Source organism: Hyperoodon ampullatus (genome assembly GCF_949752795.1).
Source record: "Hyperoodon ampullatus genome assembly, chromosome: 16".
Classification (NCBI taxonomy): Eukaryota; Metazoa; Chordata; class Mammalia; order Artiodactyla; family Ziphiidae; genus Hyperoodon; species Hyperoodon ampullatus.
In genome coordinates, this window is record NC_136929.1 from 76,842,589 (window position 1) to 76,903,536 (window position 60,948).

At 47.4% G+C, this 60,948-nt stretch overlaps 1 protein-coding gene across 1 annotated transcript; it reads right to left on the reverse strand.

The window, feature by feature from the left end:
* Positions 1–24,005: 24,005 nt before the first annotated feature.
* FGF9 (fibroblast growth factor 9) lies at positions 24,006–48,879 on the reverse strand (the record flags this gene model as incomplete). The annotated part of the gene is made up of 3 exons (XM_079722003.1): positions 24,006–24,251; positions 40,474–40,577; positions 48,603–48,879. The coding sequence occupies 3 exons, from the start codon at positions 48,877–48,879 to the stop codon at positions 24,006–24,008; spliced, it is 627 nt and encodes a 208-aa protein (XP_079578129.1).
* Between the last annotated feature and the right edge of the window lie 12,069 nt (positions 48,880–60,948).

Genomic DNA, 60,948 nt, shown 5'->3' on the forward strand with positions numbered 1-60,948 from the left:
ACACGACTCAAGAGGTTCTTGTGACCCATCATAACTCACTGAGTCTCAGATGCATTCTTTTCACATTTTACACACCTATTTTTTACACATTTTTCATCTCTCTAAATCTAGGAAGTATCTTACGAAGGTTCTCGCATTTTTTTGTAATATGCTGAATGTGTTCAAAACACAATGGAAAATCAAATGGTTCATGTTACTTCAGAGGAAGCACAAGCATCGTGGTGTGTCATCTGTTAGTCTCGTTTCTAAATCTTGTCTACTAAGGAAGCTTTTAGACTCAGAAGGATTTTCTTGAATAAAAGCTAACCAAGCTCTCTTATGTGTTGGGTGCAGTGCGTTTCCTGGAGGGACCACCGGGGAGCAGGTCGAGAGCTGGGTGTGTTCTGGCAGCAGCTCATAAGAAGGCATAAAAATTAAAGAATAAAAATCGAGGTGGCCTCTGTAGAAACTGAGAGGGGAGTTCTTAAAAAGTCTGAAAACAGAAAATATAGGAGAGAAAATATGAGAGCAAGAGGTATGGAGGTTTGGCTCAGGAATCTAGCAAGCAGGTGGATTCAGTAAACAAAACAGCTATTTTTAAAACAACTTGTGACTCATTACCAACCTATTCTATGATTTGAGTTCATTTAGGTCTTTTGCTGTTGTTCAAACCGGACTGTGTGAGTTATCTTACAAACAGAGTGTCATGTGAACATGTTAATTGCCTGAGTCTGCGAAAGGGCTAGAAATCCCAAAAGGTGCCTAAGCATAAAAGAATAGAATCTCCCCGGAGAGGAGTTTCGGTTTTCCTGTCTCTGGCCACACTTCCGGAAGAGGGTTGGCACCTCCTGACGGGGATCGCCAACCCTGGTCCTCTTCAACACCGTTCCCCACACCCCAGAGGGCGCCCTAGGGCCTCCAAACTTGTCCAAATGTTTCTGCTCCACTCACAAGGCCCCTGAGCGGGCGGACGTGGCTGGTCCTCTCCTGCGTCCTCTGCTGCCAGAAGCTCACTTCAGTCCACCCTCCGTGCCTCTCCTAAAGGTCCGGCCCACCAGGTCCCACCCCTCCATGGACGCTTCCTCAGCTGCAGTCAACAGGCCAGGGAAGGGGACGGCCACGCCAGAGCTCCTGTGAGAGACACCTGTGTGACCCAGTCCTGGTGACACAGCCCTCCCGGGGGGCTCCTGCTGCCCCTTAGGTGACCAGCTTCTGTATGACTGACTCTCTGGCCAAAGCTGATTGGATGAGAATGGGCTCCTAACCTAGGCCGACAGTCGTAGGCTGGCCGGCGGCTGCTGAGTGTGACGGGGCAGGTGCAGACGCTCTGCTTAGAGAAGGACGAGGGCCGGCAGAACCGTGAGAGCCCCGCGCTCCGAAATCCGGACGGGAGAGAGAGCACCCATAGGGGCGGGCTGCGCACCTCAGCAAGCGGGCAAGCTTCCTTAACAGCAGAGCCTTACAGAAGGAGCCCGAAGTCCTGCAGCTGCCAGGCCACGAGGCAGCCCTGTCACCGGAGCAGACTTGGGTCCAGGGTAGCTTCCCGAGCCCAGTTGCTACGGCGCCAGGTCTAACTCAAGTTCTGCTTTCCCTAAGAACCCAGCGTGCTGAGCGTTTCCTGGATTCTTATGAAGTCTGAATGACAGAGAGTCCTGTTTCCCACGTGTATCCCTACAGGACTTAAGGGAATCTGAATAGGTGTTAATCCCATAAAACAAAAGAACCATGCACACACAGTGAGCTCCACCAGCCGCTGTTCCCTGAACATCTGCAGCGTTTCCAGCCTGAACCATGCAATTTGGCACTTATTGCAAAATGTCTCTGAAGGTCACTAGTTTTGCATATGCTTTAATTTTGCTTCCCACTGATCCTACACTTCCTCGGGGCATGGCTCATGCCTCATGTGTCTCTTTTATCTCTCATGTCCTGTACGACCCTGAATAAGTTATTTAACCTCTCTAAGCATCAGTATTCTTGTTTTTAAATCTGGAATAACCATAGTACCTACTTTAAGGGTAGTTTTGAAGAATAAATGAGAACACGTCTGCAAAGGGCTTAGCATAGTTCCTGGCACACCGTGAGCACTCAGTAAGCATTGCTAGAGGTGGTGACGGTAGTGCTGGTGACGCAGGTGGTGATGGTGGTGATGGTGGTGTTAGTAGCGATGTTGATAGTGATGATGATGGTGGAGGTGATTCTGGTGGTGACGGTGATAATAGTAATGGTGGTGATGCTGATGGTTGTGATGGTGATAATAGTGATGGGGCAGCCCAGCGACACTCTTCCAACGCAGCCATGGTTTCAGAGCACGGACTCTTGTCTTTTCTCAAAAAAACACCATACTTCTGCACACTAAATATGCCGTTTGCACCCGCATTTCCCCCGTCAAACTCCATGTTTCATTGACCCCTGATCAAGGTTTACATAAGCATCAGGAGAAACAAAGTCGAATTACTCCATTTCAACTTTGACCTAGAAAGGAGGAGGAAACAAAAGTGAGGTGTCAAGAAGCAGTACCGCTGCTGAGGTCGGCGATGGGCCATTAAGACGCTGCAGGTCAAGTTCCTTTTGGAAACGTCCTCAGCAGTTGGCTGGTTCTCGCCTTCAGATGATGGTTCTGAAAGGTCTGCTCTGCGGGGTCCACCTGGCTGCGCTTTGTGTCCTGACTCTGGTCCAGAAACTGCTTTCCAGGTGATGGAGTGGAAGTGGGGGGGGTGATGCCTTCTGAGTGTCCACTACGGCCAGGAACTTAACCTCCACTCACTTGCTGGAAGATCTGTGGTCCTCTCTCCTCCACGCTTGAGGAGGATGTGGAAGAGGCCCGGGCAGGGACTCCTCGGTGAGTAATGCAGAGACGGGACTTGGGTCCAGCACCCGGCCCTAGTGCCTCGGGCTCCAGGCGGCACCGTCACCCCACCTGCCCTGCGTCCCCTCGTGAGAGGCGCCGATTCCGCAGAGCAAAGGCTTTGCGGTCCAGCTGCCCCGACTCAAACCCAGCTGTGCTGGGTGACTTCCCGCTACTTACCCAGCGTTTCTGGGCCTGTTCCTCAGGCTCCTTGCCAGAATGACGTGAGCAAGGATGTGTGACGTGAGCAGGATGTGTCTTGAATGCGAGACACACAAGTCCTGCAGCCCCAGCACGCACACTATCCCCCTCCCCGTGGCCGGTACTGTCACTGTCGTTCATCACACCACGACACCTGCTCTCTGGGGCTCTGTTGCCTCTCTTTGTTCCTCCGATTTTTGGTGCTGATGCCTGACTAAAACCTAGAAGTTAGTGAGAACATCATAAGAACACCAAAGCCCATTCTGTCCAGTCAGCAGCTGCAGAGGCAGGGCGATGGTGAAAAGAAAATGAGATATGAGTTAGTAAAGCTGATACAGCAGCTAAACGGCTAATGCAGTTTTGGGCTTTGTTCCCAATGGTTTCATCAGCAGAGAACAGAGGTGAGAGTCCCTCTTTAATAGCCTTTCCCAAACCCCACCTGGAAAGTTACATTAAATTCCGGGCACTTCAATACCATAAAGATGCAGAAAAGCTGAAGGGAGTTCAGAGCCGAGTAATAAAAATGATGGGGAGGTAGGGAGAATTGATTTACTGGGAAAGATTAAAATAACTAACTATGTACAGCACGTCTGGGTGGTGACTGGTGAGCCCAGGGAAAACATAGCAGCCTATAAATAATGGAGGCGTGCAAGCAGCCGCAGAAACCCTCTTTAGCTGGTACCAGGGGGCACAGCCAGAAAGGAGGGCAGCACGGAGGAAAGGACAGTTTATGAAGAACGTACAGAAAGCTGTGGGGGCGTTTTTTTAAATGGCAGAGAGACGGAGACAGAGAAGTTAAAGATATCATGAAGTAATGTTCCAATCCGGCAGGAGGAAGTCCTACTTCTCTAAGTCCTACTGGTTTCCAGTTCACCCTGAGTGACTCCTACCCCAACTGCTGTAGCCCTAGGCTATCACCCTCTGTCCCAACAGACGGCAAGCTTAGCAGAGTGGAAACGCACCGGGTTCACTCACTGGTGACTGCAGCACCTGAGGCAATGCCCACCTCGTAGACATCATCCCATAAGTATCAGCCAAATGAAAGCAGGGTGAATGACCAGTGTGCAAAGAAATAAATGAAAGAGGGCTTCCCTGGTGGCGCAGTGGTTGAGAGTCCGCCTGCCAATGCAGGGGACATGGGTTCGTGCCCCGGTCTGGGAAGATCCCACATGCCGCGGAGTGGCTGGGCCCGTGAGCCATGGCCGCTGAGCCTGTGCATCCGGAGCCTGTGCTCCGCAACGGGAGAGGCCACAACAGTGAGAGGCCTGCGTACCGCAAAAAAAAATAAAAAAAAGAAAGAAAGAAATGAAAGAAAGCATTTATTACCAAAAATGACACATAGGAACAATAATGTCAAGGCACCAAAGGCCTAGCAGGATCACTGCCCTGGATTGTAAGATATAGAATTTTAAGGTTAAAAGGGCCATTAAAAATCTTATATTTCCTATACAATGGATAAACAACAAGGTCCTACTGTATAGCACAGGGAACGATATTCATATCTTGTGATAAACCATAACGGAAAAGAATATGAAAAAGAATATATATATGAATAACTGAGTCACTTTGCTGTACAGCGGAAATTAACACAACATTGTAAACATACGTCAACAGTGAGAGGCCCGCATACGGCAAAAAAAAAAAAAAAAAATCTTACATTTCAATGATTCTCAATTTTTTCCCCAAACCAGCTCCCGTGTGCGCCTGTGTTTTTGCACAATTTCCAGCACGCTAGTGTATGTCCATCCCTGTCTCTCCACCATGAAAATGCCTATCAGAAAGCAGCTGCACGAGAAGGACATTCTCACACGGAAAACCTCGAAGCCACTCTGATCTACTCTAACAAAAAAGTGAATAATCCTCGACCGTCCTGAGAGGCCCTTCCTGAGACCCACGCGGGGCCCAGCACAGTCCCACATGCACACGAACACTTTCTGGGTTTTTAAATTTTGAATTAAAAAGTATCTGCTCCACTGCTCACACCTGGTTGTAACCTGTGTGTAACTCAGCACCTCGTTTGCTGATTAGGTAGAGTGACCTGCCCTGGGTCACCCAGTTCATGGTTCAGCCAAAACTGCTCAGGGTCTTACTGAGCTTCCCAGGGGCCGTTTTGTAATTTACAAAGGCAGAGACTGAGGCTTTAACTCCAATAACTCAAGACTGAAACCACACAGGCCGCCTGCCGAGCATCCCGCCCCTCTGGGCCGCCTCCTGGGGGTACCCAGCCACTCCCCAGATTTCTCTGCAGCAGCTCATCCGACAAAGCTACAGGCACCGGTCTGCCAAGATTTGTGGTGAGGGCAGGATTTTCTCTGTCAATTTAGCCAGTGTTGATGAGCCGTAGTTATGAAATTTGGAGGCAAAGTCCAGACAGCCCTTGATGCATAAATTTGTTTCTGGAAAAGTCAACTTCAAAGCCCAAGGTCCATCTGTGGAGTCCCAATTCCCCCATTAACACCCAAAATAAAACAGTAAATACACTTCAGGGAGAAAGCAAGCAGAGGGAACCCATTTCTCGACTGACTCCACAAAGGTGCTGCTGCCCCCGGGCTCCAGGCACGTGGGGGGACGCGAGGGGGGCACCGTGGATAGAGCCCAGCGCCACTCAGGAGCCCGGGGCTCACGCAACCGACCAGTGCCTGGGGGGATGCCCTGAAGGAGGAGGTCTGAAGTGGGTCTGAGCAGGTGCACAGCTTGGGGGGACCCCAGGCAGGAGGAACGGGAAACAGCTGGGTGCCTGGGGGCGTTGGCGGGGGGAGGAGGGCAGGTGCTCCCCACGGAACTGGGAAGTTCTATTCGAATCTGTCCCAAGGGCCACAGGGACCCTAACAGTTCCCAAAGTGGAGACAGCAAGACAGGGAAGCAGAGCGGAGAGCTCATACCTGGAACCCAAGACGTTCGGCGTGCAAGTTTAACACTTCGGGTGACAAAGTCTGAACTTAAGGCCACAAAGCCTGACCTCCACGGGTCTGAAGCTATGTACAGACTTTAACCACTTAATGTGATCAATTTTTCTGAGCAGAAATACTAATGTTTTGGAACTTCAGGTGCTACGTCAGACCCTGCTTGGGTGTCACCTAATACAGGGTACGTGTACCATATCCCCTTCCCAAACTCCAGAACATTCCAGAACACAGCAGGCCCAGGGCCATGGAGCTGCAGGGCTTACCATTCCAGCAGCTCCGGGAGGATGGATGGGAGGGGCCGTGACGGAGGCGAGGAAGCAGATCAGCTATCCAGGCGGTGAGGGAGGGTCTGCACGGTGGCGTGCTGGAAGGAATAGAGGGAAGGGAATGGTTTGGGGATAAATGAGCAGGATTTGCTGATGGTGAGAGGTAGGGTTGGGGCAGGGCGGGAACAAGGACTCCCAAGTCTCCTGGACGCCAGCGTGGGCGGTGGTGTCACCTCTGAGGCGGTGCTGACAGGGAGCGGAGCAGGATTCGGGCTAAAGTAATAGGTTCCCCGCGAACCTATGTGCTGAGTTTGAAGTCGCAATGAGCCATCAGACAGAGGCATCCAACAGGGAGCTGGAAACACGGGGTGCCAGCCCCGGGGAGACGCTTGGTATCGCATGGTGGTAAATTAAAATCTCAGAGAGTGAGCCGGAGCAGAGGCCATTCAGATTACCTTCCGCCCAGCAAGGAGGGAAAGGCAGGGAACGTCTGGCCATGCTCTCCAGAAAGCCCCTAAATAAGGTCGGTCGCACAGTTGAGGCAGGTGCAGGAAAGCAAAGGCTCCCGAGTCGCCCTGGTGGCCGTTCCTCCTGCTTCCCTGAGCTGACTCGGTCCCCGAAGCTGCGGCTCCCCTTGGGCCCGGTCTTACACAGCCTCCCCTACTGCCCAGTGGTTGTCTCCATCCATGTCCTCTTTCACTAACTCCAGACAGAGCAGTTATTAGGGGAACCTTGCGGTCGCAGTTTAAGCACCACCACAGAGCAATAAAACAAGCCCGCTGTTGAGTTATAGAGGTGGGAGGATGTGGTTTGTGCATCTTCTGAAATTGGTGTCATAAGGAGCTACAGAGCCCTCTGAGCTGAGTTGTTATTATGTTGGGCAGATGTAATACTAAGACAATCCCATATACCTCCACCACCACACTTTTCCTACTGCTAGATTCCTTATACGTATTTTTCGTCTTCTCTGGGTAGTCTCTGAAATGGTTTCAAAAGTCATTTCTAAAATGCAGGTGTGGTCTCTAGCAATAAACCACCAAACTCCCAACCAGGGAGAAAGCCTAGCAATGTACCTAGCCAACAGCCACTAACAAGGTGGCTTTGCTCAAACGGGTAGTCCGGGAGTGGAAAATACACGGTGGAATTACGAAAGATTGCAAAGCCATTTTCCACGAGACAGATTCATCTCACTCCATGAATGTAGATGGTAGCACCACTTATGGGCTATTTTCTGGTTTTGTCTTTAGGATTTGTTACTCACTTAAAATACCCAGCAGAAAGCTGCTGAAGGTGGACAACTAAGGCCCTGCCCTGATAGGGGATGCAGAGGTGAGGCAAAGAGGCCAAACGACAGAGGGTCACTGATGTCCTTGCTTCTTCTGAGCAGCCCAGAGGAGGATGTTTAAGGAGCTGTCCCACCAGCCCCTCAGACACTGGGCTTGTCTACGGGGTCAAAGTTGAGTCTCAAGGTCATGTGGGAAGGAGAGAGATGGGGGGCTGATGTGTGATGTTTGAGGCCACGTCTAAAAATGCCATAAATCTCTTCTGCTCTTGTTCCTTGGCTAGAAATCAATTGGGTGGTGCAGCCCAGCGACAAGGGATGTTGAGGTAGCTGGCAGGAGGGAAACCTGCTACTGAACGTCTTGACCAGGAATCACAGCCCATGGTCTTCCCCCATCGAGCCCAGTGACAGGGGCAGCCCAGGCAGGTACGTCCCGGGGCTCCTGGACCACTACCCGCCAGGTCTCCTCTGCATGAAGACAAAATAAACCGAAACAGAAGCCATGTTTTGGGGTAAGTAAAGTGAAATTAGATCACTGGTCTTCTAAGGCAGACTGTCCCTCACTCCCAGGGGAAACTGAACCAGATCAAGTCACTTCATTTCTCTAGCTCCCGTTTGCTTCCAATTCCGAAGGAGAAGGAGGAGGAGAAGATGTCGAAGCAGAAGTAGAAGGAGCAGCAGCAGCTAGTCCTGGGCCATGGCTTCACGTCCCTGCAATGTGGCAAAAGTAGGTGAGATCACACTCGCCCTCTGCTTTGCTGTCCGGGATGCCCTGCAGCTTGAAAGGACCATAGATTTCGTGTTCGGGCAGCCCAAGCAGAGTCAGGAGGTGCACACGGAAATCCACCACGATTGAAGGAAACTGCTAGGTGGGCGTTTCCAAAAAGTAGAACTCCTGGGGAGCAGCACAGCTCCCGTACTGTAATACAGTATGAGGGGGAAAGCTGAGGCCAAGGTCAGAGAGCCTAGGTTCACTCACGGGACTAGCGTGAACCAGCTAGCTTGTTTTCTGTGAAACAGAGATAATTAGCTCCTCCTCATGTCATTTTAAGGATTCAAATGTAAGGTGTGGAAGGACAGCCAAACCCCGCTGCGTGCTTACTATGTGCCAGGCACTATTCAAAACGCTTTACAAACTTCACTTATTTCATCCTGACAACAACCCTTACAGAGGCAGGGCTAGAGGACCAAGCAAAAGCACAACAAGGAACATGGTCATGTCCCAGGATCCAAGTTCAGGCCACCAGCCTGCAAAGCCTATGCTTGTAAACCTGTGCTAAGCGGCTTGGTGGAGAACGGGTATTTAATAAACGCAGACACATGACACTCATGTAACTTCCGCTCTTTTGAAAATGTCGATCAGCCTCATTGATCTTCCATCCCATGTGAAGATGCGAATAAATATTCTTTATAAGCTGGCATCTCCCAAATGTGAATTAGCAGCAGTATAAACAATTACTATTTCCACGGGTTCAATCCCTCTTTAAACAGTTAAGCAGCGCAGTGGGAACGTGTCATTTTTAAGTCCAGTAGATTCCCCTTCAATGTAGGCACAAACTGGCCTAATTTCTGTTGAGACAAACCATAGCTGGCTTCCTTGCTGCCCTCCAAAAAGCAAAGTTCTCATTGTAGTTGTAGAAACAAAGCTTTGATTGGACCTCCTCTCCTTTATGTATAACTTGTTTTCAGACCATTAATCTGAAATCCTACGGTCTTGACCTTTGTATCTATCTTCGATATAAGGTCCTACGGTCCCAAGAATGGGATTCAGTCACTGGATTACACATTGTATTAATTCTTCCCTCTAATCTCTCGTGAACTTCACAGCATAGTAGGCAGTCTGGCATTTGCTTCAAAGGCTCAGCCCTTTCCAGAGAGCAGTAGCTAATCGAAGGGGTTTGTACATACATTTGTCACACGGCCCTTGAAAGAGTTCCCTGAGTGTGCTCAGACCCATCAGGTGTGGTTCCCAATTTAGCCTCGTGACAAGTTGTCACCAGATAAAAAGAGCTAACCAGGAATTTTGAAACTTGACCCCTTTAGTTCTGAACTAATCATTACAAGCCCAGAAAGGTCTTCTATCTGACACTACATATATGTCTCAATTGTCTTGCTGTTGTTTTTTCGTTTTGCCTGCACGCCTCCTTCCTTGTATGTCGTAAGTCAAGCCACTCTCTCCTGCCGACGGTGTGCTGTCCCCACACGGAGGTGAGTTTGGAATTGGGGGGAGGGCTCTCTGCACCATCACCCCTCAAGAGCCGCTCTCCCCTGCCCCCAGATTCATCTGCCTCTCTCTGGAAGATCACCCCAGTCCAGAAACTGAGTTTTAGAAAAGGGTGATCAGGGACAAATATCCTCACACTGTTTCCCTTCCTCTGGGTGTACCTTTCCCTGCTGTTTAGCAGATGTGAGGACCTCTTCCCCGGCGGAGAGGCATCAGGCTATGGCTGTAAGTAAGAGGAGCAGACTGATGTGCCAGGATCACACTACCCCCGTCATCTCATTTCAGCTACAGGATAGCTCTTTATATAAATAGATTAAATATTTTATATAATGCTTCTAAATTTTTTCACTGCGGTATAATTGCCATGCCATAAACTGCACAGAAATGTAGAATGTGACAAGTTTGACACATCTGCACACTCAGTAAATCAAGATCATTAACAAATCCATCACCCAAAGGTCTCCTCATGGCCCTTGGTCGTCCCTCCTCCCACCCCTGCCTGTCCTGCTCATCTCCGGGAAACCTCTGATCTACTTTCTATAGCTGTGTGTTGGATCTAATTTTCTAGCATTTTATTCAGATGGAAATTTACAGTATGTACTCTTTTGTCTAGCTTCTTTCATTCAGCACAATTATTCTGAGATTCATCCATGCTGCAGAGTGTTTCAGTAATTCACTCACTTTTATAGTCGAGCAGTATTCCATTGTCCAGGCGTATCAGAGCTCATTCATTCACCTGGAGGGTACATTTGGGTTTTTCCCAGTGTTTGGCTATTATTTTAAAAGCTGCATATGCCTTTGTATCTCTATTGGGCACATACATAGGAGTGGAATGGCTGGATCCTAAAGTTGACACGTGTGTAACTTTTTAAGAAACTGACAAAATGTTTTCCAAAGAGGGTTTACAACTTTACACCCTACCACGTATGTGTGAGGATTCCAGTTCCTCCAAATCCTCACCAACATTTAGAAGGGTCAATTTTCTTAATTTTACCCATTTTAAGAGGTATGTAATGGTATCTCATTGTGGTTTTATTTCCCATCTCCCTGATGGGCAATGATGTTGAGTATCTTTTTAGTATCCTTTTACTTTTTAGTATCTTTTATTTGCCATTTGCATATTCCTTGGTGAATTGTCTGTTCAAATATTTTGCCTGTTTTCTTGAGTTTCAAGAGTTCTGTATACATTCTGGATCTAGGTCCTTGGACAGAAAAGTCTGGAAATAATTTGCAAATATGTCCTGTCTGTGGCTTTTCTTTTCATTCTCTTAATGCTGTCTTTGAAAGAGATTGTGTTCTTTGTGTGTTGTAACTGAGAAATCTTTACCCAAGTTCACAAATATTTTCTCCTCTGTTTGATTCTAGAAGTTTTATAGGTTTTTTTAAATTAATTTTTTTTTTTTTTTTTTTTTTTTTTTTTTTGGCTGTGTTGGGTCTTCGTTGCTGCGCGCGGGCTTTCTCTAGTTGTGGTGAGCAGGGGCTGCTCTTTGTTGCTGTGCACGGGCTTCTCATTGCGGTGGCTTCTCTTGTTGCAGAGCAGGGGCTCTAGGCACGCAGGCTTCAGTAGTTGTGGCTTGCTGGCTCAGTAGTTGTGGCTCATGGGCCCTAGAGCACAGACTCAGTAGTTGTGGCGCACGGGCTTAGTTGCTTCGCGGCATGTGGGATCCTCCTGGACCAGGACTCGAACCCATGTCCCCTGCATTGGCAGGTGATTCCTAACCACTGTGCCACCAAGGAAGTCCCAGTTTTGTAGTTTTTGGTTTGATTTTTAGGTCTATAATCCATTTTGAGTTAATTTCCATATATGGTAAAAGGTATGGATTTGAATTTTTTGCATATGGATATATCCAATTGTTCATACCATTTGTTGAAATGCTGTCCTTTCTCCACTGAATTCCCTTTGTATTTTTGTCAGAAATTAGTTGTCCATGTTGGTGAGGATATGGAGCAACTGTAACTCTCATTCATTGCTGGTGGGAATGTAAAATGGTGCAGTTTGACAGTTTGACAGTTTCTTACAAAACTAAACATACTCTTACCATGTGCTCTAGCAATCTTACTCCTCGATATTTACCTAAAAGAGATGAAAACTGATGTCCACCCAAAAACCTGCACGGGGATGTTTATAGCAGTTTTATTCATAATTGCCAAAACTTGGAAGCAACCAAGATGTCCTTCAGTGGGTCAATGGATAAATAAGCGGTCATCCATCCAGGCAATGGAATTTTAGCACTAAAAAGAAATGAGCTATCAAGCCATGAAAAGACTTGGAAGAATCTTGAATATATATTACTGAGTGAAAGAAGTCAATCTGAAAGGGATACATATTGTATGATTTCAACTTCTAGGAAAACGAAACTATGGAGACAGTAAAAAGATCAGTGGTTGCTCAAGGTTTGAGGGGTGGAGGACAGAAGATTTTTACGGCAATGAAAATACTCTATATTACACCGTAATGATGAATGCATGTCATTATACATTTGTCCAAACCCATAAAATGGACTACACCAAGAGTGAGCTGTAATGGAAATTACAGACTTTGGGTATTATGACGTTATGTGGACGGGGTGTATATGGGAAAGTTCTGAACGTAAAACTGCTCTAAAAAAATAAAGTCAATTTTTTAGAAGTATAAAGATTAAAATAATGAATGCAGCATGTCAGATGTCTTTTTCAGTGATGCTGCTGCTATATTACATTTTCTTTATGAGTATTTGCGTTTTAAGATAAAATAGAGAGTAATAAATATCATTTTTAATTGGGTGCTACTGAGGTATGGGTCTATTTACAGACTCTGTGTTCTGTTCCAGTGATGGATTTGTCTATCTTTATGCCAACTGCACAGTCTTGATCACTGTAGCTTTATACACCTTGAATTCAAATGGCGTCAGTCCTCCAACCGTGTTGTCAGAGTGGTTCTGGATATTCTAGCTCCTCTCCATTTCCATGTGACTTTTAGAATCAGTTTGTTAATTTCTAAAACAAAAACTGAGAAATTTTGATTGGGATTAACTTTGATCAATAGATCAATACACAGGAAATTTACATCTTAACAATATATAAACATGGTGTATTTCTCCATTTATTTAGGACTTCCTTTATTTATCTCAGCCATGTTTTGTAGTTTGCAGTGAATTGACCTTGAATATACTTTGTCATATTTATCCCTAAACATTTGTATCCTATTAAATGTTATTTTTGTTTCAATATCTGATTGTTCATTAAGAATATGTAGAAATACAACAGACTTTTGTATATTGCTCTTCCATCCTGCAACTTAAACTCATTTTTTAATTCTAGTGGCTTTTCTGTATATATTATCAAATTTTCTGTATAAATGATCATGTCATCTGCAAAAAAAAAAAAAAAAAAAGACAGTTCTTCTTTCTTTCCAATCTGGGTGCCTTTCACTTCTTTCTGCCTAGGATCTCCAGGACAACGTTGCCTTGCCTTGTTCCTGAGTTTGGACTAAAGCACTCAGTCTTTCATAAGTAAGATGTTCATGTAGTTATTTTGTCGACACCTTTTATCAGATTGAGGAAGTATCTTTCTATTACTAATTTGCTGAGGGTTTTGCCAGGAATTATTTTAATTTTATCAAATGCTTTTTCTGAGTTTATTGAGATGATAATTTGCTTTTCTTTTTTGCTTGGTAATAGATGAATTACATTAATTGATTTCTTTTGTTTTAGAAAACATGCTTTTATTAATGCATTCTAACTATTTTGTTTACATCATACTGTTGATTAATACTGAATTTATTGTCCAGTAAATTACATAGATATGCTCCTAGTAAGCCATGTTTCTCTCATTCTAGTCTTTCACAGTTTTTTAGATCTAAGTTCATATTGTTATATTTACCCTTTTAAATTTCATCTTGTTTTATTTGGCTCATTGCCCAAACTGTAAAGATGTTTTTTAAATTGAGATATAATTGACATATAACATTGTAAATTTAAGGTGTACAATGTGTTTATCCGATACATTTATATATTGCAGTATGATTACCTCCATAGTGTTAGCTGACACCTCCATCCATCACATAATTATCATTTCTTTTTTTTCGTGGTGAGAGTATTTAAGATCAAGTCTCTTAGCAACTTCAAAATATGAAATACAGTAGTGTTAACTATAATCACAATGCCATGAATTAACTATCCAGAACTTATTCATCTTCTAACTTCCAGTTTGTACCCCTTGACCAACATTTCTGATAAGAGGTTAATTTCCAAAATATACAAAGAACTCACACCACTCAATAACAAAAAGACAAACAATCTGGTTAAAAAATGGGCAGAGGAATTGAATAGACATTTTTCCAAAGAAGGCATGCAAATGGCCAACAAACAGATGGCAAGGTGCTCAACATCACTAATCATCAGGGAAATGCAAATCTAAGCCATAATGAGATATCACCTCACACCTGTTAGAATGGCTGTTATCAAAAAGATGAGAGATAACAAGTGTTGCCCAAAAATGTGGAGAAAAGGGAACACTTGTGCAGTATTGGTGGGAATGTAAATTGGTTCAGCCACTATGGAAAAGAGTATGGAGGTTCCTGAAAAAATTAAAAATATAACTAGCATATGATCCAGCAATCCCACTTCTAGTATATGTCCAAAGGAAATGAAAACAGGATATCAAAAAGGTATTTGCAGGGCTTCCCTTGTGGCGCAGTGGTTGAGAGTCCTCCTGCCGATGCAGGGGACGCAGGTTCGTGCCCCAGTCCAGGAAGATCCCACATGCCACAGAGCGGCTGGGCCCATGAGCCATGGCCGCTGAGCCTGCACGTCCGGAGCCTGTGCTCCACAACGGGAGAGGCCACAGCAGTGAGAGGCCCGCGTACCGAAAAAAAAAAAAAAAAGGTATTTGCACTCCCATGTTTATTGCAGCATTATTCACAAAAACCAGGATATAAAAACAACCCAAGCGTCCATCAATGGATGAACGGATAAAGAAGATGTGATACATACACACACACACACACACACACACACACACACACACACACACACAGGAATATTATTCAGCCATGATAAAGAAGGACATCTTGCCATTTTCTACAACACAGATGAACCTTGAGGGCATTATGTTAAATGCGATAAGGCAGACAAAGAAAGACAAATACTGTATGATATCACTTATATGTAGAACCCACAAAAGCTGACTTCATAAAAACAGAGAGTAAAATCGTAGTTACCAGAAAACAGGGGTGGGGGGGGAACTGGGGAAATGTTGGTCAAATGGTACATTAATTGATTTTCAATTGGCAAGTCAATCTTGCATTCTTGGAATAAATCTCTCTTGGACATGGCATATTATCCTTTTTTTACATATAGTTGGATTCAGTTTGCTAAAATTATATTTAGAATTTTTAAATCCATGTTCATGATGGATATTGATTGGTCATTTTCTCTTCTTGTGAAGTCTTTCTCTGGCTTAATTTATAAGATGAATTTTAAAATATTTCCTTCTCTTCAATTTTCTGAGTTTATCTTAAAATGATATTTCTTTTTCCTTAAACATTTGGTAGAATTTACCAGTGATGCTTCTGAGTCTAGAGTTTTTATTTGTGGGAAGGTTTTTTTTTTGTTTGCGGTACGCGGGCCTCTCACTGTTGTGGCCTCTCGCATTGCAGAGCACAGGCTCTGGACGTGCAGGCTCAGCGGCCATGGCTCACGGGCCCAGCTGCTCCGCGGCACGTGGGATCTTCCCGGACCAGGGAATTAACCCGTGTCCCCTGCATCGGCAGGCGGACTCTCAACCACTGCGCCACCAGGGAAGCCCTGAATGCTTTTTTATCCTCGTTTTGGGTTGTATTTTCCTGCCTCTTTGCATGTCTGGTGATTTTTGATTGGATGCCAAACATTGTGTATTTTATCTTGCTGGTTGTTTGGTATTCTTTATTCCCATAAATATTATGGAGTTTTGTTCTGAGATAAAGCTAAGTTCACTTGAAAATAGTTTGATCCTTTTGGGTGTTTCTTTTAAAATATGTTAGGTAGAATTGGAACAGTGTTTAGTCTAAGGCGAGTTATTCTCCACAATTGAGGTAAGACCTTTCTGTGTTCTCTACCTAATGCTCTATGAATCTTGAGGTTTTCTAGTCTGTCTGGTAGGAAGAGGCACTGTTCCTCATCCTTTGGGAGCACCCAGTACTGTTACCTCTCATCCTTTAGGGTGGTTCTTTCCTGTCCTCACGTAATCTTCTTATGTTCATGTACTAATCACTACATAGCCCCTTTCTAGAGAGCAATTACTAATCAAATGTATTTATAAATTGTTCATACATTTGTCACATACTCCTTAATATAGTTCCTTGAGTGTGCTCAGAACCATCATGTGTGGTTCCCAAATAAGATAGCCTCATGACAAGCCATCACATGTTTCTGAGATAAAAACAGTCACACAGGAATTTGGAAACTTAACTACTGTTCTGAACCACAAATAGAGACTAATCATTATAAAACATGACCAAAAAGTATGCTAAATTACATCATATTGACTTTATGCATGTTTTATTTTTCAGAGACATTTTTCAGTTCAAAGTCAAACCAAGAGGGAATTCCTTTGAGAACAATTATAAGCATCCAGTTGAATGGGAACCAAAAGAAGATCTCCAAATGGCACAAGTCCATTATAGTATAAAGTACCTGCTTTAAAGAGATGACGCTCTGCTTTAAACCACATCCCAGTCGTCTTCTCCAGGGAGAAGTGATATTTTATATAAAGGAGACAAGAAGAAAATTATGACAATAAAATCATGACACTTTCACAAGAGGTAGGCACAAGCTAAGTGAGTCAATACATATTCACATTGCATATGAAAACAAATTTTAACAATTCTGTTTTACTTTATAATCCCCAGAATATGGTATATATCAACATTTGCTTGCTTAATAAATTAATGAGCTTCAGGGAAAAGTTCCCTTCACTTAAATTTTGGTCAGGTTCTAAATAATCCACTGGGTATTATGTAGACATGTTGAAAAATCATGGGTTTCTCTAAGAATAAAACTCAATAGTTGACCAATTTTAAACGGTTTAAAAAATTTAAAGAATCAAATGTGACCCATGACTACAAAAAAATAACTTTTACTTATCCCAACTACAATAATAATATTTATTCTTTCTATTTTATTTTTAATTTTCCTATAATTTGAGCTCCTACTATTTGAAAAAAAAACATGACCCAAGTGTCTATAGCAACCAGCTAATTAGGAAACAGAACAGCTCGTCTGAGAGAAGTCTGGCCATCTCAAGGAACTGATGCATTTGGGAACATGTTTAGGACCACGTGGAATGCAGAATGGGGCAATGGCTCATGGAAAAGGACTCGATGTGACTAGACTGTATTTTCAGGCAAGTTAATTCATGTACTTCAGCAGGAAGCATTGTTAATAATCTACATTTTAAAAGAAATAGCACTTTGCATCCGGAACTAAATGAAAGCTCTGAGATGAGAATAGTAGAATCCAGCCTTCTTGAATAGGAAATACGCCAGAGGAAGAAACAGGAAGCATGGGTATAGGCACATTAGAGTCACCACAAAATCTTAAATTGCTTCTTTGAAGCAGATCATCAGAAGAAATAGTCTGATTTCAAACTTTGCACCCGTCTACCAAAGTAGCATTCATAACTCAAATTGATCTCTTGATGGCACGACACTGGGTGAATGGCAGCGTCAGGGAAATGTTCTGCCCTTAGGTTTTCTCCATCCAGGGACAGTCACGGCATATCTCCTGAAGGACAGAGAGCTTCTTTTCTAGCCAATATGTCCTGCTTTGAATGCTGCTCTAATTCAATTAGCCCTCGTTCCCTAAACCAAACTCAACATCATAAAACTCTTCTGGAGAAATTCTAAAGACCACCCATCACATCCCACCTGTTCTACTTATTCTATAACAGACACCGAAGCATCTCTACTCTTCAAATGTAGGACAAAGAGGGGAAGACCCAAGAGAGTGGGAAGCCAGGGCACCCCTACAACTAGAAGAGGAAACCAAAGACACAGGGGAAGCCAGAAGCTGATTAACTACAGATTTTTAATTCTGGTGAAGACAAAATGAAAAGTTTTATCCCTCTAACCGAGATGTATAATTTCATCTCTATGGTATAAAAGCTATTGTTACACACCCATTTATATTTCAGTGAGGTGGGTTGTAAGGGAGATGAGGAATTTTCCAAAGCTTCATTGGTTCTTGTAGCTTCAGAGTCCTGGTATCCTTAAAAGACAGCCAAATGTGTAATTGACAAACTTTTGGAATTCCGGTGCCTTTTCCTTTGGATTTTCCCAAGGAAGGAAAAATGGGACGGCCTCTATTTCAAAAGAAACTCATTTACTGCCAAGGAGGAGATCATCTACCGAAAGAATCTGTATCATCAAATTTGAGGACACATTTTTAAAACGCTGTCCCGGGGGTGGGGGAGGGATGGATTGTGAAGTTGGGATTAGCAGATGCAAACTATTATATATAGGATGGATAAACAACAAGGTCCTACTGTATAGCACAGGGAGCTATATTCAGTATCCTGTGCTAAACCATAATGGAAGAGAATATTTTAAAAAGTAAACAAAATAAAAAAAGAAAACACTGTCCTACTTAAAACAATAGGACTTGAATGGGTCTGCATCTAACTGGGTCCTTATATATTCATGTAAATTGAATACATAGCTGAAGACAGGTGAAGTCCATGGAAAATTGTCAACATTATCCTAATTGCCTTATAACGTGGGCATCCCAGTCCTACAGTATCTTAAACTGCATGTTGATATAACAATTGACATAGAACCCAGCCTGGTATTAAGTAGCAAGATCAAAAGATTGTCTTTTTTTCCTCTACAATATCCTTAGCACTGTTCCACGCCGTATAGCAGCTGCTCAATACATATTTATTGAAAGAATGAAGTGGATATTTTAAAGGTTATATTTTCACCTCTTTTGTTACCCTATATTTTCATTGCTAGTCTGTTGTGAATTTTGCCTGTGACATGAAGTAAATGTGGAAGGGGAAAATTAAAGTGAGTAATATTAACAAAAACTAATAGAGTCACCTTCCTCTGAATAGCAACCAAAAGTAGCCAAAGAGCATTCTGAGCGTGGCCCCAGTAGGCAGAGGGCAGCAGAGGTGGTCTGACTAAAGACTGGTCCCCTTCATCTCCAGGAACCAAAGCCACGACCGATGCTGGCCAGTCAGCCAGCACTTTTCACATCCTCAGGGTCCATCACAGGCATCCAGGAAACATCAGTAAAAGATCCAATGAGCCCAGATTGTCCAAGAACAAAGCACTTAATCTTGACATGGTTAGAAAGCCAGTGACTATAAGCTCTCTCTCTTGTACCTCCCACTCTTTTGCATCTCAGCTCAGACATGACGACCTCAGACCCTCAAAAGTCCATATGGGATGCACGGATGTCCCACGGCCCCCGGTACCCTCCCATCCCAGGGTCCATCACACCACCTCAGGATGCCTGTGGTTTAAGTTCCGTGTAACATCAGGGACCATGCCTGTCCTTTTATTGCTGATGCCAGCTCCACATACGACAAAGGAAGGAGGGAAGGCATGAGGAAAAGAAAAACAGGAAGGGAGGGAGGGGGCAGGATTTGGTCAGCCACGGAGTGAAGAGATGTTCGGAGTACCGCTTCCTTCTGAAAGGGCAGCTATCATTCTAACATCTTCACGGACTAGGAAAAGCCCTCTTTTTATGAATCAGAAACAGAAATCTCCCAAAGCTGTCATGGACCAACCCTGTACACCCGCAGACGCTAGAAGCGAGAGGCAACAGCCAGGTGGAGTTTACAGAATGCTTTGCCACATCCCACAAAATGCTTAGGAAAAAGCCTGAGTGAGTGTGTTTCTGATAAGTTTGTCCAAGCCGGGCCATGACCGCTGTCAGTAACGCTTACGCTTCCGCTGTGTGAGGAGGGCAGACTCAGATGCTCAGCTCTGAATGTCCCCTTTACACATTGTCTTTTAACTCTTTCTTTCCCAGGATCAAATGTCCCCAGCTAAGTCCACTAATAACAACAGGAATCATCACCAAAACCACAAACAGAAGGATCTTCAGAAGGGGATGGGAAAAAACAAGAGCCAGTTACCAGCACATCTGGCCAAGAGGTACTGAGGTATCAGGGATGCCTACAACTTGTTTTAATTAAAGTTGTTTTAAAAATGTTTTCCAAGATATATGCCGGAATACGGTTGGAGAGAAACGAGAAACCTAAGTATGAATTTTCTCTGTGACGACCAACCAAAGTAGCAAAGAGACCTCTCCTTGGTGTTTTCCTTGCCTCACTGGTGGCCGTCACAACGCCGTCCGACCTCACAGCCGGCGGCCACCAACCTGCCGAGTACGAGCTGGTGCGGCGCAGAGACGTAGAACACGTACACGCGTGAAGAACACTCGTCATCATTTCTTTCCAGAGAAAATTACAGAAGAGGCCGTTTCTCATTTCTGCAGGCTCCCCCCGGTGAAGGAGACGTCACAAGAAAAATTCTTCTGAAGACCTAAGGGAGGCGGCTGCCAAGGCGCGGGGCAGGTAGAGCGGGGAGCCCCGTGGGGCGCGGCTCTCGCCCGCCGTCAGGCCCGCCCTCCACCCCCGAAGCCCGGAACGCGGGGCTACTTACTGACCGACACGTGATTCCTCCCACCCCACCTGCAACAATAAAGTATCACTTTTCATTGATAATAATAATTTTCATAATTAGGATCGATCAAATGTGAAATGTCTATGGATGCCCGTGGGTACTACGTCGCGTGTATCACACACACACACACACACACACGCACACGCAGACACAGGGGCTTGGCGACCGCATCTTTTGAATCCATCTGGCGTATTCCCCGACCTCCGCCACTTCATTGTTCTTTCATGCAAGTGACCACAAACAGTGGATCTAAATCCGGCACATTTCGAGGTCAAACGATGCAGCGACAGAATGTGACCTCGGACAATATGCCTCTGTCCACTCACCATCCACGTCGACGTGCATACACACTGCGTTTTGCCTGATGCAAGTACATCAATCTTTATCCCAGAAGCTTCCGCGCTCCCTCATCTAACGCTTACGGAAAAGACGGGACCTCCGGATGCGTCTGTTCCCCCCATCATCGCCACACCCCCTCGTCCCTCAACACACACGCAACAGCTGTAAGAGCAAGGAGATCGTGTTTTTAAAATTCCATCGGTTCACGTAGGCACAGAATCGGAAGCAGCTCCAACATGGACATCAAGTAAAAAATACCAGTTTTCCAAAGTCTGTAATTATGTATTTACACAAATTACATAATCCTTTATGTATTTACATACAATTACAGATTATCAAGTAAATAACACAATGTTGTGTTAATGAGATGAAATCGAATGAAAACCATAAACGGAAGCCGTCCACTTATCCACAGAACAGGACCTGGCAGGGACAGGTGCCCCAAGGTGACCTGGCACGTCGGCACCGCCTGGGGACGTTCGCATGACAGATGGGGCAGGGGGTCAGTCCGTGCCTGTTAAGTCTGTGACCAAGGTGCGGTGTTGGCACAAACGACATAGCGGTTCGGCTGGCCGGGCTTGTGTTTGTGAAAACTGGACCCATCATTCCACACAGGCTTGAGCAGCCACCTACGGCCTTGGGTCCCTTATGACAAGAACCAGTTGCAAAGCCAGGAGCTGGGGCGACTCGCTGTGCGGCCCAGCAGGACAGCGCCCGCACCAAAACCCTGAGCCATCCACTCTCCCAGAAAACTTATGTACAGAAATTGCATAAGTCAGTATTTATTTATTTACAGACCATTACAGTTTATCATATCAATTGCCAAAAGCATATAACATTTTGTTTTCCTTTTTAAAAAAAAAAAAAGTAACCAAAACAAAATAACTCCAAAAGTCGACATTAAAGTAGCATTTTCTAGGAATGCATGGAGAGTTTAGTCTTTTTCACAAATCATTTTCTTTCTTTTAGGCTGATTAATCTAGCATCTCATGCTACTTTAAGATTACTTTTGGCTATTTCCTAAAATCAATTTCTTCGGTGCTAAATATTGTACCTATGACATCCTAGAAACTTGATTCTTCCCTGTGATCAGATGTTTAATGTTTTTCAGACAACAATATTAAATGCCTTTTGGAAAAACTAAAGCCTGAATATGTGCACATTTTAGCAGCAGCAAAGGGTTAAATAATAAATAAGAATACTACCTCTTGGAATTAAATGCAGTTTCTGTTAAGAAAGTTTTAAAAAAAGAAACGAAGATAAATGAAGAGGACAGTCTGACTTTTACCACAAATCAGCTATTTTACATTGCTTCTGTCGCGCCCCCCCAGCATATTTCTGAATTCCAAATGTTGGACATAGTTTTTCTTTAATGCACATCAACAGGAGGCCCTGTCCAGTCTGCCCTTTGGACCAGAGATGGGCCCCCCACGCTCATGACAATCAGCCATGTGCTCCTACTTCGAAACAGCTTTGACTCACCAGTGGCATACTTTTACTTTATGTCATAGAGAATGTGCATCAGAGCAAAACAAAGTTGGAATATTAAATTTTAAAATTAGTTACATAAATCCCAACACATTTTTTAACTGTCACTTTCAATTTCCCACACGAGTGGCTAGAAAGTGTTATATGTGGTATGAGAATTTGTTATAAATTTCTTTTTCTTAAATATTGCTTTAAGAATTTGGCTCTTTTCTCCTTAGTATATAGTAAGAAATAGCCTCCCTTGCCCAAGGGCAAGTTTCAAAATTATTGCTACTAAAGAAATATGTATTCTTATGCTTTTCAGCATAAAATGTTATAAAAGCCTTGTAAAAGATAATCTATAGAGTAACCTCCCCTCTAAAAAAATTGAGTGCTTGTGAAGACCATTTTAAAAAACAAAACATAGTCAACAAATATATACTTTCCCCCTCATTGTCATGATTGATGGAGATTTATTAGTTCCATTTTGCAAGTTTTACTTGAAGGGTGCTTTTACCAGGTATTATGACAGGTCACACCGAAAGCAATTTTCTATAAAAGATGTTACAATAACCCCTAAGGTACTTGTGTAATTTCATATTTGAGAACCAAGTGCACAAATAAAAAGTTTATAAGAATTACCCTGTTGTTCTGACTCTGATTCTTGTCCCCTAAAAAAAAAAGAAAAATCTGTGCCCAGTAAGCTTTCTTTTTTTTTTTTTCCTTTTTAAGAATTCTAAACCAGTACAATGTTTGATATGAGTCCTGTTGTTCTGGAGATCGACTAAAATAAAAGCACAGTTATTGTTTAGCTTTGGTATATTCTGCAATACATTTAGACAAGTAGAATATATACCAACCCTTATATTTTCCAACCGTGAAGTTACAATGAGGGAGGAAGTCACTTATGAGAGAGAAAATATTACAGACACAGAATAAAAGTTTGAGACCCAGTTTATCTTTAATCCTCGGGGATAAGCTATGGAACAAGCAGTCTGAAGAGTGGACACTCAGTGTCATAAACGGTATGCATCAGTTTACAATAACACGGGCACAAAAGCGATTGTCGCCTTTAGGACACTAGGGCCATCTGAGTGTCTCGCATCCATGCACGCCACGTTCGCTGCATGATTATGCCACAGGTTTGTAGCGGACGTTGCCATTTAATGCCTACAGAGCCTAAAGCTTCCAAAGTGCCTATCTGGCCTGTACATATTTCATTAAAAATAAACTCTATAGAATAAATAAATATATAAAATAAATAAAATGTTGCCTTTGGAATTTCTATAAATAAATTTAACTTTTTTTCTTTTTTTTTTCTTTTTTTTTTTTAACTAAGAGGTCTTTGCTTTAAATTCACTGGGATGACACCCGTGACAATGAACCGAGAAAGACTTGTCGGTCAGACCGCACCCTCCTGCCTGTGAAAATGCAGCGGGGGCCCCCCTCGGGCCACCAGCCAGATCCCGATGCGTCCAGGTGTGGCAGCTCTGCTGATGAGGATGAAGGACAAGAGACCGGACGGGAAAGCGCGTCTATCCCCACACGCATCGGCTGGTCCTCTCTGCTCCCTCCTCTCTGCAGCCCCACTCACCCCCTCACCCTGCGGCCTCCTGCCCTCTGCTCACCACCCACCCGGCAGCAGTGGGCAGGGGGTCCCGAGAGAGGACGAGCCTGGAGAACAAAATCAGCATGTCCCCTCCACGCCTCCGTCAGACTATGCATGCGACAAAGTTTGGCAACAGTGGAGCTGATGTGATGACACAGCAAATCAATAAGAACCCACCGCGTGAAACCTTTATAGTGGTTACTTTTTTAAGGGCTCAAGTGAAGAAACGGTCTTTGTCAACTTTGGCTTAGGATACCCTTATAGAGTTCGGGTACTTTGTCGGGGTCCACGGGTCTGGGTAAAAAATGTGTGAATTTCTGGTGCCGTTTAGTCCTCGTTCCTTCTCTGGGGGTCCCGTCCTTATTTAACGCGACATAGAACCGCCTTCCAGTGTCCACGTGTTTATACAGATTCGAGGAGTACGTGTTATACCAGTTTTCTTCAAACTGTTCTCTGAATACACACTCTTGGGTTAGTTTTTCCTGTTAAAAAACAAAAGCAAATATTTTGCAAAAATTAGCTACTTTCCGTATCGAAAGCAATTGCGACATAACATAACTGGTGACAAAATACCAATTTTAACCCACTTTAAGTGCACTTTGCAAAAACTGCTTACCTCTATAAATTTAACTACCTCCTAATTTTTTTTCATAATGATTAAAGCACAAAAGAGTCTAATTTTTTCTAGTTAAACTTTTCCACATGCCAATTATCTGAATGAGTCAGTAGGCAAAGGCAGCTAACGCCATGAGCTGTTCCCGTTTTCACCACAGCAGTTAGGATGGTGACCATCCTGGGGGGAGGGCCTTTTCGAAGAAAGAGTCTCAGAGTGCTGCTTCATCTTCAGCGTATTTTTCGTAAAGTCCTCGGTACCCAGACCAACCTCACCAGTGACGTCAGAGATTTTCTGCCCTTGGAAGCAGTGGAGGTTATTCATTACACTAGAAGAGTGGTTTTCAAACTTCAGTGTGCAGAAGAATCACTTTGGGATGCTTTTTTTAAGTGTAAGTTTCCAATCCCCAACCTTTTAAAATTCTGATCCAGAAAGTCTGGAAATACGCATTCTGAACAGGCCTTGTGGAATTCTGATGCAGCCACTCTTTGGTCCACATTTCGAGATACGATGCTTTCTATCAGGTCTGGGTCTTCCTGGGTACAAAGAAGTAAAGACAAACATCCTAGCCCTCCTGTTTCCTTGAACTTAGAAGAACCACCACACACTCCCCCCTGTTTAAAAGCAGAAAGGTTCCACATTTTCATAAATGTATTACACTTCACCCTCCACCAGAGCTTTATGAAAGCCTGGGTTCCCTGGAACCCCATAACCTAGGGCCCTTGCAGCCGCGTTGTCTCGAGGGCAGTAAGGACCAGAAGCGATGCACACATCACACCCCAAACCGTGAACTCATTCCAGGCACAAACAGGTGCTTCTAGCTGCGCCTGGAGAAGTGAGGCAGTGGGGTGGACCAGCTTCTTGTTCTTCTCACCACGCTGAAACTTTAAGATCAGCACCTTCCCAGATGGCAGTGTTAAAAAATAAACACTAAAATGACTTCTGAAAACATTCCCCTTGCTCTTGCCCACCTGGCCCCTTACGTAAATAAGAAAACCGACAAATACATGTCCACGCACAGTTACACACTTGAGGACACAACTTAGTGCACTGATTCACAGCCAGCCGAGCAGAAGGCATCATCTCCAGCTGCCGTGGTCGCGTCGGGAGAGCGAGGGTGGGGCCGGGGGGGCGTGTCAAGCTGAGGATGCTGAAAACCAGCGGCCAGCGTGAGCTGGCTTCCCCACATCACTCCTCCGTTCCCGGAAGGCTTCAACCACCCGGAAACACAGGGGACCGCACCTCCTGGGAGCTGCTCTTCTAGGTCACGGGTCCCCAACCCTCGGCCACCGACCGATACCGGTACTGGTCCGCGGCCTGTTAGGAACCTGGCTGCACAGCAGGAGGCAAGCGGTGGGCGACCAGCGAAGCTTCATCTGCCGCTGCCCATCCCCCCCACCCCCCCACCCGCCCCCGTCGCTCGCATCACCTCCCGAACCATCGCCCCGCCCAATCCGTGGAAAAACTGTCTTCCACGAAACTGGTCCCTGGTGCCAAAAAGGTTGGGGACCGCTGCTCTAGGTGATCAAAATGTCCTGAGCAGGTTGGTAACAAAATCTTACCTCCTCGGACCAGTCTCTGCTAAGCGAGCTGAAACAAGGGAAAGCAACGACAGCAACCAAAAGCACCGAGCAGGACAGGATGATGGGGAAACTCTGGACAGCTGATGCTGGGTTTATAGGGACAATGTGCGTTGCAGGGGGCGAGTGGCACCTGCAGCCCCCCTCAGCTGGGCGCTAGCAGAGAAGCCCCTCCCCGCCCTCCACAAGCAAACCTAGAGGAAACCCCCTGTGCTGGGGAGACCAGGCTGAACCTGATTTCTGTTTCCCCTCCATTAAAGCGGACAAAATAAAAATAGTGTGTTAAAGACTTTAACAGCTATTTCAGACTTTACGTCCATCTGTACAATAAATATTCTCCCCACAGACAAGATTATTCCTGGCTTAAAATGTCTGGTTTGAGTTTGTAGTGATTAAATAAATTTTCTAAACAAGCGATGTTCATTTATTTTCTACGTAATAAAGGTGGATCGAAGTAGGGAATTGTAGAGCCTTCAGTTCTACCAAGGAGATGAAAAAACAATTCAAATTAAGCTTTCTTTTTCTCAGCAGGAAATCACTTTACCTGACAGATACTTGGTTTAAAAAATAAGGCTCGGGCTTCCCTGGTGGAGCAGCGGTTGAGAGTCCGCCTGCCGATGCAGGGGACACGGGTTCGTGCCCCGGTCTGGGAGGATCCCACATGCCGTGGAGCGGCTGGGCCCGTGAGCCATGGCCGCTGAGCCTGCGCGTCCGGAGCCTGTGCTCCGCAACGGGAGAGGCCGCAACAGTGAGAGGCCCGCGTACCGGAAAAACAAAATAAATAAATAAGGCTCTCCCCCTTCTGGACCCCAAGGTCTGCCTCAGCTTCTATCTGCTTTGTATACAAGTCGCACCTGCAGGGCCTGCACACCATGAGGGGCCTGGCTTTGGAGCCACAACCCCTGCTCCGGCAGCCTCACCTGGAGCAGGTCAGTGCCAGCACCTGAGGCGAGGCCATCACAGGTGCGTGGCCGGGGATCGGCACCCGGGGCCCAGGACACGCCCCCAGTCACCGTGGGGGCACGTCAGAACCATGAATTCAGAACCTCTCAGAACTGGAGCCAACCTCAGCCAACAGGTATTGCAACTTTCCCCGGAAAATGCCCGGGACAGGGGGGCCTGCAAGGGAGGTCACCGGCCCCAGACCCCGCACCTTCCACTTCTCACTAATGGAGGGTTCCTCCAGACACCCCGTCCGTCCAGGGATTTCCGAGGCCCCTTCCAAAGGGCAGGGCGGGGGGCTCCACGGACCACGTTCCGGAACTCGGTGCAGCCCCTCTGATTCTGACAATCACACGTGCTGCCTTTCTTCTTTACCTCAAAATGCAATTTTTTAAAAAACACTATTCATTTTGCGGGAGGAACGGGTGGAGGTGGAGAGAAAACAGAGCGTGTGCACAGAATTCTGCAGTGGACGCTGCACGCTAAGACTGAAACACTAATGAGTCCAGTATTGAAGATGAGCCTCAATTCACATGTTTTGGGGGTATTGTCAGTTTGCGAAAAAAAAAAACAACCTTTTTTAAAAAGTTGAACGAGGTAAGAAACTGAACTAACCTTTTCACTGCTCAGCAAACACGGCTCTGTTCCCCTTATGAGGCTGCTGTAACATCGTTTACACACACAATATAACGCTCTAGGCAACACGGAAAATGAAGTGAACTGTTCCACGTATAACAGTGTCATCTACAGACAGCAGCTTTTGTGATGGTTACGAGCTCAGTCCTCTCCTTCACGGGAGGGTTGGATAAGCTCAGTTAACTAGTTAAATGAGGCCGTGCAGACATTACCTTGCAAAACCCCTGATCCAGTTCAGCTCCTGTAATTATTACACAAGGGGTATAACGCCACTCAGATAAACCTGCAGACCTTAAAATTTTTTTTTAATTTAAATGGTCATAAAAATTAAAGACCCTGATACCTTTCTATACCATGTATATGCTTTCAAATAATTTCTTCTTGCTATTTGGGTTTATGTTAATGTGTGATTTTTGTTTCAGACAAAGGTAGACAAAGCAGCAAGATTTACAGAATTAATCTCTTTATGATTAGACTTTAGTACTTAGCGATAAAATATTTAGTTGAGGTGAATATATTTATGTTACATATTTGTACTCCAAAGTGATTTCTCTAAATTAAAAATAAGAAAGTGAATGCAAATTGGGATAGCAAAAAAATATATTAAGCTGTATTCTTATATATACACAGAGGAGAAGAAACAGTTTCTGCCTTCAAATAAACTATACACTTTAGAATTATAGAACTCAGATGTTTTAAAACTCGCCACATGTTTCCAATGCAGACAGTTTATAGAGTATTCCACTATAAAGTGATCAATTCTTCTTTTATTGTATTTCCATGTTTTAATATTTTTGAGGGGATTATTTAACTATAGCTGTTTATGGCATACCTATCTTTGAACTGCTGGATTATGTCACTCAGCTTGGGTGGAGAATGTGGATTTAATTCAAAAGTCTCCTAAAGCCCATGCTTTAGAACAAAATCTGGTGAATGTCAGCAACTATGGAAACCCCTTTTCATTTTATATCATCAAATTCTGAGCAGTGGGAAAAACTGAAATTAAAACTTCAAAACTTTTACCAATCCTATTAAAACCAAAGTATGAGATAATAATGTGAAAATTATAGTATACCCCAGAGAATGTTTAGGAATGTTATACGACATAAACTCATATGGACACTAGTCTTAACTATTTGACAATTGGAAAATGTGTAATCCACATGGGCATTACCATGCCTGATTCCTATCTGTACCCATTTAAAAACTGAAATCAGAAGTTTTCAAAATTTGAGATTCAAGAGTCCTCATTGAAAATGTATAGACTTATGCTGCTATTTTAAAACATGATTTCCATCTTTATACATATAAACATATGGTGTAGCTTTAACCATACCATCCAAATGGTTGCTTGTGTTCAACTCAATGGGTTGTTTGACCTCCCTGCATAAACTTACAACACATAAATCCCAAGGTCAGAAACCGCCTTGATAGAGTTCCCCAACCTTTTGTAAGCTACTGATTTGATGTAATCGCTCGTTCTCTGCCCACCATCTACCCCTCCCTTAACTACAATTATTCGTAGAGATGTACCTTCCTCATTCATAATCTAGCAGTAAAGTCTTAATGGGAATTGTTGCAAGCATCGGGGTGATTAAATAGAATGACGAAAGGATCATTCATAAGAAGCTAGGTATTTTAACGCTTCTCTCCTGGGAGAAGTCCCCCAACAGAAAGCAACAAACACACAGAGCAGGCAGGAAGGCACTATTTCTCATTTCATTAGAAGCTCCATTCATATCCAGCCCCCTTAAGCCCTCAACACGCCTCACTCAAGGGCTATTTTTCAAAACCTCTTTAAAATCCCTAACATTCCCACAGGCCTGCTTTTACACCCATGATCTTGGCCATCAACACTGTCACTGGAATCGTGGGAACAGTTGAATCAGTCGTGTCTGGTCAACGTACACAAACGAAGCAAGTGGGCGGGCAACGTCTGTCTCATCAAATACACAAAAAGGTACGAATTCCTACGTTCTCTCCACTCCTCCCCCACCAAACCAGACAAGACAAGACAGAATTCAGCTTCGCTCCAGAAGCTGCGTACTCAGGTGTACCTGTGGACTCGAAGGTAGGGCCCAGTCTGAATGTGATCCAGCCTTGGACATCTCCTATGGCGTGGGCTCACCAGCCACGTGGTACCCACCACACAGCCAAGGACAGAGCCCGCCGCGTGGACCACAGGGCAGACCAGACAACTTAGAGACTGTCGTTAGCAGCCACCCTAGAAACGGACATTTGTTTAGCAGATCAAGTGAGCTCATAAACTTGTAATATATGTTCAGAGGTGGAGCCCCACAGGGGAAAGAAAATCCTGCCCAAGGTTGAACAGAATTCAAGCGGAGAAGTTTAATATTCACTTTATGAAATAGTTTTGCTTCTGCCAATGGGTAGACTATGCACATTTGGTGCTTCTGCCGAGAGCCCTACAGGAAAAGTTGGTAAAATTTCTCTTAGGGTCCTAGAGCACAGGTAACATTTCTTATCATAAATGATCATCTGATAAGAGAAGTAAGTCATTCAGTGACCACTTAAAATGCACATCAGATTTGCAAAAGCTGAAAAAACTTCAAGCTAAATATTACTCTTTGTAAAACCTGAAAGTAGAAGCACAGACCATGGAGGAGAAGTGGGCAGCTTCAAGGCTGGGAGGTGGAATGAAGGAAATAATTCCTATTATTAAGGACACCAGGCAGAGACATTGGAACCCAACCACCTTGTCTGCAGGATAATCAGCAGGCGCACCGCAGGAGGGAGAATCAAAACAGAAACACGTACCAGAGATCTTCTATGGTAGACAAAGCAGGCTGAATTCAGGCCTTGAGTGCAGAAATAAAATTAGGCAAACTGAAAGATTAACAAAGATAATGGTAAAGTAAGCGCAAAGGCAATTTCTGAAGAACTAAAAGATTCACGGAATTTCTATGGTAAAGGAATGTCAACCTCCTACAGACACACACACAATGGGGTTGATTAGCCACCCTGGGCCTCAAGCTCCTTCTCTGTGAAGAGAGGAGATTGGACTCAGGGATGTCCACGGTCTCTCTGAGTCTAAGGCCGAATGATCCGGCCTTGGAGCATCCAGTGTGGAGGCCTAGCCACCCACAATGACTCGGGAAGGACGCACTGACCAGGAAATGGAAAAGAAGCTGCAGCGTTGCTGGAAAATAAGGGAAGAAACACGCCCAGATGTTCAGCCTCCATTACCTCTGCAGAGACGGAGAGCTAAGTAATGCTTCCAGAAGCAGCCAAGCGGGGAGGCTGCTGTTTCGGGGAAGAAAGGACGGGGAAGAAGACACAGCTTCGGCACAAGGGGTCCCTCCTTCCCTCCCTGGGAGACCGACAGGATGTCCCCCGGTGTTGGCCTCAAAAAACACAGCTCACAAATGAACGTCTGCCTGACCAACAAACCCTACGTCATCAGCTGCCCGAAGAGGACTTACTGGGAAGAAAAACCAAATCCTGGAGGAAAACAAGAAGTTATCAAAGTCATAGAGCGCCCAGAGCTGGAGGCAAAGTTGGACGTGTGCACAAGGGAGATAAAAGGCAAGGTTAAAGAGAAGCGACACCAGGGCTCCAGAATTTCTCAGACACCCAGTCACACCCCCCTCCGAGGTGCACAGAGAAACCCCGAGTGGGCTCACGAGCACATGCATGTCTCTGGCACCTCTCGACTCCCCGGGGCCCCCCTACTGCTCGCCACCAACTCCAGCTGGACTCACATCAGCCCAGATCTCTCTGGAACCAAACTCTTCCTCCCAGCCCCCGCCTTGCGCTAGAGAAATGGCCCCACGCTCGTGGAAAGTGACGGGTGCTGCGGTCCCTTCCTCACATGTGGGTGGCTGTCCCATTCTCTCGGGGCCCCTCTGCTAACGGCCCCCTTCCAGGACGAATCCGAGCTCATACCATCCATCGGCCAGTCAGCCTGCTCCCCCAAGGCACCGGAGCCATACACCAACGTGGGCCGCTTCCAAAACAGCACCTTCACCCTGAAACGCCGAGTCCGGGGGTGGCCACTGCAGTGCTGCCACAGCCTGGTGACTTCACCAACATGTGGGCATGAGAAATCATGCCCACCATCACCACGATGGGAACTAAGTCCTTAATAGGCAGTCCAACTTTTTCATTTCATTAAGTGAGTAAAATAGTAATGTGCTGCATTTGAGAAGAAGGTGTCTAAAATTAACCTTAACAAATGAAGCTTTATGGTTAACATTTTCAAGTATAATGCAAGGGGCGCCATAGTTCGATCTGAAGGGAAATGTTTATTTACCTTCACAGACTGTATCCTAAATCTTAACTTCTGAATTCAGACTTGCAAGAAGCACAATTTCCGTGCGCCTCCATGCAGGCGTCTCCTTCTGGGGCCACACTTATCCCTGAAGGAGGCGAACGAGCAGCTGCACAGCCCCGGGGGCCAGGACAGCGCTGGCCGCATCCTGGGCCCCGTCTCCACTGTCCCCATTACCCTGGTTCCTAGTCCCAGCCCAGCCAGTCTGAGGAGGATGCCCAAGGCTGCACAGCCCACGAGCCACGGAGCTAGCGTCCCAGGCCCCGCGCGGCACCTACTCCTCACTGCAGCTCCAAGTTCAAACTCTTCAGGATGCAAGTACAGGCTTGAACCTTCCATCGAAACACAGCAAACTGAAGATCTACTCAAAAGACAGGGAGAGAAAGAAATGGAATACAAGCCACCCCAGAGGGTCCAGAGAAAACGACCTGCCACACAGCGATTCACAAGGAAAATGGAATAGAGGGAGGGAGGGCGGGAGGGCAGAGAGGAGCCTCGGGCTGGGAGTGGACAGCAAGCGCGTGCACACGTGCAGGGCCGTGTGGCAGCCACACGGACAAAGCCACTCCCGGCCACAGCAGAGCCAGCCCAGCACGCACAGGGGAGGGTGCCCTTGGCGTGACCTTGGCAGGTCCGAGCTCAGAACACTGCACTGAGCCGTGGGCGGTTCCCCACAAAGGAAAAGCAGGCTGCAGCAGAGAGCCCTCTGAAAACCACAACAACAAAAGATTGAGGAAGGAGGGGATGCATTTATGTCAGGACTGTGAGCATTCACGGAGCCCTTTGTGGGGCTCCACTCCAAGCCAGAACCTCTCCGTCCTTGGGGAGCCTCGGCGGCGGGGTGCTGGGAAGGCAAACACTCTTCTCAGCCGCCTGCAAGGATGCTGCGGGGCGCCCAGGTCGACAGACACGCAGCGGACAAGCCAGTCCTGGCAGGGGGCGGGAGGCGAGCGGGTGGGGCTTTCCCTGGGAGGGGGTGCCTCCCGGGCCGGGACACGGAGCAGCAAGGCTGCAATGACAATGACGATGGCAATGACGATGACAGTGGAGGACGCTCCAAATGTCAGCGTCGTGGCCTCCGGCGGCAGCGGAGACAAACAGAAGCAGAGCCAGGACCACTGGGGCTCGAGCGGCAGTAAACACGGCAGGACCAGGCCCCTCCCGGCAGCCACGGCTCCAAAGCCTGCAGCCCCGGAGCCGCCTGCACGCCAGCCTTTCCCTCCCCGAGCCCACCTGCCTACTTTTCTCCATCTCCTCTGTGAGTAATCCTGACGTCTCCTCCCAGGCCAGGGATGAAGCTCCCTCCCCCATGCTCCCCCAGGCCTTTCTGTATACAACTCTGTCACAACACCCATGACACCAAATTATAAGCCTTGGTGTGCACGTCTGATTGCCCCCCAAAGCTGCAAGGTCACCCCAGGAGAAGACAGCACTTACCTGTGCGGGGTACTGTGTGTGGATCGGGGCCCTGAACCACGGCTCCCGGGGAAACACAGGGTTAGGGTCCCGTGAGCCTCTGCTCGTGACATTTTTGTCAACAAATCAATACATGTTGTTTTACGCCTATTTGTGTTTCAAGTTAATAGTGTTGCTTCATTGGCCGTGGACGCAGGCAGTGACTCAGGCCGACGGAGGCTCCTCTGAGGTGCGAGCGTCCCCCGTGAGGCTCGCCCAGCCTCCTGCACTTGGGACACCGGACAGCATCTCGGCACCCGGCCCCGGGGTCATTCTAACCAGCAAAACCACCACCAAAAGCACAAAAACGTGAGACCCGTGGCAGAAGGGGCGCTTGCTCAGTGGGAGCTGCCCTCACGGGGCCTCAGCCAGGAGCTTCCCCCTCGAGACGCGGCTTCTGCTTCCCTGTGCAGGCCCGAGAGCGACGCAGCTGCAGGGTCACGCAGCAACTGCGGCCAGCAGACAAACGTGCAGCACGCAGCCTGCAGTCACGAGGGCCAACTGTACTCCTGACACCTACGGAAGGGCCGGCCCGTGTGAGCAGGGACACAGTCACGTCCCCTGGCTTTGCGAAAGCAAACGAGTGTGCAAGCGAGGGGAGCCGCGTGTGGCAAGGAGCGTGCCGGGAGGTGGGAAGGAGAAGCGGAAGCCCCGCGTCCCCAGCATCCAAGCAGCGGCCTGGCTCTGCGCGCCCAACAGACGACCCTCTGCAAAGAGGCGCGATGTGCGCGGGGTGCAGGGAGGGGCGGACCCGAGACCCCGGACCCTAAAGAAAGACCCTCCCTGCGCACTGAGCACAGCCCCGGGTACTGGAACCATCCCCCGCCCGCCTCTCCTGCCACATGGGTCTACTGGGCCCCGCCCGTGAGCTTCGAACCATTAAAACGGGCCCTCCCCGAAGCCCACGAAGACCTGTGCTGGGTGACTCCGGCCACCGCTAACTTGCGAGGTTTTCCACGCACCTCAGACTGTCAGGGGAGGCAGCTCCCATGCTTAACAACGTAAAGGTAAGTAAACTCAAATAAATAAGTAGATACTTTTTTAAAAGATGATTTTCCACTAATTAACGGCCAGGAGTATAGATGCTAGGGAAACAAATGAACCACTAAATAGAAACTAGGCTACTAGAAAGAAACAATTGTTTCAAAGTCCTATCTGTGAAGGGAGACTACAATCCTGCTCTAATACGAGGTTATTTCTGGCAAAAAAAAAAATATATATATATATATATATATATATATCTTTTATTCACAAAAATGGATGGCCACTGATGCATATGTATCAGGCAAGGTTTACTAATTCACCTATGTTCAAATAGTAAGTCCTTACGTACTCTCTGTGTTACCTTGACTCAGTCGCTAAGCCACTAAACTCTCATTCCCATCGCCTCTAGAACAAGGACACTCTACGAACGAAATCAGCTCACACAGCAGAAGATGCTCTTCTGAGGCGCTGCCCTCCTGTCTTCAAAGTCACCACTTGATCCTCTGAACGCTGGCAACGTACACTAGCAATTGAAGGCCTTGCTCTATCACCCAAAGTATCTATTTAAAACCGCCCACTTCCAGAGCACACCTGCCATCGAGGAGATTACTGCACAAATGACCCGTTTCATTTCCTTTACAGGAATGACATTCCTTGGAGACTCGACGTACAGGACACGCCTGACCCGTCCACCATCAAAGTCATCTGAACTGACACAGCACAACGACAAACCGCTAAGTCCAGTGTGGACAGGCCATCGGGTACGGTGTCCTGTTCCGTAACACATACATTCACTCTGCTTGTTCCAAAGCCCCTCACAAGGGCACCGCGGCACCTAATGCAAACAACAGGGACCCTCCCTGCCAGGGCCTCCCAGCCCCAGGCGTTTTCACAACTGGCACCTAGGGATCCCAGGAGGATAAAGGACCAAATCTGGGGGCAACAAGCTTCCTGGAAGAGCGTTTTCTCTGACCCTTCATTTCATGAAAAAGTAAAGGGATCATTTTAAGGCCACTCTAGACCCTCCAGATGACTGCGCATAGCCACGTACTGCAGCCCAAGAATGTGCGTGTGTCTAAAGTTACCTTCAATGCTAAGCAGTACTACTCTCACCATCAGGGCTACTGGGAAGAGAAACAACATCCTTGGAACATCGGTGAAGGCCAGGTGATACCTGGCTTCCCAGTAATTTGCACCAGAAGACATGGGGGGAGGACCTCCTCCTCCAGGAGCCCTGGGGGACAGGTGTGCCGAGCTCAAAGCCTGGACACTGAAGCGGCATCTCAGCCATCACATCAGACCCACCCTGCTGCTTCAGAGTCTATTGGTCTTATAGTCCAGTGTGAATTTTAATATAAATACGTTTTGAATTGCAGTTGCCAAAGAGGCATAAGGGGTTCGTGTTTGTACATATTCAAATAAGATACTAAAAATAATCTAAGTCAAATGGGGTTCTGAGGATCTGAGATACTTCACCATTTTCCTCTTACAGAGGTAGACATACTCCTTCATCCTGGGATGGGTGGTCCTTCAGGCCCCCTGCTGCTGCACCCACTGTGGAAACACCGCACACGTGGAAACACCACACACGTGGAAACACCGCACACGTGGAAACACCACACACGTGGAAACACCACACACGTGGAAACACCGCACACGTGGAAACACCGCACAAGGAACCGCTCTGGCTCACACACGTCCACCCAGTAGAGACAACTGCCCCAATGTTTGGGGCTTTTTTAAGTTCCTGTGCACTGGAAACACAGTCCAAATCCATCACACCTTGGTTACTGATTACATGGACTCACATAAACCGAATCGGGCCCAGCTGTGTCTCTGGAAATGGAACAACAGTAGCACATCTGTCAGCGCGGTGGCCAGGCCCCATAGAGCTGGTCTGAGCCCTCGCTCTGGCCCACCGGCCCCCGAGCTCCAGCCCCGGGGCAAGTCACCCCACCTGCTACCCTCTAGCCATGACAGTTAAGCAGGGTCCTGCCTGTGGAGGTCCAGGATGGTCAGGTGGACAGCGACATCCTGGGTAGCGCTGTCCATGAGGGGATGACCGGCTGAATAGCTGAGGTGACAAACCCTATGTGCCAACTGCTCACTCAGAGTGGGCCTTCAGGAAACATACGGACTGTAAAGACAGAGTCTGGCCCCTAAGAACTTAATCCAGTGGGAAAGACCAACAGGGAATGGAAACTCTGGACAGAATACAGTAAGTGCTAAAAGGGATACAAACCAGAAATCCATGTCATCCTTTTCACCACGTTTACAGATCCCATGCTCTGCTTTCCTGTATCATTACAATTTCAGTGATTGTGCTAACTTTTTCTAATGAAAAGGTCAATATCTCTCATTAAATGCAGGCTCCTTGAAACAGATTAATTTTTTTTCAAGGCATTCTTTTTTAAAGATATATTTATTGCAGTCAATTATTCTTGACACACTGAAGTATCTTGATGACACTCAGATAATTAAGAGTAAGACCCTAAAAGTAACTGAGCCTTACTTCTAGTCTCTTTGATAAGAACGAAAGTGACAAATGTAAACTAATACTCTAATACTTTAATCCTCTGCCCAAGTGTGCACCCAAATGAGTGTGTATGTGAGAGACCTAATACCCTCCCTAAATTCCACCCAGGCAGGATGTTCTAATCTTTACATTTGAAACATCATGTGCCCTTCCTTGTCTCCCTCCCTTTTCTGAGACTCCTATTCATCCCTCAAGACCCAATTAAGCACTACCATCCAATTTCCCCAAACAGTTATTTAAACACTCTCTGGACTCCCAAGATACTTGTGATTCCTCTAATACAGTGCATTTCACATTGCACTGAATTATTTGTATTTCTCCTACCAGATTTTGAGATATTTGTTACACTGTCATGCACTTAGCACAATGCTGGGCACATAGTAGGTATAAATGTTTGTGAACAAATGAGCAAATGAATGGAGGCATGGATGAATGAACACATGAATACAATCATCAAACTCCATCCCAGACGGAGAACAACTCAGGTTTTCCTTAAATCGTATAGTGATACACATCAGCAATAGAGTTTTTGCTATTTCTACAATTTAATAGGATGTCACAATCCCACATATTTTTCTGAAGAAATATTACCCCATTCACCTCTGGCCTTTTAGATCTAATCCTAATGTAAACTTGGAAACAAAAGATCTACATAGATGAAAAGAGAAAAATAATCCCAAAATACATTTTACATTAATTTTTGCTACATTTACACATTCACTTACTTTATAAAAGTGATGGCTATTTCCCCAAATCTATTTACCTTCTTTCCCAATGAGATCAGTCTTTTCCAGTTTTCCCCAATGTTTAGAAACACACCTTTTCCACTTTACGGAGCTTCACACAACTTCATACAAGCAAACTCCTCGGGCCAGTTTCCAGCGTATTTAATAACAGTATCGTTGCCTGTTTCTCTCTTTCCTTCTCTCCATCTCATCAGGATGAAAAGGGGACGTGTGGGTGTCCCCCCCATTCTCACTGCCACGCCACGATGACAACCACAAACACAGTGGAAAGTGACTCCTGGCCACCGAGGAGATGGTCTCCCCCATGCCTCCGCACACCCGCATGAGGTACGGACCACGGACAAACCAGGCCGGCTGCTGGGGACAGACGGAACTGCTGCATGACATCATGCACATAGAGCACCCTGTGGGCCAGGCAGGCAAGGCTCGGGAGCGAAGCCTGCAGAGTCCTGAGGTCCAGAGCAGGAACCGTTCGGGCCACCTAAGTCCAGCCCTTGGTTTCGTGGATGGGAGGAACAGGCAGGGCACCCACTGATGTCCTGACGCCCGTCCCCACGCTCCCCCAGACACCACCTTCTCCAGACTCGGCCACTCCCCCTGGGGCTGGACATTCAGATGACGCGTTACAGCCCAGCTCAGCACGGGGGTGGCAGGGAGGAACCCCTCCCTCCAGCAGGGCCCTAGGGACAGGCTGGCCTCAAGGGCTGCACCTCCAGGGCTAGTGAAGCCACGAATGAACCACGACTTCAATCGGCTTCAACCCAGCACGTGCGGGGCTCGGGCTGTGGCCGGGGGCGGGGGGCGCGATATTCAAAAGAAAGCTGCAGCCCAGGCCCTCGATACGCTGGGGACACGGCCACACGGCCACACCGGCAGTGTACATTCCTCGTGTGATGACGGAAACACACATAAAGCATCCCCGGGGCCCAGAGGACAACACAAGAAATGCTGACCAGAAACTAGGGTCCGAGTTAGGGGTGTAGGGAAGGTTTTGCAGAAAAGGCAGCATCTTCACGCATCTGAAAGAAAGAAGGCTGCCTCCGCGGGCACAGTGCAGGGGGGACAGCAGGGTGGCGGGGAGGGGGGACCCGACCGCGCGGCCCAGCAGCCCACAAGTGTCCGCAGAAGGGCAACGGCTGTCCGCGTGGCCCGAGGGCTGAGGACAAGCAGCATGGCCTCGGTCTGCTCACTCATCGCTGCCTTCAAAACACTTTGCCTGAAGGCGTGTTTTATAAAATAACGTAACATATATGAACTACGCGTTCCATATGCAATTTTCAAATAATTTAAGATGCAGTGTTGAGATCCACACTCAAAAAATCTGGACATCACGGTGATAAACTACAGTCCCTTCCACCCCACCCACAAAAGGTCAGACTGCGACCCAACACAGAAAGCCTTCTACTGAGCCCAACTATGACTGATTTAATTAAATCCACGTTATGGACCTAAAAGTGAAGGAAAAAGTGAGGGGTGACCAAAGGAGAACATCACTTCATGTTTTAAAAATCTAAAAGCTTCCTTACATCTTGAATCTTTGCACTTAAAAGCGTTGACGAAGATAATTTAGGAAGTAAATAACTTCATCTAGACCAAGAACTGTGTTTAAAAAACTAAACTCAATCCTATGCTTAAAAACCTATTTTAAAATAATCCATTCTCTCAAGGAAGCACTTTTTAAAAAGACAAACGTCTAACAAAATCAATCAATCTTACATTCAAATTTTACCAAAGCAGAAAAACCATCCTTGTGTCATGAAAAATGGTGGGTGTTATATTCAAACTATACCATTTATTGTCTCCTGGAGTTTCTGAGTAAAAGTTGGAGACTACTCCCAACCCTTGTGTGTGTGTGTGTGTGTGTGTGTGTGTGTGTGCACGCGCGTGTATGTGTGTGTGTGTATTTACTAGTATATGGATAAAACAGAGGATATCTAGAAAAACTTTCTCCTGATTCTACATAAAAATGCCCTTCGTTTCTGCCAACAGAGGACTCCAGAACCTCTCCCATCCTGAGCGTCTTTTAATTTTCAGCTTTTTGTAGATTCTAGCCAAAGTTCTCATATTGCAGATAATATGGATTAAATCCCCATTTGACCACCAATAATGGCGACAAGAAACTAAAGGCTGACTTCACTACAAAGCTTTTGTTGAAAACTCAAGTTATACACAGTAACTGATAACCCGGTATTCACACTCATACCTTTAGCAAAAATGTATCAAGTTCCTACTGTGCAGTAAAGAGATACAAGGTCCGCCCCTCCTCTCAAAGCAGAAGCGGGGGGCTCTTGTTCATTTCTGCCCCCCCAACCCTGGCACCTAGAACCGTGCCTGGCGGGCTACAGTGAGCGCTCTTCTTTGCCTCACCCGAGGAGCTTACGACCCAGTGGAGATGGGAAGTAAGACAGGGGAAGGAAGAAACTCGTAACACTCGCAAATAATTATTATATTTTTATATTCTTATTCACCTACAAGAATATCTGACAAAAATTTCCATCTCCCTTCTCTCTCTACATAATGAAAATTTTATGTAGCTCAGAGAAAGGGTTTATACTCACTGCATGGTCTATTTCTAGTTTTAATTACAATGCTTGGCAAAGCTTGGAAGAAGATCATTTCAATTCGTTTCAAAAATAATTCCCATTCAATACAAGAAGATGGGATTTTTCACAGTTGTGAATTTTTTATTTCCTTGACAATGAAAATGGCTTGGCATATAAATAAAGCATTTGCTTAGAAACTTTGGTCTCGTGAAGATCCAGGGCTGATATCTATTAATAAAAATGAAGTGGTCTTCTTCAAAAAGTGGAAACCTACACTCCCCCTCCCACCACTGCTTCATTTCTATTTATAAGCTCGAGAAAGAGCAGTTCCCAGCAAACGTGAGCCAGGAAGGCGGGCAAGGTCTCTCAGGTACTTACTGATCCGTACAGCTCCCCCTTCTCATTCATGCCGAGGTAGAGTCCGCTGTCCACGCCTCGAATGCTGACCAGGCCCACCGCTATACTGATAAACTCCAGGATGCCTGTGAGACCAACAGCAGAGGGAGACAGGTCAGAGCACAGGGTATCTCCCCTGGAGCGTCCACATCCCTGGGAGCATCTAAGAGGAGGGCCGCACCTTCACTCGAGAAGTGTCTTCTCTTAAAACCACTGCCCCAAAGAATTGATTTTTCAACTAAATTTTATCTTACAGTAACGAGACAAAAATACTTATCGACGTGACACATAACAAAATATTTTTAAGTAAAAAAGCTAGCATTTACATAGATATGGTGAGAAGTGACATGTCAGTAAACCAATGCACATGTTCTAATTAACTTAAAAGAGTATAATGTATGAGAAAACTTACTTCCACTTCAAAAATGTGAAATTAAGTATATGTGTATGGCCATGGATTGGAAAAAAAAAAGTTCTATTCAGAGAAGGGTCTATGCCCCTCATAATAAGAATAGGAGATGCCAACCAAAGACTTGTTTGGTTTACACCGAAAGTTATCCAGTTCTCTATTGTATAACTGTATTGAGCTCCATCTGGAAAACTAAAAAGCCCACACATATCCCAAATATTTCTGCTTAAACAAAGTATTGATTTTCACTGTGCTTATCTAAGCCCCAAAGAGATAGATAAGCAATTAAGATAACACAATATTCTGGGGGAAAAAATGCTGATTCCAAAAATGCTCTTGATTTAAAATAGGCATGGAATACTACATCCCAAAATCAAATCAACATAACGATCTTCTTTTATTTCCTTCTTTCACCTTGCTTACCTAAGAATAACAATACCCAAGCTGGGCATAAACCCAGAATTGTGTGGTCATACAACAGCAGTTCCAGGTTCTATAACCATATTGTTGTTTTAACATGATTACCCAATGGTATATGGGGACGACGCTAATATCACTCGCGCTCAGCCATTTTTTCCATTTTGTCTTAAAGTGCTACACTTCGTGTAAACCTTGTATTAACACACACAAAATATTGAGTTGTTTTAAAAATATCTCCAAATATTAAAAAATCTACTTACATTTAAGAGTTTAGAAAGAAACTAAGGGTAACCCTGGGCTAGAGTCAGTCTCATGTGACTCACAGAAAAGCACTTACATGTATTTTTAAACAATTAATTTTGCAACTCTCACAAAATAGACTGTGTTGCAATCACAAGAAGATGTGAACTACATAAATCTAATAAAGCAAAGGTTCCAAGGTGATGGACAAAGGGAAAGAGATTTCTTATAAAGAGGTATTCTTAATTCTGTTATAAGCACAAAATGCAACAAATATTTTGAGCTTACAGTTTACAGAATGTCTATCTGGACCTGCAAAACTATGTATTTTAACAGAATGTGAAGTAGTGTGTGAATAAATATAAAGAGAAGTTACTAATTGCCTTCTGGATCTGATAACCTGTGACTCTCTAGTGAAAAATACATGTGAAATAAGTTCATTACCAGCCATCCCTACCTCACAAACCAAATGGAAAGACAAATAAGGCAGTAGTTCCATGAGAGTCATTTCTTGTGAGATGCACGCCCTTATTGATGAATCATTTTATTTCATTATACTACGTCTAACTCTTATGATTAAAAATAACTTACATTGTAGCCTTTTATTACTATAGGGGTCACACACATGTGAATCTCTTCTTAGCTACCTGAAAACACACAATATGTCATAGTTATCCTGAAATAGTATAAGGAATTCATTAATGTCCAATTTTCATTGTAAAATGAAAACATTTGGCCCCTTTGCATCTGACCGATTTAATACACCATGTCAATAAAACTGAAAGTCATAAAACTAAAATAAACAATACTTGCACCTTCTAAGAGGGTATCTGATGATCCTTCTCTTTTCCCTAAGCAGGAGGCAGCTCTGAGACTATTAACTGACATTGCCCATCAGACCTAAGAAAAAATAAGTGCACGTGATCTCGCAAAACCATGTAACTGGCTGGTCAGCGGAGCATCAGAAGTAATAATATCAACAGCGACTATCGTAACAACCGGACTCCTCGAGCATCTAGTCTGTGCCCAGTGAGAGGCCTGATGTCATTCGGCCCTCAGAACAGCCCTAGGCATTACCATATGCTAATCTCCAGATGACACGTGGGGACACTAGGTTCAAGGATAACTTGCCCCCAAGCAATCAGACTCCAGAGCCTAGGTCCTTACTGATTGGTACGCCTTCCCATCACTTTTACCTTTTCTCACGGACCCGTGATTTCTGTACCACTTTTATATAGTTATTCCCTCACTAGTGACTGGAAGATGTTACCCAGGTGAGACTCTGCAGGCCCAGCGCGCAGGACTAGAAGCAGAGCAAGTGAGGGGCACGTGAGCTCCTGGGACCGTGCCCTCGTCACACAGAACTTGGGAAGGTGGGCACCTGTGTGTGCAGACTATTCACACGTTGTTCTCCGTGCACATAGGTTTTTTTTTCAAAGGACTTAAGGTCCGAAATGATTATCATACATTTTGGAAATGAAGGTAGTAAGATATCTATCTTGTTATCTCTTTCTGGCATCAGCAAGATACGCACTCACTCATTCAATCAGCAAACTAAGGAGTGACTGTACTGTAAGCCAAGCACCATGCCCTTTTCTGAGGGTATGAAGATGAACGAGGTCTAGCCTACACCCTCAAAGAGCTTCCTGTCTAGTGGGAGGAAGGACAAATAACCAGATAAATGTAATGACAATGTGGGAAATGCGGTGAGAGGCAGGTGTTCAGGGTACGCTCAGTGTCCAAGGGTGGGCGGCTCACTAGGGCTGGACAAGGAGAGTCAGAGGGGCTTCCTAAAAGGAATCGGGCCGAGACAAGCCTCCGAGGGGTGTTCCACATGAGAAGGAACTACATCTAGGGACCCCAGGTGGAAAAGGTTTCATCATCTCAAACCAGCACCCCTATCTCTGCAGCTCCTTGAGAAGCAGAGACCTCGAAAGAGCAGCCCAGCTTTTTAGGAGGCCACCTCACGATCCGAGGACAAGCAGAACTCACAACGTCTGAGTCACAGCCGTTCCCTCACGTGCAGAGAGGGCCGAAGCTGCGAGGCCACAAAGACCTGGCCCCCTGGTAACCAGCTCCCGCCCCCCGCAGACTGCAGTCCTTATCATTCCTGCTACCATCGTGTCCACCATGAACTCTAGAGCCTCAACCAGGTCAGCTAATCTCTCCCTGGGCCTGAGCCACTGCCGAGCAAGTGATCACAACCGCACTGATCTGAGCGGGGCCGCTCCCCCGGTGTCTGTTCACGTGCACGTGAGGCTCAGGAAAAGCCCAGGAGAAGGCTTCTGTGTAGAAACGGTGACATGCTTCACCATCGTCAGGAGAGGAACGGAATGAAGGGAAGGGCTAGGAAGAGAAGAAGGAGGAAAGGGAGGGAGGGAAGGGCGGGGCTGTGCCTGAAATTAAAGTGTGGCCCTCACATGTGTCCCAGGGTGGCCCAACTCTCTTAGGCAGTTCAGAAAGGCCACAGCAATGGGCAGTGATGGAGTGGCCTGGGAAGCGTGAGGTCAGTGACGAGTGGCACCTGGCGATTCCCTTTCACGGCAGGCAACAGTTCCAGTGAGGATGCACTCACTGGGCCCAGGAAGCCTGACGGGGTCTGGTGGGGCCCACGGTCATCTGTGGTCCGCAAGAGGCCAGGTCAGTTCCTGGGACCACTTCAGGAAAATGACCTCAGCAGAGCAGCATCCTCGCTCCGGACTCACTAGGTAGTAGTGCTCAGCCCCCAAGCTCTGTTCACGTGGACCATGACCCCAAAGCTGGCCCAGCTCCCAAGAGCCCCGCTGCATGGGCCTCACCTCCACGCTGGCCATGGGAAGTGGGAGGGCCAGCCCAAGCAGCTCCACTCTGGCCCGTGTTAAACAACCCTCCAGCCTAAAAGCCCCCACACCACTTAACAGAGCTGCATTCTTCAGAGGACAAGGATGTGTGCAGACTGTGGAGAGAGGCCTGACACGAGGCTTTCGAAAATAGATTAGCCGGCCCGCCCCCAGCCCCCCTACAGAGCTCCCTGCTGGCCAGGAGAATCCCGAACCAGGGCTGCCAAATCAATCAGCTCAGAGCCCCAATCCCAGCAAGCCCGAGTCCGCAACAACTTGAGCAAATCCCAGAGTTCATGTGGGAAATGACTAGCTGAATGGGAGCCATAACCCCACCGATTTTTCGAGAATCTGAAGCTATCCTGAAAACTGTTCCTTAAATAGGCAGCCTTTCCCTTACTGAGATATTGAAGAGCCAGATACCCAGAACGGCATTGTTTCAAGTGCGAAACCCTGGAAGTAAGATTTTTTTGAGCCTCTTTCTTTTTAAAGCATACTGTTATCATGTTTCTCCGCTCTGGTACAACTTCACCTGACCCCTGGACCCGGCCGCCCCAGCCGGGAGCCCTGGTACTGATGCGGGTGGCCTGGCAGAGCTGCACTTGGGCCGGAAGACGCCCGGCAGGGACGCAGGCATCTCCGCACCAGGCCGGGGTCACCCCGCTCAGGCTCCTCGTGCCAAGTCAAATAACGGATCAGGCCCGACGCTCACTTCTTTATTATTCCACATTACCATTTCCTCAATTGATTTTCTGCTCACTTTTTCCGTCTAGCAAGTGCTCTAAAGAGGAAAAAAAAAAAAAAAAAAAGGAAACGAACCGTCTGGCTCCCGTGGCCTATCACCCAGAGATACGAGTCCCGGTTCCCTTTCTCCAGGCTGGGCCTCAGCTCCACGCCAGCACCCCCGAAAGGAAAACAAAGAGCTCCCTCTAGGTCCCACCTAAGTTGTCAACCGCGCGGCTCCTGCTGGGACAGCAGTAAGGTCCCCCCCCCCCACGACCCGCACCGCCGCCGCAGTGCCACCGCCACGCTTGCCAGCAGCTGCGGTCACCTGCGGCTGCGGGGGGTAGCACGTCATTTTCCCCGCACGCTTCCCCCTGCCTTTCCGTTTCAGGTGGAAAAGGCGCCTCCTCTCCTCTCTCTTCTCTCACCTCCTGTTTTAATCAGGGTGCAAACTCCCCTCGCCCCTACGCACAGCTACTCTTTCCTAGGGACTCGGAAGAGAAACCGGGGGTGCATTCGAAGTCGCCAGAGCGCAGCGGGCGAGGAGGGGGGCGCACGCGGGGGAGGGGGAGGGCCCAAGGTGAGGCGGGGGGGCGGGGGCGGGAGCGCCAGGTGCGACGGCCGCAGCCCCGCCCCGGGTCCTAGCGCCCACCAGCCGCCTCCGGCGCCCGGGGCGGGGCCGGGAGGCAGGGTGGGAAGCTCGGCCGCGGGGCGCTGCAGAGGTTGCTAATATTGGGACCTGCCGCAGCGGGAGACCGCAGCACTGCTGTCACCCCGGGGGCGCTCCTCCCTGCCACCGGATGGAAGCTGAAATAAGCCTCCCGTCTCGCCCTCCTTCCCCGCCCCCACTGCGCACACCACCCACTCAGCCGCATCCAAACCCGGGTGAGGGCGCGGCGAGCGCCGGGCGCGCCCCTCCCCCGCAGCCAGCTCCCGGCCGACCCCCGAGCTCGGGCCGGGCCCCCACCCCGGGCCGGGCTTTCGCTGTCCGGCCTCCCACCCAGCACTGCGCCTACCAGCCCGCCGGCAGCGCCGGGCGGACAAGGAGTGGACGTGTCACCTCCGCAGTCGGAGGTGGGATGCCGAGGCCGGGTTTTTGTTTTACGGTCTCTGTTCAGCCACCGTGCCAGCGTCCTTGCTGGCTGACCCCAGAGCGCGCCTCTCGGCTCTGCGCTTTCCGTTCCCCGGTCCCCTCCATCCACCCTGGTCCCTCTCTGTCCCCGTGGCGGAGTCACCGGATTCCTAATGACTCGGCTGCGTGTGGCGAACGTCCTACACGAAAGGTGACTGCGTTTAAAAAAAAAAAAAAAAAAAAAACCACGGTGGGGGCGGGGTGGAGGAGCCCCAACCGGAGCCTCCCCGCCTCTCTGCGCGGGTCCCGGGCGCTCCCGGCCCGGGCTCGACTGCACACCAGGCCGCTGGCCGCACTCGGGCGCCCGCCGCGGGCTCCCCGGGCCGGGGCCCGGCCACGCAGGGCGCGGAGACGGGCGCCGGGCCCCGCTCGGGAGCGGTAACAATGGCACGCGGCCCCCGCCGCCTGCGCCGCCCTTTGTCCCCCTCCCTTCCCCGCGGCTCCCGCCCTGCCGGCCGGCCCGACCCACCTCCGGCGCCGCGAGCCCACCGCTCCCGAGACCCGGCTGTGAGCGTCGAAGGAGGGAGAAGGGTCCGAGACGGGACGGGGCTCAGGGGCCTCGGCCCCGCCACCGAGTCCCCCGCCGCGCGCGCCTCCGGCAGCTCCCACCCCGCGCGCGGCCGCGCTGCCTGGGCGGCGACTGGATCCGCTGGACCAGCGCTCACACGCGGCGAGCGCGAAGGGACGCGACTTGGGCAAAGGGAGCCCGACCCCTAAGCGCGGCCGGAGCGCGCCAGCCGGCCGGACGCCCGGGACACAGCGGTCCCCGCAGCCGAGGGCGCGCGGGGCGGGGGCAAGCCGCCGAACCCGAGCGCGTCTAGGACCGCGCGGAGTTGGCCGGCGGCCGCCGAGTGGCACCTGCCGGCCGGCGCGCCGGGGACCCGTCTGGGCTCGGCGCCCCCGCCCACGGCCGCCCCGGGTCCTGCAGCAGCCCCGGGAGCGGCCGCAGAGAGCACTTTAGGAAAGTTTCGTCCCCGCTCCGCAGCGGCCAGAGCTGCCTCCGCTTCTCGGGGCTACGTTTCCGTAACTGAAAGCTGCAAAGCAGAGAAGGGAGGCAGCCCGCCGTTCACGCCGGTAGGTTCAGTGCGGGGTGAGCCGAGGCAGAAAATCCCGGGGCTCGTGCATCCGGGACCAGCCCCGTCTCAGGCCCGAACCGTCCTCACCTCCGGCATCGTCTGCGGCCCACGAACCTACACAGATAGTTTAGATCATGTTCAACATCTGGCGTTAAAGCTTGAGGAAGAGAAATCACCACAGGACTTTGTTTTTACGACCTAGTTTAAGTGTTGTCAGGCGGGTTTACTCAATAAGTTAACTCTTTCCAACAGTCTGGTTGCCCAGATGCCCCCCCTCCTTTTTTTTTCTTTCTTTTTTTTTTTTTTTTTTTTTTTGGCAAGTAAGGAAAAAACCCGAGTCGCCCCTCCACCATCAGTTCCCCCCACCCCGGGACTGTGCTCGCCGAGTCGCTGCTGTCGGGCTCAGGGTGGCCCAGCAGGCACGTGTGTGCACTCACTAAAGGGGGCAGTCACCAGCCCTCGGGTCTGCAGCCATCCATGCTGAGTCACAAATATCCTCCTCGGGAAATGAAATCCTCGGAATGCCCTTTAAAATTAGCTCGCAGCTTTTGCACGGGCGCACACACTCACACCAGAGCCACACAGGGCTGCACGCCATGGAAATTACAGAGAGCACAGGGAATAACTCGTGGCTGGAAGGACAAACGCCCCTGGTGAGCGCCCTGGCCCTTCCCAAGTCATTTTCCCCCAGTGCCTCTGCCCCTGCAGCCCAGAGTCTAAAATACGACTTTAGTCCTCTTCCCAACAGAACAATCAGCAACCTTCGCCTAAAGGGTTCCAGACCCTCACGGTGGGAATAAGCAACACGCTTAATTTAAAATTCAAGCAGGATACTTATTGAAGGAAAAGAGGGAAAGGGCAAAAACTTCATTTGACACAAGATGCTAACCACTGCCTTCATGAAAATGCATTTTAAGTTCTCAGTAGTTAATCATTAAAGCTTTAAACTCGTGGAATCAGTCCATTCAAAAGAAACTTCCTAAACCCGATCTTCCCGTGTATCTGATGCAAAAGAACTAGGGGCTTGTGTTATATTTATAAATCATGCCCTCCTTTACAAAGAAAAAAAAAAAAAGCCTTTCAATGTAGACCCGCATCAGTGCCAGCGGCAGATCTGCAATTCCGGAGGCTTCCCTCCCCCCACCCCCACCCCCCTTGAGCTAGCAAGACAGAGACAGACCGAGACAGAGAGAGGGAGAGACCCCTTCCCGCATCCCCCGCCCAGACACCTTCTCGGTAGTTACAATCCGAACATGCCAGCACGGACAGTAAAGGGTTAATGGTGTACCTACCAAATCGGCTGTGGTCTTTCCTGGTTCCCTGGATAGTACCATTGGGGAAGATTTCTAAGTGAAATCCAGTCCTGCAGTAGAGCTGCCTCCGCCTGAGAATCCCCTTTAGATGATCCAAGTCTGTGACTGCAGGTCCCCTGGGAAGCCCCCCTGCTTCGGACTGACCCAGGTGGTCACTTAACAAAACCGGGCTGTCCGCCGGCAACACGGGCACATTCCCAAACGGTGCCGCATCCTGCACACCGAAATAGTTCCCAACTTCACCTAGGGGAGCCATCAGAAGACTCGGCTTTCGGAGCACAGCGATAAACAATAATGATGGTGCCAACCCAGGAGCTATTAGGCGAGGTATATCCAACTCCCCTCCCTTACTGCAGTTGCAGAGAGAGAAAAAAGGTCCTTTTCTTCAATCCATTAAATGGATAAATAAAAGTCATCTGCTGTTTCACTGGCACAGGTTCAAGGTCAAACCACGGATAGTCTAAGAAGCCACCACTTTATACTCACACACTGACATATTGATAAAGGTATCTATGTATCTCTACAGATAGATTCCCCGGCTCTCAGCAGGCAGGAAGGTCTTCATCCCATCCGACCGTAATAAGGAAAAAAAATCCGTAGTTTCTCCATTTGGTTTGAGATCAGAATGACCATAGCAACTTAAATGCCTAGGCGTTATTATAGGGGTTTTTAAGATGCACGGGCTACGTCAGAATTTACGGATCCAGGAAGGCATGCGCCGTTTTCACTCTAACCGACTCTGCAGATATCAGCAGGAATCCTTCAAGGGGAAAAAAAAAATCTCACGTTGGTGGCGGCGACAAATCTGCCCCCGTCCTCCCTCCAAAAATGAGAATAATGGTAATAAAACAAAACGAAGGAAAAACTTTAGGCGTCCAAAGCTGGTATCCAGAATTCTCCAGGGGCTCGGCAGGCGTCCATTGGCTTAGCGCGGGCGGCGGGCGGCGGCGGGAGCGAGGGGCGCCGCGGCGGGACCCGCGTGCCGCCGGCGGCCGCGAACAGGTGTCGCCGCGGGCGCGGGGCGAGGTGGCCGGCGAGCGCTCCTCCTGCGCAGCCCCGCGGCGCGCAGAGTGGCGCAGGCAGCGGCATTGGGCTGGGTTTAAGGTAGCGCCGCGCCGCCCGCGCTCCCCGCGGTCCTAGCGCCCGCCTCGCCGGCCGCGCTGCGGCAGGCCCCGCGCCGCGTGCCCGAGCGCGGGACCGGGGGCGCCCCGAGCCTGGGCCTCACAAAGGGAAAGGGAGGCCGGAGCCCCGGGCCTCCGGGGCGGCCGCTCTCCTGCGGAGTCGAAGCCGGGAACCGAACCCTCGGTCGATGCGGTGGCGGAGGTGCAGACTGAAATCGGGAGACTAGTTTTCACTTGGGCTTTGATGCTACTTTGCGTTATGAAATAAAACTTAGCTGAGAGTTGGAGGGAAGGGGGTTGGTCTAACGAGCTTGAACAGACACCGCAGTTCCTCTCTCCTTCCTCCTGCAGACACACAGGCGCAAGCTGTGCGGCAGGTGAGACGGGGGCGTGCGCCCAGCCCCCTCCCACGCGCACACACAGGCCGCTGTGGCCGCGCTCCCTTCTGGTTCGGGGCTTCCTGGGCATCTCGGGCCGGCGCTGCGTTTAGGTCCCGCCCCGCGGTGCGGCCGGCTTGGGGGCGCCAGAGCACCGCCTCTGTCCCCGAGCTCGCCTGGCGCGCGTCTGCGGAGAGTCCGGGTGCAGGAGCGCGCGCCGGGGGCTCCCTACCCCGAACCGCGCTCCGAGGGCGAGCAGGGCCTGCCCTCGGAGACGCGAGAGGCGAGGTCCCCGAGTCCCCCACGGCCCGAAGCCGCCGCCGAACCGGGGGAGCCCGGCGCGGGGCGCGCCCGGGGTCGCGGCCGCTGCTTCCTGCTCTGCCCCCGCGGGGCGCATGTGGAAGCCTGAGCCCCGAGCCCGGGTCGCGGTTCTGCTCGCGACCGGCGGCCTTCGCGCCCAGCCCGGGGCCGGGACAAAGAAACCCGCCGCCCGAGCGGCCCGGGAGCCGCGCGGCGCTCTCTGCGCCCGATCCCCGCGGGGCCGGCTGGAGCGCGGCGCCCCGACGCTCGCCCCCAGCCTGCCCGCGCGCCCCGCTCGCCCCTGCTCCTCTTTGTTCATTGTCTTAGAAAGGGCCCGACTCCCGGGGCGAGCTGGGGAAAGTTGCCGAGACTGAGCACCGCTCCAGACCGCGGGACGTGCGAGCGAGAAGCAAAGTCGAAAGCAGCCTAGGACCCCTGCGCGGGGAAAGGGAACCGGAGCCTTTTTATGGGGAGAAGTCGGATCCGCCTCGGCGGTCAGCTCGAGGCTGGCGGCGAAGGACGGGGCTGGCCCTACTCGGGACGGAAGGCTTTCGCCGGAAGATGAAAGGGAGCAATGAATTTGCAGATTTCTCGGGCGCCGGAGGTGCCGGCGACCTGGAGCGACCTGCCCCTGCCCCCCGGGCGGGAAGGTGTGCTTGGCCCGCCGGGAGGAAGGAGGGGGCGCAGTGTCCTCCCTCTCCGTTCCCACACCCTTTGCCGCAGTCCCGGGTCATGGGGCGTCCGGGGCTGCCTCGTGCGTCTCGCTTACGCGTTTAGTGAGCTCCAGAGCCCTGCCCCGTGGTATTTACAGCAGTCACGTCGGCGGTGGGCTTTAACCTTAACTGCTCAGTGGCAGATACAAGAAGCTGGGGAAGAAGTGTCACTTCTCATAAAGCACCCGAGTAGCTCGCATTCATCACGCAGGCGTTACTGGACTGCTTGGGTACAAGGCGCGGGGTTGGTTACTTTTTCGTAAAGCCTAATGAAGCAAGACAGGCAGGCAGACGGAGGGCGCGATGGAGAGAGGGAGACGCTTGACAGGGCAAGACGAGCAGCACGTGGACATGTCCACTGAAGACAGGCCTGGGACAGTTTCCACCAGCTGTCTCCAAGCACATTCTTTCGGTCTGAATTTAGACCGTCAGCCAGTGAGCAGAGACCATTTCCGCTTCCGAAGCCTCGGCAGCCCGGTGACTGTCCCTTTAAAAGCGATGCAGCAGAGGGCGAGCGGGCTGGGAGCTGAGGGAGCACTTTCCCGGCTGGAAGCTGCCTCCTCGGGCGCCTCTTGCCCACTGCAGTTGCTTAGCCCGCGTTTCCTCGCTGCTCCAACTCCAGCTGCAGGAAGCCTGTGCTGCTCCCTCGCCCCTTGAACTTGGCCATCAGGCTTCTCCCCCTGCTTCTCTTGGGTCGAGCTTTCCTCTTCCAGTAATAGGCACGGTATCCTTCCTTTCGCCGGTCACATCCCGTTTCTCCGGACCTCACCCTCTGCCCAGGGCTGACTCCCTCAAGATCTCGCCCAGCCCCGCCGTGGTCGAGAGCTCCGCTCACAAATACTGTTCAGTTAGTACACAGACGCTAAGCTCCAAGAGGACTGAGGCCTTGCTTCCTAGAGACAGGTGGTGTAATTGGCTTAATAACACCGCCTTGGAAGACTGTTGTTAGGAATAAAAGAAAAAATGCCCATGAAACAGGCAGCACACAATAGACACTTAAGACACGGTAGCTATTAGTACACTACTCCTAATATAGCTCCGTGGATTTCTGCTGCCCATGGGGTGTTTAGCAAATGGTATTATTGATTTGAACCCCAACGGTCCCTTAGGCTACCTCTTCCCAGCATATTAATCCCTCTTGTTTCTCCTTTTTCCAGTTTGTCACCTGTCTTTCCTGCTGATAATTTGGGACTGAGACCCAAGTAGGAGAAGTAACAAGGGAAGTGAAGAGAGATCCGGAGGGGAATGCGCACTTGGATAGGGGTCTGCACGTCTGGACCCGGCTTCCCCCATCCCACCCACTCCCTGTGATTTCCCGTTCCCCCCTCACGGAACTGCTGAGCGGACGCAAAGACGGGTCTAGGATGCATATGTGTAAAAACGGCCTGGTGATCCAAGGTGACCATTGGGGAAAGTGCCCTGTCCACCTCCACTATTTCATTAGCATGTGTCTCCTCCTTTGATTTCCCTGGACCCCCCCAAATGCAGACCACCACAGAACCCTTTCATTCCTTTCCTACAACAATCAGGTGAGGGTCCTTCTGTGTCCACTTCCCCCATCCTCCCACCCCACAGCCTTTCGTCTACTGGCGGGCTTTGGTGTGGGAGCTCTGAGGAGTGGTGGGTGGGAGCACTGGTTGGGAGGTTCAAGTCTGTTCCCAGGCTGACCCCCATGTCTGACTAGGTTCGAGCTTCAGTGGTTAAGAGGACAGAACCACTGAGGCCAACATTAACCTATGGCTTTACTGGGCTCCAGAGGTTCGGCTAAGTGCTTTCGTGCTTTACCTTTTTAATCCTCAAAACTACCTTACAAGGTAGGTACTGCTATTGTCCCATTTTACACATGAGGAAACTGGCTTATAAAGGTTGAGTAAGAGGCGCAGTGCCCCGGGGCCAAGTCCATAGACCTCAGAGCCCCACGGTGCAGACCCCCAGCTGCCCTCTGTTATACTGCGCATATGCTTCTAAACATTTAGAAACAGCGTGTTTCCATAAAGTAAACATATAGGAATAAACAGCTTATATACATGTATAAACAACCAGTTAAATGCATAATTAATAAAGACCACACTTACAACAGGAAAAGAAAGATAAGATTTCTAGGGAAAAAAGAACAAAAATGTGCAAGATTTATATGAATAAATGTGTTTAAAGCTCTCTAGGGACACAAAAGAAAACATGAACAAATGGAAAGCCACACAATGTTCTTAGATAGAAAAACTCAATTTCATAAATATGCAACCATTCCTAAATTACTCTAAAAAACACCTAACATCATCATAATAAAAACGCCAATAAGTGTTTTTTTATTAGAAGAACCGATTGCTAAAGTTAATGTACAAAATTAAATTTAAATTGAGAAAAAAATGTTTGAAATTAACAAGAAAAATAAAAGGGTAACTGGCCATACAATATTTTAAAGCTGTATTAATTAAAACAGAGTAGTATTATCCTATGACTTATTCATATTAGCATATGAATAAAGAGATAAAGCAATAACACAGAATAGGAATTATAGAAATAGACTCAAATACATATTGGAATTTAATACATGATAATCAATGGGAAAAATGAACTACTGAGTAAATAGTTTTGAAACAACTGAATAGACAACTAGAAAAAAAAGCAGTAGTACCTATTCTTCACACTCTACATGAGGGTAAAACCTAAATGGAACAAATATTTAAATATAAAAAATAAAGCCATAACAAGTACTAAAAGAAATAACGGAAGAATTCCCTTATAATCTGAGTTGTGAAGGCCTTAGTAATTGTATCACAGAATCAAAACATCTAAAAGGGAGTAATGATAAGTTCAACCACACACAAAACATTTGTCTAACTGCGCAGGGGGAAAACACAAATTTAAGAGATAAATGACAAAATAGAAAAACATGGGCATCTCATATCAAGATAAAGGACTAATTTCCCTAATATATTAAGAGCTCCTACAAATCAGTAAGAAAAATATGACTTATGGTTTCCAGTCTGACATGCAGAGCTTGGAGGTCCCCTCTCCTCACAAAAAGAAAAAAGTTCAACACACTGAAAGTCAACAACACTTCTTAGATCCATCAAAGAATTGAGGTCACAGGATAAACTGCTGGTCTGGAAACTGGAGAGATAAGACAGACAGATACAGAGAATTCTTACTGGAGCAGAAGCCCACAGCTGGAATCAGTATCAGTAGGAACACTTTACACTGTAACTGATGAATTGCTGGGAGCTCAGTGTGGACAAGCTGAAAAACCCAGAGAGGCCCAGTCTTAGACGGGTCCTCACTCTCTCCTGAGATTTACCTCCAGAAGCCCCATCAGGTTCTCACTGGGGAGATCTGAGAAAAAACCCCTCCTGCTTCCTTCAGGAAGAGGGACAAGTAATCATTTTGAAACATGCCCAGAGTTCTCTGTTCTCCTTAACAAAGCCTGCCTTCAAGGGGAGCTATTTTACCAGAACCCAACCCACCTGGGGGGAGGGGAATATCCAACTCCAACCCACTCCAGCCTTCAATGTGGGGAAGGGAAACACCGGACCCAGGCTCACTGAAAGACGGAGACCTGGTCATAGGACCACAGAACATTTCCGTGTCCCCACCTTACCACCACATCCACAGGACTTCCATGTAATAACAGGGATTAGAGCTAAAAGAACTGCAAGACGCAGACCCTATTTAAGGAGTCTCCAGGGAAACCCAAAGACAACAGGGGAGACAGAAACAAGAACACCAGAAGAAATTTTAGCCCTTGACACCATAGCTACTGCAAACAGTAAAACAGACTAGCTCCTAGCCAGATAAACATAAAACCTCACACTAAAGGACTATCTACCTCAGTAATTTTTACCCAATACATCAAACTAGCTTTCAACAAAAAATTACAAGGCATGCAAAGAGCTCAAAAAAACAAATAAACCAGAGTATGAAGAGACAAGCAAGCACCAGAACCAGACTTAGACAGACTCATATATGACAGAGATTTTGGAATTATCACACCAGGAATTTGAAATAACCTTGATCCATATGCTAAGGGCTCTACTGGAAAAAGTGGACAGCATGCAAGAATAGACAGGTAATGTAAGCAGAGAGATCAAGACTAACGGAAAGACTCTAAAGGAAATACTAGATGTCAAAAACACTCTAACAGGGCTTCCCTGGTGGCGCAGTGGTTGAGAGTCCGCCTGCCGATGCAGGGGACACGGGTTCGTGCCCCGGTCCGGGAAGATCCCACATGCCGCGGAGCGGCTGGGCCCGTGAGCCATGGCCGCTGAGCCTGTGCGTCCGGAGCCTGTGCTCCACAACGGGAGAGGCCACAACAGTGAGAGGCCCACGTACCGCAAAAAAAAAAAAAAAACACTGACGGAACAAAGAATGCCTTTGATGGACTCATCTATAGACTGGACACAGCCAAGTAAAGAACCAGTGAGTCTGAACATATGTTAATAGAAATTTCTCAAGCTGAAATGCAAAGATTAAAAGAAAGAAAGGAACAGTAGAACAGAATAGCCAATAACTGTGGGACAATTACAAAAGGTATAACATACACATAATGGGAAGATCAGAAGGAGAAGAAAGAGAGAAGAAAAAAGAATAAAAACAGAAGAAATATTTGAATTTATAACAGTTAAGTCATCTCCAAAATTGATGACAGACTCTAAGCCACAGATCTAGGAAGCTCAGAGATACTAAGTAGGAAAAATACCAAAAAAATCTATGCTGTATATCACATTCAACATATCATATTCCATGTCTACAATATAGACAACCAAAGACAAAGAGAAAATCTTGAAAAGGGCCAGAGAGGGAAAAAAGATATCCTATCTATAGAGGAACAAGGGTAGAATTACATCGGACTTGTCTTCAGAAACCATGCCAGCAAGAAAAGAGTGGAATGAAATATTTAAAGTGTTGAAAGAAAAAGGAAAAATACTAACAACAGGATAAAATAGTTTACAGAAAAAGAAATGCAAATAGTTCTTAAACATTAGTAAATATGCTCAACTCCATTCATAACAAAAAGGAACAAAAAATAAAACTGTGCTGATATGCCATTTCTTACCTATAAATTTGACAAATATTAAAAATAATATGAACTGGTGTTAGAGTCTGGGGGATTCAGACACTTTCATACATTACTGTGGAGATGAAATTGAGACAGCGTTTATGAAGGGCACTTCAGTAATATTTACTAAAATTACAAATACCCAGGTCCTTTGACTCAACAATCTCTCTTCTGGAAATTTATCTTAGATGTCTATGGGCACATGCACAGAATCGTGTGTGTAGAAGATTCCTCACTGAAGCACTACTCGTATAGTAAAAGATTGGAAACAGCCCATCAAGAATGTCCATCATGGGGCTTCCCTGGTGGCGCAGTGGTTGAGAGTCCACCTGCCGATGCAGGGGACACGGGTTCGTGCCCGGCTCCGGGAGGATCCCACATGCCGCGGAGAGCCTGGGCCCGTGAGCCATGGCCGCTGAGCCTGCGCGTCCAGAGCCTGTGCTCCACAACGGGAGAGGCCACAGCAGTGAGAGGCCTGCATACCACAAAAAAAAAAAAAAAAAAAAATGTCCATCATGAACGACTGGTCATATGAATTATAATAAGCCCATAAAGTAAAATCTTGAGCAGTTTGGTAAAGGAAAAAAAAAGGGAAGCTTTTTGTATACTGCTATGAACTAATCTCCAAAGAATATCGTTAAGGAAAAAAATACAGTAAGAACAGTGTATATGGCCATCATTTGTGTCCTAAAAAGAAAGCTTTTCTATTTATACATGTAAGTAATATCTCTATAAATACATGCAATCTCTTTGGTTGCCTCCAGGAAAAGAAATGGTATAGCTGAGGGATAAGAGGTAGGAGGGAGAATTCTCACTATATACACTTCTTACCTTTTTGAACCACGTGAATATAGTATCTATTTACAAAGGCATAAGCCCGGTTTAATTTTTTTAATAATTACATTTCCCTCCTTCAAAGGAGTGGAAGCACAGTGCCTGATGCGAAGATCTTGGGAGCAACCGCAGAAGATGCTGTGATTAGGGACCACGTTCCCACACACGACCCCAGGAGCATGAACTGACACATCTCTGAAAACGTGACAACGTCTAACCCCTCAGGCTCCAGGGCAGCTCTGTGGGTTGCTTCTCCTCCTTGTCTCTTCCACTGCAGTGCCTGTCTTTCCTTAGCCGTGCTCAGCTCTCTTCCCGCCCATCTTGCCTTCCTGCCTGTCCCTATTTCTCCTGTCACAAAACGTGGCTGACAAAGCCCGGGACTTTCTTCACTTACAATTGTCCCAACATTACATCACTTTGCTGCCCACCTCCCAGCCCGAGGGCATCCTCGCGGCCAGCAAGCTGCCAGCGTCCTCATGTGGTCTCCCCTTCTGGTTTGCCTCTTTAACTCCATTTTTCTTCACTTTCATTTTGGTCACTCCCGTGTAGCCCATTTTAACTTTTCTTGCCTATTTCCCTAACTTTTAGAATACAGATGGAGGTCAAACAGTAACAACAACAAAACAATAATATGTATCAAATATATTTCTAGAAAGTTAACATTTCTAGAGATACATATTTACAGAAAGAACTTCACATACATTATTTCATTTAAACTTCATTACAGTGTGACCCAGACATTATTATCTGTCTGTTAAGGTGGAGGAAACTGAGGCTTAGAGAGTTTAAGACACCTGACTGAAGTCACACAGCTAAGTGAGGGAGCAGGATTCTAACATAGACCTTCCAACACCAAATCTTGAGTTTTCTTCTCCTTTAATATCTCGTGAAATTTAACAATAACTTAAAACTGGGGCGGGGTGGGGGGTTCTGCTAAATAGCTAACTTAGCGATTCTTCCATTCGACCAGTTAGGTGGAAAAAAGCCTCCCTTTTCCTCTAAAGGCCTCTTCAATATTTGCTTCTTCCTTTATAGTTGATGGAACGTTCCTAGTATTCTCCAGGGATGGTTAGAAACAAGTAACAAATCACTACTCATTGGTCTCATTGGTGCCACCCAAATTCTCCTGAAATGAATGAGGTTCTCAGCCTTCTGCACTGATCCTGCTGCACCTGACAGAGCTAATAGCACTCGGCTTGAGTACGCTTGTCTCACATATTCCACGACTATGAACGTCCTCGGTTTCCTCCTCCTTCAGCATCACTTTCTCCATTTCTCGGTTTCCTTTGCCGCATCCCCCTCTGCTTCTCAGCATCCAACACTTGGAGCGTCCAGAGGCTCAGTCCCTGGGCCGTTCTCCATACTCCCTTCCTAGACAATTTCATCTCCTCCCAAATCGCTAAATACAGTCCAGGAACTGAGACGTCCCAAATTACCTCTCTGGACCACCCTCTCCCCTAAACAATAATGTGTAACCAGCCCCCTCCCTGCCACCTCTGCCTGACTGTCCAGGGGGCCTCCAACCCCCAACACTACCACTCCCCCCGGAAATCTGGGCACCCAGGTATCTCCTGTCTCAGTCCAAGGCACCAGCATTCACTCAGCTGCTCAGACACCAAATGTGAGTCACTCTTCATCCAAACCCTAACAGTTCTACTTTCAAGACACATCCCAAACCCAGCCACCTGCCACTGTCTTCACTGATGCCACTTTGGCTTCACATCAGCATCCCCCCCACAGGCTGCAACGCCTGCCCCTCTGGTTCCTCTGCTTCAGCGTGTCATCCAGGCCACATCAACACGTCAGATCCTGTCACTCCCCTGTCGCTCTTACACCTAATTACCTGCAACACCTGTGAGCGCCTGAGCCCCGACTTCTTCCTGACATCATCTCCTACTTCCCACACGGTCCCTCTGCTTCCCCAAAGCTGGCTCCTTGAGTTTCTCTAAGATGCTGTGTACGTTCCCATCTTCTGGCTGACATTCTGCTCGGAACACTTTTCTCAAACACCCCATGGCTTTGTGGAGGTCTCCACGGAATCGCCATCCTCTTAGGGAGAAGTTCCTTGGTGACTCTACCTAAAACAGTGCCCTGTCACCCACTATCATTAGTTTTTGTCACAATAATTATTACTGTCCAATATGTTTACAATAAACAAAATAGACAAGGCCCTTGCTGTCATGAAGCTTACTTTCCATGCAGAGAGGCACACAACAAACAAGTAAAGAAGGTAATTCTAGAGAGTATCGTGTGCTATCAGAAAATAAGAGTCCTGCAGAGGTGCCTGGGAGCTCTTCTTTCTAAGACAATGACAAAAAGGAGCTGATCTTGCTAAGACCTGAGTGAAGAGAATTCCAGCTGTACAGAGTCCACAGCAAGAATGAGAGTGAAATGACTGAGGAACAGAAGGCCAATGGCAGCAGCAGCATAAGTGCAGGCTGGAGTCATGTCAGACGAAGGAGAGATGGGCCGGATCCTACAGAACCTGGGAAACCTTGCTGAGGAGTTGGGCGTCGTTCCAGGTGTGATGAACAACCATTGTGACTGATAATGATTCCCTCGAAAGGGTCCACACAATGGACAACACAGTGCAGTTACTTCACTTTTCAAACATAACAAACCCTGAGTGGTGTTTAAAAACACAATGAAAGTCCTCTGGAATTTTATTAACTCTCATTATAACCAGTCTTTATCTTTCCCAATACTTCCTGTAACTCCTTATTCTTTCCCGAGACTATATTTTCCCCCTGGTTTCTCCACTCCCACTTGCCCCCAACTTAAGCTTAATTTGTAACCAGGAACCCACTGAGTCATCTGTCCATATTCTCTGCTCCATTTTTTCCACCTTGGCTCTTTAATAGGATGCTGAGCTTAATGGAACATCTATCTGCCTCACTGTCCTGTGCTTCTTCGTGATTCAACTGGTAATTACCAAGTTACCATTTTTATAACAAGTACCTAAAAACACAAGACATAGGAAGAATAGAAAAACTATAAAAGCATGGATTATATTAAGAAGAAAATAGTATTAGAGGTGTGACTTAAATTTCTAGAAGCCATGTATCAAACATGGTGAAGGATGAGTGAAAAAGAAAAGAAGGGTAAAGAGAAAACTATTAACAAAGAAAGTAAGGGCATCTAACTTCCACTATCTATCTGCTAGCAAAAACTTCATACTTCGTTAAAGAATTGCTTTTCCAATTAAATCAGAATTTTTTAGAGTAGGAGAAAATATCCAGAAAAATATTATTGAGTACATATTTTGTACAAGACATTGTACTAGAGTTTGTTTGGGACATGCATACAAAAAAGACAGGATTCTTCCTCTCTTTTATTTTTATACAGGCTATATTCATTTACATTTTTCTTTTCCTTTATTTTCTCCTGCATTTCCCTGCTTTCATCTGGGAACGTTTTCCTTCTGCCTAAATAACTCTTTGTTTCTTTTCTTTCAGTGAAGCCTATAGGCCACAAATTCCTTCAGTTTTTGTTTGTTGGAAAATGTGTTCATTGCACTCTCATCTTTTCAGATATTTTCATTGGGTATAGAACTCCTGATTCACAGTCCTTTTATTTTATTGTCTTATAGCTTCTATAATTTCAGTGGAGAAGTCATCTGTAAGTCTTATTGTCGATACCTTGCAGGTAATGTGTTTTCTACCTCGAGATGTTTTTAATATTTTTCTTTTTGTCTTTGGCTTTTCAGGAGCATTAATATGTTGTGCTTAGACTCAATTTTTTGTGTGTTTACTCTGCTTGGGATTTACTGAGCTTCTTAAATCTCTAATTGATGACCTCCAGTTTTGGAAGACTCTTGGTCATGTTTTTGAATATTGCTTCTTCCCTATTCTCTCTTTTCTGGGACTACAGGTATGTGTATGTTAAACATTTTTTGTTTTGTTTCCCATTCCTTTTCTCTTTGTA